We start from the raw sequence: 65,069 nt of genomic DNA, 5'->3' as shown, positions 1-65,069 counted from the left end.
TGTGTCAAACTCAGGGCCTGGGGGCCAAATCCGGCCCGCAATGGCTTTTAATGTATACAGCCACGTATACAGCCAGATCATCAATGTGGAAAGATGTTTGATATATTAATGTTAAGAAGCCTTTATCGAATCCTGAAACAGCTATTTATTCAAATTTTGGCAGTTTGTGGTTTTATCAATACATTTGGGGACAACCAGCCCTTTGAGAATATTCATGATCATGATATGGCCTAAAATAAAAATGAGCCTGACATCCCTGCTTCAGAGGTCATCTGTGGAGAACATGGGTCCTCTGAGATCTCATTGTCTAGCAGCCTGACCCAATTCGGACTGAAGTATTTTATCAGCATTTTCTCATTCCTAATTACTCATTTAAACCGTGCTGAAGTAGAAACATCTCTCAAAGTTGCAGGATCTGGGCCCTAGAGAACCAGAGTTTACCACGTGTGACCTAGAATGAGCTGGTGAGAAATAAGTCAGTCAATGTGTTTATGAAGCACGTTTAAGACCCCAGATGGACCAAAGTGGATGGATGGATGGCAAACTGTAGGAATGACAAGAGACTGACTCTTTTTCCACTGTAGTTTTTAACTTGTGTGCATGTTAAGAACTGTAGTGGGAGGAGACACAGAATAGCCCTGAGTATCAGAAATAACCTAAGAATCAATGTTGCATAACTGCATTGAGTAGAAGTTGACAAATATGACACTTTGTTGTTTTAAGGCGTTGTATTAAATGCCTTGTTTTGTTGGCATTTAAAACAAGTGTTACATTGTACAATTTATTTAGACATTTCTTAAATGTAATTGGTAGGGGATCAGTATAATACAATATCATCTGCATACAAGTGAACAATAGCACAGAAAACATCATAATAGAAGAGGTACAAGGTCTGAACTTCCTCAGTCACACTAAGACAGTCAAAAGTTATCCATTCCACCTGGAGCATTGCCTGAGTTTTAAACGCATGGATGGTGCCATTCAGATAAATGAAAATGTGAAGCAAAAGTCAAGAAACAGTGTCCTTGTTAACACAAAATCAGCTTGATCACATACTTCTGAAGAGTTCATCAAAGGGCATTATGGTGGCAGCTTGGACTTGCTGACATGGTTTTAGTTTGGGCGGCGGTGGCACGTAATTGTGCAATAAGGAATCTATTTCCTTCCTGCCACAAACTGAGATCTCTGGAAAATGTGTCTCTTCTTTTTCCAAATTTTATAAATGCACTAATAGGTTCCACCAACATAGAAAGTGCTTGCATCTGCAGCCAAGAGGACCTTCTTTTTCATTTAACAAGATCCAGAATGTTTGTAGTTTAGTTTCAGTGTCGTGGTACACAAAATAATAGGGTGTTCCTTGGTGGGTACAAACCCATGAAATTGAACCACTTCTACTTGTCAACACTGTTCTTTTTTCATTGGGTCGTATTCAGGTTTCCATTTCAGCCTTGCTGTATTTCAAAACTGCACCATCACTCTGTATGTATAATCAGCTCAGAATGGATGCACAGAGGCTATATTTGGTAGTCAAAACAAACTAAAAGAACCCTATTCAGCATTTCAGCTTAAAGCAAAACTGACCCCTCCCATTACAACTATATTCATAACAACAACCGCCTGCGTTTCAGCCTCCACAATCTCAACACACCCGTGTCCTCTTTTACTCAAATCGAGGGGGAAAAAGATGGATCTAATCCAGGCCGTCTTTAAGTGCTATGGGCGGCTTTGTTAAATTGGGTTTGGAGGCATTAACTGGTATCATCTGGGATCATAGGGACAGGGAGGGAAGCACATTCCCAGTGCTTTTTTAAGACTTGTGGGTGTAAAGACAAATCAAAGCATTCCAGGCCCATTGAGCTATAAATAGAGCCAGAGGAGGGTGTGTGTTCATGCTTTGCAATGCCTTTGTGAAGGGCTTGTCACTGCTAAAATCCAGTGTTTACACAGAGCAATAAGACTGTGTAGTAAACAATTCGTTTGCAGCAGCTTGTTCGTTATTTGGTGTCATTCCACATCTCTCTTCAGCGGTTTCTGTTATGTCAAAACATCTTTCTGCATCTATGCAGGCTGCGCTGAAGGGGCGTTTGGATCATAAATGTGTTCAAACACGTTCCTCTCATTTGGTCCTCCTACCAGGGCTTCCCTGACCCCAGCTGACCCCGTGTTTGATGGCAACCACCTTTTCAAAACTTTTGAGAATTGCATTTAAGATCAATAACTCCAGTGTCTTTCAGAATGGAACACAAATGATTTTAATAAAGCAGTTGAATCTTGGATGGATATTAAGTACCCAAATTGGATTTTATTCTCTTTTTTTTTAATTCACATAGTGTCATATTACACACACATCTGCCTCTAATATTTGGACAGACATGTCTAACCCTTTGTAGGCATCAACAAGGTCCTGGCATAACACAATCAGTGTTAAGTCACAATCAGTATATATAATTCAGTTTATATGTTTCCAACTTGTAGCCAAACAAACCCTCAGCAGGATCCACCACCATGTCTTACAGCTGTTACCGTGTCTTGACCTCTTCAGTCATTGTTTTTTTCTCTTTCTGCAGGTTTAGAGGCAGACTTCAACAGTGTTGACTGTTTCCTGTATGTTAATTTACCTCCTTTACTCTGGTCAGGTCAAGATGAGCTGAGGATTAAAAATGCTTTCGGATTTTTTCTGTGAAAACGGTGGAAGCCTTTGTTTTTAGCAACGTTTCCATGCCATAATGCGCACTGGCTGTTGTGACAGTGGGTGGTGTGATGTGAAGCAGCTTCACCATAATCTGCCTCTCTTTTTTACGCTGTTCTACTGAAAACCTGACGTATGATGTTTCCAAGCTGGAAAAATAGATTCCCCTCTTAAAGTGCTGGAGATAAAATGCACCAAGATTGCGATAATTAGACTAAATATGCTACAAAACAGTTGTAATTTGCTTTTATTTGAAGTTTGAAAAACATATGCATGTAAAAGGGAAAGTAAATTGCAGAAATCACTTCGACTTGAACCAGACTGAAGGCAATGAACCACCCAGGGCTGCAGAGCTGCCCTCAATACGAGGAAAAAAACAACAAAAAAACAAAATTTTGATGTTAGAGGGCAGCTCTGTTGACCCTGGAGTGACATTCTTATTTTCATGGACTGATTTACTTCTGTAGCATCTGTTATTGATAAAAACATGCGTTTCATCAGTGGAAGAACGGGAAGCAAAGAGGACAGTCTGTAGTATTAACAAAAACAGGACATATTTTGAGTGCATTGAAAAAAGAGGAGATTTCATGGCTGCAAATCAAACTGAACCTCAATCCTCTCCTGGCTAAAAAAGCAATGCAAGCATCAGCACTTTTCTTTCCAACCACTTCCTCCAACAAATCATAAGTTTAATAGAGAGACTTTCTATTAACATAAAGGAAAATAAGATATTAATCGTATTTTATAGTTCATAGTAAATTTAAAAAATGCACAGCCTAAGTGTAGAAGATGATTCAGACCAAGTCTCTTGGCACCGGTGCCTCCCTCCTCTGGTGAGAGAAAGCCAAACATCCAGCCTCCTTGTTCTGCTCCATCTGTAACTCACACCTCATCACAAAATGAAGTGGAATCAGATTAAAAGGAGCACAAGAACTGTTATTGACATGGTGTCAGCTCAAACGCGGCTGCGGGATGCAATCATTGTGGAGAAGTTCAGAAATGAAACATTTTCTAACATCCTTCACATAGCATGCTTCTGGCCTTATGATCTATACCTTTGAAATATGCTGTTCTTTTTTCTAGACTCAACTGAATCTAAACTGAGGTGGAATGATTGCAACTGTAAAGATTTTTAGAAGAAACTTTGAATTTATTGTGGATTTTCTTTAATCCACACATGTATCACAAATTTTTGGTGTAATGTTCCTTAGTAAGAAGAACGTCAAACAGCTTCAGTAGTTCTAGCTGGATGGTTGAAAGCTCAGCTCTCTTTTTCACCACAACCGTCATGCCAATCCACCTATGAATCCCCCGCTCCATTTTTCTCTCACTCGTGAGCAAGACCTCAACTAGTTAAAGTATGCTGTGAAGCTACCAGGTTTACTCATGGTTACCAATGGTAGGTAAATAGATCTCGGTGAGATTAAAAAAAAAAAAAAACACACATTCAAGATGCTTGAATGTGGTTTGCCCCAGCGTGCTGTGGTGGCGCAGGGGGTTAGCACGCCCCACATTTGGAGGCCTTAGACCTGTGGACGTCGCGGGTTCGCCTCCCGGTCCCGACGACCTTTGCCGCATGTCCTCCTTCAAAAACGGCGCCGGCTCAGCTGGCTGCCTGCAGACGCAGCTCCTGTCGTGTGTGTTAATCTGTGTATAAAAAAAAAATTCTTGCTGTAGCTGCAAAATAATTTCCCTGCTGGGATGAATAAAGTAATTCTTCTTCTTCTTAAGCATTCGCTACAAGGTTCAGGTGAATGTAGAAATTTCTTACTAGAAATTCATTGTTTCAAATAAAGTGTCCAAAGTGTGGGCTGGGGGCCATTCTAGGCCCCTGGATTGGCATTTATTTTTGTGGCCTTGAACTGCAATTCAAGATTAGTACAGATTTGTTTTGCCAAGTTCACACGTGGTTTATGCGGATGGAGGCTTTTTTATTCTTAATGAGGATAAAATTATTGCAAATAAATTTAAATTAATTGCACAGACTGGCGAACCCCGCCTCTCGTGGGGGGTAACGTTAGCTGGAGATGGGCACTAGCACCCCTCCCGACCCCACTAGGGACAAGGGTGTTAGAAAATGGATGGATGGATGGATGGATGGAAATTGAAAATAATCAGGGTTTCTACTTTCTTCTTGAATTCATTGCAAAACAGAATCTACTCAGAAGCAGATTCTGGAGCTCCCAGATCAGCCTGTAATGAATGAATGAACAAATACAGCAAGACACAGTTTCAAATAAAGACTAGAACAGATCCTGGTCTAACTGCTTAGAATAGACTAACTGTAGAATTTTTTTAGTTATTTTTCCATAATTGGCTTTCTTTTATTAATGTAATCAAGCCCAATCATTCATAAGTTTGGGATGTACAACAATTTACATACCCCCTCCCTGTAAAACAATTGAAAGCTTTATTGTATTTCACTTAAATATTGCATGCTTAGTTTATTGTAAGTAAAAAAAATAAAAAAATCTGATAACTCCTACAATTTAGTGCTTTGAATTGTGAAAAGTATTACAGTTTTTAGGCTCATTTTTTAGTTCTTAGCGACTTGATGATTTTGGCTCAGGTGACAAAAAGTTTGGACACCCCAGAAATAAATCATTACAAAGCCTTAAAAATATATACAACTTTTGAAATAATTCCTCATTTCCATCTGTCTCACAATGATGAGCTACGTCGACTTGGTTCATTACAAGTCGAATATTAACCTGAATAACAATATATCGTTTTACTTAAATATGATTTACATAAATAATTGAAAAATAAATAAAACATAAAAAGATAAAATCGTCCACAAAAACAGCAAGAAAAAAACCCACATTTATTAGTGATCACAATAATGACATCAGCACATTTCAGTTTTTTTTGTTTTTGTTCCGTTCCCTTGAGTGCAATCAACAAATTTAAATAAAACATAAGCTTTGCATGTAGAAGCAAACCGTTTTTAGCATCATTAATGCTTTACACTTTAACATGAAAATATTCCAGAGAAGTTAAAAATATTCAAACAGATTAAAGAATTCAAGTTTTAGTACAAATAATAAAAAAATCCAGTCCTACATAGCAAAAAAAAAAGACTCAAGACGGCACAGTTTGTACAAAGTTTCATGCTTAGTTCCCCCTTTTTTTAAACACGCAAAATAAAATAAATACATGATAAACGATGTGTGGCCATGTTACTGATAGGTGGGAAATATTTACAGTTCATCACAACATGAGTGAAATGAATCTGAGGTGCTTCGCATCACGTTAGTTTCTGTTAAAGTGCAGTATTAGTAATTTACTTTTTTTTTTACTTGATCCCTTTTGTTAATTCACAGATGTTAAAGTAGATGAACTGCAAAAACAAAATCCTACGAAGCATTGTTGTGCATTTTCTAGTGGAAAAACCTTGACACTTGAAATAAGACAAAACTAACTTAAAAGTAGATTTTCAGCAAAATATATGAGCCTGCCAAGTCAATAATTCCTTAATATTGATGAAATAATTACTAGTTCCACTGGAAGATTATTTCACCTATAACACCATGTTCTAAGTGAAATAATCTTCCAGTGGAACTAGAATTTTTCATCAATATTAAGGAATTGATGACGTAAAACATGCGCATATCTTGCTGAAAGGTTACTAGCAAGTTAGTTTTGTTAATTTCAAGTGTTCTAAAGTATTTGCACTAGAAACTAGAGAAAAAAAAATGATTGGTGGGATTTTGTGTTTTTGCAGTGTGGGACCCCCAAGGACAGCGACTCGGTCACTGGGGTATATTTTCAGCTATGGCTTTGAGTCATCATGCAGGGCTGAGTGCGCGGCCACAGTCGACCCGCCACATCAGAGGTTGTGTGTAGCCCTCCGCCAGGCTGCACGTCGGCGGAGAGGTTCACCGGCGTTCGGACCACTCTCCACAAACACCAAGTCACGGTCCAAACAAAGACGGCGGGACGGATTTAACATCAGACTCCAGAGGTCGTGCTAAAAAAGGAGGCAATGCCACCCCCGTCGTGCTGAGCTGTAGCTTTGGGGGTGACGCATCAGGGAATACACAAGTTTAATCACGTCTCAGTTTAGCAAAGCCCATGTTGTAAAACCATTTCACTTTTAGACGTTTAAACCTTGAATTACGAGTTGCTGTTTGAGGAGAACGTGAATCAACTCCTGAGAGAAATCTACGACAATCTCACTTTTTCTCTAAATAAGTAGGTGTGTTGCTTAGGCAGGAATTCGGAGCCAGATGCCAACTTCTCTTCCTCCTTTCCTGGTCACATTATGAAATAGAATGGGTCCTGTTTAGCTTTCATTTGTCTTGTGGCGTGTGGATGTTTCTATTTTTGTCCTGAGGGCATTTTAAATGCAAAATTGATCACTGATAATAAATATGTTTCATAAAACTGGTTGAATCAGGTCAGTTTAATCTTACTGCAGGAGCTTACCACACAGCGAACCCCATCAATCAGCCATGCATCAAACACACAGAGCAATTAACACTGCTTTATCACTCTCAGTAAACTATTTGTCCCATCAAAGAGCTTTTCAGAATTTAAAAAGGAGTTAATGTGTCTTTGGATCCCTGGTAAAGGTGAAGATTTGGGATTCCTCTTTTCAGGAAACGTGGCCAGAGAGTTTGTTCTATTTTTTTTATTTTTTTAGGAGGTCAACTTGGAGTAACTGGGTGGAGAGAAGCGTCTGCGCAGGTACTTGAGGATGTACAGAGGCAGACAGCTGACCAGCGTGATGGCGGTCACCTTCCACAGGAACGACACCGTGGTGATGAAGTACACATCTGTCACAGAGGAAGAGTCAAAGTTAAACTGACGAAGAGCACAAGCCAGCAATTCTGAGTGGTAAAGATTTCATCAATCCTCATGAAACACTAAAAGTTTACATTACACCTTTTCTTTATGTTAAAACATAAAGGTAAGTATCAGGGTTTCTTCGACACCGTGTTCCAAATTATTATGCAAATTGGATTTAAGTGTCATAAAGGTTAAATTTTTTGTTGTGCTATTAAATTTATAGATGGTATTGTGTGTCAGGGCTCTTTGAATCACTACAATTAATTTCAGAGAGCTGGGTTGATTAGTTTGTCTGGGGAGCTCAATTAAAAGAAATCTACTTAAGAAGGATGTTCCATATTATTAAGCAGGCCACAGGTTTCAAGCAATATGGGAAAGAGAAAGGATCTCTGCTGACGAAAATCATCAGATAGTGTAGTGCCGTTTGACAAGATGTGAAAATATTAGATATTTAACGTAAACTGAAGCGTTATCGTACTGTGAAGAGATTTGTGGCTGATTCAGAACAAAGATGGGTTTGTACAGATAAAGGCAGAATGAGGAAGGTTTCTGTTAGACAAATTCATCGGATTTGTGAAATTGTGTGAAAAATGTTCAGCTTTTCACATAAAGCTGAAAATAAAAACCTGGAGAGCTGCTTAAGAAAGCAGCTGTTAAAATGCCCTTACAAAGCAGCAAACAGTTATTTGAAGCTGCTGGTGCCTCTGGAGCCTCAAGGTGGAGGATCCTCCAGAGGCTTGCGGTGCATGAAGCTACTATTCGGCCACCACTAACCAGAGCTCACAAGCAGAATCGGTCGCAGTGGGCCCAGCCGTACATGAAGATTAATTTTCAAACAGACTTGTTCACTGATGACTGCTGTGCAACCCTGGATGGTCCAGATGGACGCAGTAGTGGATTGGTGATGGATGGCCACCACATCCCAACACGGCTGTGACGTCAGCAAGGAGGTGATGGAGTCATGCTTTGGGTCGAATCATGGAGAGAGAATCATTGGTCGGCCCCTTCAGAGACCCCAAAGGTGTGAAAAGGAGCTCAGCAAAGTAAATGGACTTTCTGACTGATCACTTTCTTTCATGGTTCAAAAAGAAGAGCCGTACCTTCCATAGCAAAATCATCTTCATCATGACAATGAATGCTGCAAGGACTATCACTGTGTCATTGGCTGCTATGGGCATAAAAGGGGAGAAACTCATGGTGTGGTCACCATCCACCTCTGATCTCTGACCTCAACCCTATTGAGAACCTATGGAGTTTCCTCAAGCAGAAGATCTGAGGGTGGAATGCAGTTCATATCAAACCAGCAGCTCTGGGAAGGTTTTCTGACATCCTGAAAAGAAATTCAAGCAGAAACTCCACAAACTCACAAGTTCAATGGATGCAAGAATTGTGCAGGTGATATCAAAGAAGGTCCTATGTTAACATGTAACTTGATCTGTTAAGATGTTTTTGATTGAAATAGCTTTTGATTTTAGTACATCTGACCACTTAATGCTGCACATTCACAGAATGACCGTTTGCAGTTCTTTATAATCCATAAAATGAAAATCTGCTGTGCATAACAATTTGGAACAGTGCATTTTGAGTTTTTTATTTTTGAAAAAAAATACTGTTCTCATGGGGAGCTTTAAGTAAAATTAGATTTATACTGTAATAGTTCATGACTTGAAAATTATACTGACCATCATTTGCATTGATTAAGAAAATCTGAGAAAATATCACTTGCGTAATCATTTGGAATACAGTGTAGTGTATTACAAGCCTGGCGGGCCACCAGGCTTTATTTGGCCCCCCACCTGGCTAAAATTGTTTGCTTATCAGGTAGGCTGAGGATGTTCCTTAACAGTGATAGCAAACACGGGCTTAAGAGTCTCTTTGGTAACACAGTTGGAAGCACAATGGAAACCATGGTATGGTCAGTATGTGAACACGTAAGGAGGCCGAGGTTTTATTCACCTCTATTTATCGTTCTACACGCCAACAACTTCAGCAAATAAAGTGACAAGTTATGGATAAAAGATGAAAATAGTTTGGACTATTTAATTAGGATGAAATTAAATAGAAAAAATTCAGAAAAAAGGCAACTCTAAACAAATAGGTTTTTAGCTTTGAATTAAAGGACTCAGCAATTTAGCATTTTCTCCATTATCACATTTTAGTAAAAGTTGTTCTTTGCACTCTGACCTCTCTCTGTCCCCATTTTCTGTCTGAACTGCTATAAATAAAGACAACTAGTGCTTTAAAAAAATTCTGGAAAATATTAATAGCCCACTTTAAATAATAAGTTTCTCTGATTTTACTTTTTATGGGTATAAGAGTAAAATGAACATTGCGCTTTTATTCTATGAACTACTGACAACAGGTTTCTGAAATTCCAAGCACAGATTTTGCACTTATTTGCAGGAAATGAGAAATGGTCAAAATAATGAAAAAGATGCAGTGCTTTCTCAAATAATGCAAGAGAACAAGTTCATTTTCATTTAGAAACAACAATACTCTTCCTGAGTTCTAACTCAGAAAGTTTTCAGAAATATTTGGTGTAATAATCATGAGGTTTTCAATGGGTTTCAGTAGCATTTTCTGTAGAAAAACATCCCTTAAATGCTTGACATACGTTTTGAACTGTGAATAATTGTTAAGACCAATTAATAAAAAAGTAAAAATGAGTAGACAGAATAATAATGCCCAGCATGTGTTGTACAGTAATTTACATTTACCACATGGTAAGGTTCACTTTACACAAGCTGATCACATTAAAAGGCCTAACAGAAAACTAATAAAATGACGTCTGGTAACGTGTTTAGGTTACAAATAAGCAATGTAAGAATAGTTAGTCCACACTAAGCTCTGGTATGTTACGCATTTTGCCTCACTGACATTAATTAGGGCAATGAGGGTTTCAACACATAATTATCTCAAGACGTGCGCAACATTTACTGCTGAGCATGTTTATAATTAACTAACAATAACTTCTTGCCTTTATTATTTTTCCTTGGAATCTCCCAGAGTGGGAACGACATTGACCCAGACAGCTTAATATGCAGGGAAGGGAAAGAAATATTGGATAAAGCTCAGTTAAAATGTATAAACTGCACATGCAACAAAACAGCATCTAAAGTCTATTTCAGTCTGACTTGAAGAGGGAAGAAAACAGAGAAGAAAAAAAGCCCAAAAAGGGTAAACTTGACCACATGCCAGTCATGCTCCTCAGTGGTCGAGATTGCAGGCTGAAAATGGAACTCCACGCCTCACATAAAGCTGAAAATAAAAACCTGGAGAGTTTTTGGTCAGGGCATTCACTATTACAGGACGCTTAATATGGGAAAAAAGCAAAACTGGATTATTTTGTGGTGGCCAGTGTAAATTGATGCTTAACAGTTTGGCAACAAAAAACAAAATAGAGGGAGATTATTCCCAAAAATACATATATGTAAAGGGTAATTTTGCTTCTGCAAATATTTTTCTTTTAAACTGATCACGAATGCATTTATATAGCATTTATTTCAAAACACAGCTCAAAGGAAACCAACCAAACTGGTGGCATTTCCTCTTTGATGCTACAGAATGCCTGAGACACACCAGGTCATATTGTCAATACATTCACCTCTAGACCTGCTAATTCCACAGTTTACTGCACACAGGAGACACATTAAAAACCAAGCCCTCCCCCCTCATACCGCTGCATGCTGACGTCCTATTTCAAGGCCGGCCAAAGCAGAAAAACACAATTCAGTCTGCAGTGAAATTATATTAGGCTTTTGTTTTGTTTTCTGGAACACAACGATCCATCTGTAAAGTAGCTGAAATCAGGAGCGATGAGGACATTACTCACCTATGAATTCGTGCAGGAACACGAGTGAAGCAATGTAGCACGCCAAACTCAGGAGCTCGCCGACTATCATGAGCCAGTGCCACGTCTGAACGGTCAGGGCCACCATCAGCAACTCGGTCAGAATCAGGGAGGTGAAGGAAATGGCGACAATGTGGACAAACTCGGACTCGAAGAGCAGCATGGCTCCGTACATGATGATGCTCCCTGTGGATGAGAACAGTACAGTACAAATAAAACGATGCTTTTGCTTTCTACGTTCTGGGGATGCTGCTGCTTAATTTCCTACTCACTAAAAAGTAGGAAAAGGTGGGATGCATTACTACTAAAAATTAAAATTTGGGCCGATTTACAAATCTATTACGGCTGATAACCGATATTTACCACTTAAACATTTTATCACCTTTGGCAAAAAAACCCCAGCAAGTACCAGATGGCAATGAGATCAAAATAAATATCAGTTGTTCATATCAACCCAGCTTTATTTATCGAACCAATACCAATATGTTAAAAAAAACATGACTAATGTCAACTGATATCAATGTTAGTGCCAATATATTTTGCATTTTGCTTTTATAAAATTATGTTCCCATCTATAGCAGAGCTTTCTGATTGGCAGACAGCAGTCCAGATCAAGCTGTACTGAATAATCTTCTGGAGCAAAAGCAGTTTTTAGGTTCCTGAACATTGATGTTAAAAAATATCCAACAGCAGAAACTCAGATTTAGATAAAGTTTCTTAATTACATATAAGGTAGAGGTCAGCAGAAGGTCTGACATTTTTACCTAATATGCGTTATGTAATCAGATTTTATTTACATATAAAAACAATGTCTACATTAGAAAATTGGTTTTGTAAAAGCGCTAGTATGACATTTTAAAATATGTAAAACATGCCCAGCAGGAAAAGAATGGGGAAAACAAATATGCATTTATAATTTATTCTTTGCTGGTAACCAACAAGCTACTTTAAAATGATCCAAATCAAAACACAAATGTGGCTGATTTTTTTTTCTTCTGATATTCACTTTGTTCTATTCAAGCAATTGTAATATTTAATTCAAAATGCATAGTTCCAGTTCACTGAAAAAAAAGAAAAAGACAATTTCTTCCCTCATTTTCAAATATATGCTTGAGGGTATTCTGTACGTTGGAAAAACACAGGAGACAAAGTGAAAGCAACACACGCAGCAATGATTTGCAAACAAGATAAGCCCACAGGTAAAAAGGGAAACTCCTGTTTTGTTAGAAATGGATAAAAAGTTTCAGGGTGTAGCTCATTATGCGACGGTAAACAGCTTTTCATGGCCAACGGTGCGTGTCGGAAACTTCCCTCTGCTTTCAAAGTGTGTGGGCTGTTAAAGAGTGATGTGTGATTAAGGTAGAGCGATGCAGCCGTCTGGTAGGAACATCCTCAGCCTACCTGAACTTCAACATTTTCTACTGTCTGATGTTTTTAAAACACCAAAAACCAACTGCGTAAATATACAGGCACACACTCCAAGAAACCTTCCACATGTATATCATAAATTAAAATTATTCTCATCAAGATTCTGTTAGAGTAACAAAACTAAAGAAAAAGGGATATTATATACGGCTTTCATTTCATAAAATTTAAAACCTGAAAACTGCTGCATGCCAATGTGTTCATCCCTGTTTACTCTGATATCCCTAAATAAATTCACAGCAAACAACTGTATTTAGAAGTCACCTTATGGAGTCAAAGTGTGTACTTTTACTCTCCAAAGAGCCATTTTTGGCCTTAGTCCAGCTAAATAGAACTTGTTTATAGTCACAAATGTTACCTGACCTATTGTGTAAAAAAAAAAAAAAAAAAAACTGATTCGGTTTTTTTCTACAATAAGTTGATAGTAGTGGAAGATGTAAAGAAAAAATCTCAGTTTTCAAGAAAATCACAAAAAAGAGAAAAAAATATATTATTGGTACTTTTAGTGTTAGTCTTTTATGTAAATTAAATTAAATTACTAATTAAAAACAGCAAAAAACTGTATCATATCATTGGACTTTCCACAATGACTCCTAAGCAATTTGGTTAAAAATTGATAAGCAGATATTTGAAACAAAGAGCCATTGCTTACAAATATTAACATTAATATTTACTAAAATATCATTATTTTATTTCAGTCTGTAGTCCCATGTTTCAATCATGTTAAGTTTTTTGGATTGTCTCATTGCTGAAACATGCACCACAAATAGTTGTCTCTTGCCCAGTGAGAAAGAAACCCTATGAACAGAGAAAGTTGTAGAAAAGTTTAAAGCGGCGTTAAATTCTAAAACAAAACTCTACTCTTTGAACACTCAGCTCTGTTTGAGCCGTCTTTGAGAGTAGGGCACAACCGCAAACTAGGGAGGAGCATTTATTGCTTTGTTTATTGTCACTGAGAAAATAAAATTATTGTAATAAAACCCCCAATACTGACAGTTTGATTCAGATTATTACCTTTGTTGTTCAACTATTGTTTTTTCACTGTTGGTTCCATTAGGGAATGGATAAACATCATTTCTTTTTGAAAACATGCTTGTGTATTAATTTGTGCTACAATTATACACACTGACGTACTTAAGTTTATTAATGGGTAAGTTTCATTGCTGGACCAATATTGTTGTCTGTGTTGGCAGTGACAGATATGTTACCACAAAGACTGCAAGGATATTTTAATCACGTCGTCACTTTTATTGTGGCAAAATTCTCATTTCATATATTGGAGATCTCTACAGGAAACCCAGGGGTGGAAAGTAACTAGTTACATTTACCCACGTTACTGTAGTTAAGTACAACTTGTCTGTACTTTTCCTTTTCTTCAAGTTGTTTATAAAACCTAAATTTTTACTTCAGTTTGATTAAAGTATTTCACTCAGTAACATCTGAAATCATATCAGTTAACGAATAAAAATACAAAAAAAAAAAATCATTACTCATTTGGATTGGTTAGCATAAAGAAAAAAAAGGTGACTAAGTAAATTTTACTTTAATGAGGTATTTCTTACCTTTCTTTGAGTAATTTTCCTTGTATTTAAGTAAAATGCTTGTCAAAGTAACTGTACTTTTACTCGAGTACATTATTTTTATACTCTTTCCACATTTGAGCAAACCTACCAAGACAGAGCCAGCCTCCCCTAAACCATGAGTCAAACTCAAAGCACATATTCATGTGTTAGAATGGTCCAGTCAAAGTACAGACTGAAATCAAATCAAGAATCAGTAGCAACACTTAAATATTGATGTGCAACACTGGTAGAGACGCACTACAAAAGACAATGGATCTTGTAGTTGTAATTCGAGATGCACCAATCCGATATCAATATCAGTACCATATCGTGTCAGTCCATCCTAAACTTCAGATATCTTTATTGTATCGTAAATTAAATTAAAAAGTGGATCAGTGCATTGCTAGTAGTAGTGTGACAAAATGTAAAAAACTTCATTGAGGATTTTCATAGAAAATCAAGCCATCAAACTATTAAATCTTACCTTGATATATACTTATAAGGACCCAAATTAGAAAAGTCTTGAAAGACAGCGGTCGGCCCTGTGGAAGTAAAAAAAGAAGAAGAAAAAGCGTATTTCTCTTTTGTTTCTGTGTCACCAAAAATACAAAGTTGCATAGCAACACTGGAAGTGTTATTCATCAATACCTTCAACAGATCTTTATACAACTCTGGGTAAAGCATGGCAACCTCTGACTTAACATCCTTATCCAAAACCAGGGAAAAGACGGGGAACATGGTGTAGATGGTGGAGTAACTGCAACAGAAGATTTACGACACATGTATCATAATTTCACTTTTTCCTCTTCTCCGACTTCCTTTTGGGTTTAAAAAAGAGGAAATTCCAGGGAACAAAGTCAGTCAAATATTCTGTTAATAAGTCATCAGTACTCCGAGAGCTTGTGTCTCACCCAATAATCAGAAATCCCTGGTAGAGCGGGACTGAAGCAAAGTAGAAAACAGAGGAGAAAACAGCCTGCAGAAACAGAGAAAAAGCAGAAAACAAATACTCAGTTGTATTCCTTTTTATTTTACTTAATGTTTGCTAAATGGCAGTGAGTTGGGAACAGGAGTGTGAGAACATTTCCTGAGTTATTCTTAACATACAAATGAAAAGAAATGTGTTTCATAACATTTAGACGGCTTTGTAAAAACTAAATCAGATGGGAGCAATGAGCATTCAGAAGCAGGTGTATACATTTTATACCTCACCCCACCACAGCTGCAGGGAACTAATAAACACTAACCGATTCAAGCCTCTCAGTTAAACTTGGGAGATGAATGATTCCAGTACCGAGCTGCCAACCAAACATTCAGCTTCCATCTGTGGTCATTTTTAATCTGAGGGAGGTGGAGAAAAGCCTCCTAAAAGCCATAAAGTGCATGGTCCAGTGAGTCATGGGATGTCCCTCCAGATTGGGGGCTGAGTTTGGACTGGGACATGGGAATGCTGTCTCAGAAGGGCACTACTGCCTGCGTCCTCTGAGTCATCGTCCACCCCACCTTCCCATGACAAGCCCAGAGACATTTGCCTGTCTGTCTGTAGGTATGCAGATTTATTTTTGGACAGACAAGATTTCTATTTACACGTCTTGCAAAGGCCGACACTCCATCTGAACAACCACAAACTTTATTGTCTTCTATTGAGATTATATGTGTCAAGGCCAAGCAGGAAATTTTGAATCAGAAGAAAAATCATACTTTGTGTTTTATATTTACAAACAGAAATCTAAAAAGTCTGGTATGCATTTGTATTCTTCTGCTGCCTCCAAACCAGGTTTACTTCAAGCATTGGAAATGGTTACTTGCTCAACTAGGTCTGTTACAAAACAAACACTTGCCATTACCAGCTCGGTGTGGGTGATATGGACTTAAGGTTTTATCACGATATTTTGTGATACTACTGTGATAATGATAAAAAATAACTTTAAGAACTATTTATTTATTACTTTTTTAAAAGGTATGTATGGCTGTTTCTGCATTGCATAACAATCATAACCCGTTTAGGACACCAGTCACATAAAAAAGTGTGATTTGTATCACTGAAAAGCACACATTTAATCATATTTTCAAATGTATTGATATTTATTTATACACTTTTATTGAACAGTGGAGAAAATAGTAAAACTAACAGTCCCAAAAATACAATTTTAGGGTTTTTTCATGCATTAATTGGAATTTATTGTGACAACAATAAACCAAAATTGTATTGTGAAAAGAAAATTATACAATAAATGCCCACCACTATATCAGCCTGTAAAAACTGTTCTCCACAAATAATTTTTCTACATGGCAGTCTACTGGCACTTTTTAGGAATACTCGTCTGTTAAATATCTTCCTTTGCAATCACTGTTAAGTGTTTACTATTTTGTAAATTGTTGTGTCTGTATGTCTGCAGTGTATATTTATATGATGTGATGTTGGATATCTTTGTGTTTTTTCCATGTTCTGCAAATTAAGATCTGTTTTTTTCATCTTTTCTTGTTTAAAAATGTAAATAAATAAATAAATTGCACCATAGTAAGCTCTATCCATCTTCCTAAGAATTTAACCAGCTTTCCTATACCTGCTGAGAAAATCAGTCCCCTCTCTGCCAATAATAAGTTTGACCATGTGGATGAAAAAGTCCAAAATGAAACACAATGTTTTCTCCCACTACAAAAGCACAAAATCTTACCAAGTACTTTTGGTCCACTTTCTAGTGCAAATATCTTAGCACACTTGGAATAAGACAAAACTAACTTTTAAGTAACTTCTCAGCAAGTTATAGGAGCTTGTTCTAAGTCTATCATTTCTTAATATTGGTTAAAAAATAGTACTACTTCCACTTGTATATGTGAAATAATCTGCCAGTGAAACTAGAAGTTTTGTTTTTTTTAACCTATATTAAGGAATTGCTAACTTAAAACAAGCTCCTATATCTTGCTGAAAAGTTAGTTCTGAGTTATTTCAAGTGTATTAAGATATTTGCACTAGAAACTAAACCAAAAACACTCAGTAAGATTTTGTGTTTTTGCAGTGTATTGTTTCACATGTAGGGTAAACAGTTCAGTTTGGTCCCATTTGGCTGGAGCAGCTTCCTTCACATGTTAATGTACCCACTACATGGTCTGTAAAACTGTAAATGGGACCCATTATGACTTTATGGAGTGGTAAGTGGCTGTTTTTAAAATGAAGACCAGAAGAAACCTGTACTTTATTATTTCCATTTCACAAATAAGCACTTCTGTTCGTTAACCACAATAAATCAAATCCCAAAAAATAAATTAGAGTGAAATTTGTGGTTCTAAAGTAAAAAAAATTCAAGGGATTGCATCATTTTTTCCAACCCATTGTATTCAGAGGTTAAAATGTTTTCTAGAATCCTCAGAAAAAGAACGAAAATGTTTCAGTGTTTTAGCGTTACCTGCATGGTGCTGATGCACAAGCTTCTGTGGATGACAAACTGGCTGAGGGCGGCGGATCGCTTGTAGCTGTTCCGACCGTGGACCATGAGGAGTCGACCCAAATGTTTGAACTGAGTCACAGAGAAGTCGGCGGCCAGAGAGGCTTGCTTTCCTTCCTGCAGAGAACACGAAGAGTTAAACCCAGAGTTTAGATCGGGCCTAAAAAATCCAGCCTGATAGACACGGTGTCTGAGCCAATTCTGAACCGACCAATTAACTTTAATTACAGGCCCGAGCCTGAAGTAAACCTGATATAATTTAGTTACAACTTTACTGGTGTCATTTTCAGACCATAATTTGAGTAAGCAGTGTAACTTCTCTCATTTTTGGCTTTTGCTTAATGTCTTCCCACTCGACCTTGTTGCTTGTTTTAACCGCAGGGTGAGTCAATTCCAAATCACCTGGGATGCAGTACGTTATGCTTGTTACAGTATCATTAACTTCTGTACCCTACTTACTTTCTTCTATTTATCTATTATACTCTTCCATTTAGACTATAACAAGTAAGCTGCAATATGTAACTTTCAGAAAAAACATTTTTCTTTTTCATATTTGTTCAAACTGTCTATGTCATGACAGTATAGTATTTGGATCCTTAACCTAACCACAGATAATCTGATTGTTTCTAACTAGAAAAAAAAACAATCAGAGCCAGTAGGAGGGTCTTGGCGCAGTCAATCATCCTTTGTGTGCCGCCTTGCTCTCTGCTGCACTGCATCTTCCTGATAGCAGAGACTCTAATGAATGCTAGGCTAGTTAGCATGGGCACCAATGCACAAGGTTGAATGACAGCATTAAGACCCTCCTCCTGGCTTTGATTGGCTATTTTTGGTAGGAGCGGTGCATTTCTTCAGACAGTAATAATAGACCAGGGACGAGATGGAGTAGTTTGATCTTTTCACAGGCTATCCATTTCATATTGCGCTGTCACAACATAGACACAGTTTTAACAAATATGTAAAAAATAATTTTTTATAAAAGTTATATTCTGCTTCTTTAATCAAACTTTACATCATTCATTCTCGTTTGATTTTCTCTGTGCTGTATGAGCTGCAGGCTTATTAAACACACCACAAAAGCCTAACCCCAACCCAACCATCAGCAAGCAAAAAATTCTGGTTTGGGCCATAAAACTAATCTGTAACACAGCCAATATAACTGAACTTCAATATAGTCACAGCAGAAGTTAGGAAACACAATCATCAGGATTAAAATAAATAAAAAAACGCCTTGAATATCACAACATCTAATTGGTGATATCTGTAAACACTAAAACCTGATGCTTGTTAAAAGCAGCATGTGCTTCTGTCATTTTGTAAGGATGCTGTTGGATTTTGCAATGATTATTCCTTAATGATCATTGCAATTAATTTTTGAACACAAGTTCTGCTTAGAGTTTCCATCCATAGCGGATGCAGGGTCACGATCAACGAAAACTCTGGAAGAGGCTGCCGAGAGACTCCCCATAACACTAAAACCTTCCTGTCATCTTCACTTCCTCTTCTTGGACAATAGATCCTCATAAAGGGAATAATCTGTGTGTAAGTTCGGCCTCAACTCTCTGGATGTGGGAGATATCTTTACAGGAAGTGCGATATCTGTCGGTGCGTCACGTCGATGCGAGGCAACGAGATGGACAGAGTCTTACTTTTCCCTCCACTCCCACGCCACAGTCGGCTTCCTGGATCATGCTGACATCATTTCCTCCATCCCCTGGGAGAGAACAAAAGTCATGGATTCACATCACTCACCAGAACCAACCAAGACATGCCCTTAATCTTAATTTAGCTGGATTACAAGATGGCAGAAATAAAATAAATGCAAAAAAACTCCACAAATGCGGTTTTGCAATTGTTAGAAGTGATGTGAGCAGTTTGTGGTTGAGACATTTGAGGTCTTGAGGTTGACAGAGATAGACTGGATGGGATCGTTATTACTCACCCACTGCACAGGTGAGTTTGCCTGTTCGCTCTTGCAGCAGCCGGACTATCTGCGCCTTCTGAGTAGGGGTGCATCGGCAGCAAACCACAGCGGGACACTGACATGCAAGCTCCATGAACTCATACTCGTAATATTTCAGACAAACCTGCCAAAGGAAGAAAAAAAAAGCGGACAGGTGAGCACCTCAAGCCACCACATTTAACTGATCTGGGCTGTGGCTCTCGGATGCCTTTACCCAAGTTACAGTTAAACTCCAGCTGCGGTTTAGAAAGTGTCTATAACCACGGAGGCCACATCCAGAAAGGCTTCAGTGGATGTGATATTATCACGTATCACACTGAAAACATGTCACAGTTTCATAAAGGCAGATAAGACAGTGGGATGTGAATTAGACAGGCGAGAGCCAGCTTACTTCGAGCGAGTCCCCCGATATCACCAGAGCGCAGTCATGTTTTCTCCTGAAAGCGTTGAGCTCCAGGTGGGCTTCCCCTCTTGTCGTCACCTGTGGCAAGGCCAACCACATTTATAAATTAACGCATATGTATATGTCCTCACACACACAACGCACAGACAATGCGCGAAAGAGGAAACCTAACAGAGATGGCAATCTGTGAGTCTTTGTCTGCTCGGTGTTTATCAGGCAGAAGAACGGCAGCACCTGCAGTGTATGGAAATGCCGGAAAAACTTAATAACTGACTTAGAAATTCTGCAACAAAACCTGATAGATGCAACATAAAAAAATAATATATCAAAAAGTATCAAAATGTTAAACATAGCAGAATCCCTTGTCGTGAGCAGGAATGCCAGCTGAAACAAGCCATCATAACAGATCTACTTCTGCCACACAGTCTGTCTACTTCAATCTTACCAAGCCTTTTTTCTCTAGTTCCTAGTACAAATATCTTAGTACACTTGAAATGTGACCTAGCTAACTTAAAAATAACCTTTCAGGAGATACAGTAACTTTTTTTAAGTAAATAATTCCTTATTATTGGTGGATAAGTACTGGTTCCATGTTCCATGAAGTCATTTGTAGGTGAAACTAGTACTTTTTAAAATCAATATTAAGGAATTATTGACTTAAAACAAGTTTGTGTATCTTGCTGAAAAGTTACTTTTATGTTAGTTTTGTCTTATTTCCATAATACCAAGATATTTGCTCTAGAATCTGCACAAAAATGCATGGCACGACATTGTTTTTGAAGTGAAAAATACATTATTAAGGTACATATGTATAAGTTATAGATACAATTTCATAATTTATAAGCTTAGAAGCGATCCATGTCCAGAAGTGGGATGTATGTCTAGAATATATTAATGAGAGACAACATACCAGGGCCTGAAAAAAAAGGTTTGCCATTTAATGTGTGCAACATTTGACTTCTGCTTTTAAAAGTAAGTAAAAAAATTGGGAAGAGAAAGTATGCTATATGATAAATTCCTAAACCAACTTTGAATATAAACTCCAAAAGTGCAGCAGAAACAAGGCATGACATTAATCTGTCAGCAGGAGCCCTGCTCTGGCATGAACATCCTTCAACTGCTGACTATTCATACGTCAATCCAGATTGGGCCATTGGTGGCCACCAGGAAGCCAATCCAGATGCATGTGTTGCAGGCCCAGTCAGCACTCCCCCATCCACTGGGACTGAGGTTTTCAACTTGTGCCAGCCATTGTTATTCTCTTCCAGTAACCACAGTTGTACGCAAGCTGTAACCTTCCCACATGGCAGGCGCTCCTTCTACTCTGGCATTGCTCCAGAGGGGAAGGCAGAAAGGGGGTCTATCAAAGCTGCCCGAGAGCCTGAAATCTGCAAAACAAATTAGGAAGTGAACCCTTTGCATGTTCCCTCTGGGAGTGGTCCAGCTGGTTTCTCCTTTCTGCTTGAGGGAAGGCCTGTTTGTTCTCTGTGACAGTGGTTTTTGGATGCTTTCACTGGTGGGAGGTGATTTATTCAGCTGTGGATGCTGGCTCTAGCTCCATGCAGTGCTGCATGGGGCTCTTTGACCACTAGCTAAACTGTGTTGGTCAGAAGGAGTGGACAATGATTGGATGATGAGAGTTTAAAGAAGCTGTCAAAGCTGTCCTGACAGGAACCGCATCGCAATGTTGCTGCATATGCACTTAAGGCTGCGTCCTTGTCATGCACTTACTTGTCTGAAGATGTGGATGTCCTGGTTGCGGGTGATCAAGTGGGCATTCTTAGCGGTGCATGTGGCAGTTTCCAGCTTGTCTCCTGTCAGCATCCAAACCTGATTAGAAACCAGAAGAAACCACATCTGAGGAAACCTGATGGTTGAACAGATCACATAATAATCACTGATACGATTAGATAAATACAAACTACAGAATAGGATCAAAATATATATATTATATAGCTTAAATTCATTATAGCTACAGCAAAAAGTGACAAAATCAGAATTTTTTGTTATCTAAGTTAAGTGCGTTTCAAAAAATCCAATTACTGAAACTGAAGTCAGTTCCTCCAGTTTTTCGCCATTCCCTGATTGCAGAAGTTCATGCACAAATAAATAGATGCTCACATTTTTTCATGCTAATGCATAATTGTGTGTTTATCGCAAATTTGCCGCAAAATCTGTAAAAAATCTTGGCTTTAATTGACTGTTAACTCCCATCTGCAGGTAGCGGTATTTCTTACTTCTACTATACTGCTGCCTCTGCCTTACTTGATGTCAAATTTATAATCTGTGACTGATATTATCTAAAGGATAAAAATGCTTTTGTGTCCAATCAGTCTTTTTATTCTTTTCATCTTTTTTCCTCTCTATGTAGAATTTGGAAGGGGTTTAAAGAAGAAAAAAGATTGCAAAATTCCTTGCAAATATTTCTAAAATAACCCCACAAATCAGTGAAAAAAAATTAAAAAATTTTAATTACAAAAAGATTGCAAAATCTTAAAGTGACTGATAAGAAAATAAGCATTAATTATGCTTTATTCATATGACAAAGAACTATTTAGATAATCCAGTTCAAGTATGCTGAACTTGACTATAACAAGTAAGCTGGCGTAATGTTTAAAATCAGAATTAAACCTGGATAAGCAACATTCAGTTTTTATACTCCTCTAATGTATTCTGGAACAAACTTCTATAAAACTGCAAAACTGCTGAAACTCTGAGTTTCTCAAGGAAAAAACTCCCTTTGTTTAGAGCTGCTTTTGTTCCATTTATAATATTAGTTGAAAGGATTTTAATTTTAGTCTGTAGTACGACTTTGCGTTCCTTTATTACGTCATTAATATTTTTATTTTCATCATGTAAAGCACTGCGAATTGTCTTCTTGCTGTGTTTCAAAAACACATTTGTTTTGAATTCATTGAAATAATTCAAACTAATGGTAAAAACAATATAATTCAATTCACTGAAAATTTATGGAGGCAACCAGTTAAAATGCAAATCAAATGACTGCTTCTCTGCTTTTCATGGCGATGCTTTAATACCACTGTAAGCTGAAAAGCCCCACACACCCTGATTCCTGCGTTGCGGAGGATCTCCAGGGTGGGTCTGACGTCGGCCTGGAGCTGGTCCTCCACCCCGGTCAGACACAACAACTCCATCTCCATCTCCAGGCTCTCGATCACCGTGGCTACTTTCAGGGAGCGGTCATGAACACTGAGTTTGGCCTGGACGTACCGCGCCTGGGGAGAAGCACAAACAATGGAGCTATCACAAGTGGGTGGATCTAAAAACACAAACAAAAAAAATGTGTGATTCATTGCAAGCAGTGAGAAGAGTATAATATTGTTAAAGACAAAGAAAAGGAAGAGGAAATGTTAGTCTGCAACAAAAAGGGTTCAAAAGAATGAAGAGAAAAATAAACTATCACCATGACGACAGATAACTTAGTCAGGTGTTTTGACATTATACATATGTAGAGAATGCAAGATAATTGATGTCTTTACTTAGTCTATACAACAAAATTATACTTTGAAGATACTTGTTTGCATCAAAACCATAATAAATTGAGCTATTTTGATTTTCCCACATTGACAAACAACTTTGCACAGCAAAGTTTCAGACACACATACACCCACACTTTGCCACCTCCCTCCCTTGCAGGGGACCACCTCAACAACCTTGGCTGAGAATCAAAACAGTAGCTGCTACTATAAGTTTAAACCTTTACTAACATTGTAAGTGTGTTTGGAGAGGAGCCACTGGGACCCTCTTTAGTTTTGCCAATGAGGCGGAGAAACAGGAAAAGTCAGAAGATGTTGATAAGCTTTGATGCTATCAGCATCACAGACCAGCAGGAAAAAAAAGAACAAAACTGTATTTGATGTTTGAGAGAGAATTAAAAAGAAGAGTATTGCTCCTGTTTCTGTAAGAGCAAACATGCCAGATATACAAAGGAAAGGAAAAGGACGCATGGTTGGATGGGTGGACAAATAGACGGCCGGACGATTGAACAAAAAGATGATGGATGGATGGACAGATAGACGGATGGACAAAAAAATTTGATGGATGGATAGATGGCTTGAATGGAGCAACAGACAGACAAAGGGAAGCCTGGATAGATGGACAAAGGATGGACGGATGAGTAGATGGACAGACAAAGGAATGGATGGACAGATAAAGTGATGGATGATAAACAGACAAATTGATGATGAATGAAGAAAGGAATAGACAAATCCATGGATGGATGGACCAGCAAAGTGATAGATGGTTGAATGAATGTAGTGCAAAGTGCTTTGGAGTCCTCTGACTTGATAAAATGCTTTACAAGTACAGGCTGTCTACCATTTAAATGTAGTAGGGAATTAATTCCATACATGAATCTGATCCAGATTTAGAGAATCCTTTAATAAAATGTGAAACTTTTCCAGACAGAACAGGAACCCCACTATTATGTGTGTGTGCAAACTGACCCCCCTTCCTTAATGCTAATAGCAAACATATTTACAGCAGAAATGTACATTTTTGAACTTGCCGTCGCATAATTGTGAAAACTGCAGTGCACCAAATCCATACACTCGAAGCAGACATGATCAATCGGTCAACGCCCATCTTTAACGCTCCAGCTTCAGGGCAAATTGCAAGTGAAATAAAGCAAAAACAATCTGGCCATGACTCATAGAGGAACACAAACTCTGTGTGTGACTCAGATGGTGACTCACTGCTGCCCACCAGCTCTGCTCACTCAATTATGCTCTTCAGAAATGTGCCTGGGGCTAAGGACTGCAGGGGAGAAGGCCCGGCCTTGCCCTGCTGAAACAATGAGAGGAGCCCTGTGTATGTGTGAGTGTGCTTGTGTGGGAGGACGGAGTGGATGCGGCTCCAATAGGGGTCAGAGGTTAGTCTGATTACCAAATAACACACTTTGACATTTAGAGGCTTTACTTGTCAGGGCAAAATATCAATCTGTATCTGTAGTGTCCGTCAGCTGATGTGCCTGGAGCACTTAAGTTTTCTGGAGCACTGACTTAAAGCTCTGCAGGCTTCCTTCGACTTGGGTCAAACAAATCCTTCGTCTTTCAGCAGAAAGTTCCTCGGAGACCCAACCCCCGGCTCTGCCTCGCTGTGGTTTAATCTTATAAGTGTATGCTTACCTCAAAATCCTGATACTGTTCCTCCGTCAGCGACTTCTTGGAGACCACAAGGACCCTCAGGCCTTCCCTCGCCATGTTTCCACACTAGGAAAAGCAGACGAGAACATTTGGGTTCAGCAACTTACAAAGCCTCTCTCAGTGTAAGAGGACTTTCTAGCAAAAATAACACCATGTCTGTCATGAATACTCAAAAAATAAAAAAGGACATTTACCTCCTCTTCCAGCCAGTCGTTGTACTGCACAATGCCTGCCATCACCACATCAGCACCCTTCATGTAGAAAGTTATCTCTCCTGTCGATTCGTCCTGAAAACCAGTGAATAAAGACTTGATTTTTGCAGGACACGTTTTCCTGAGCAACGTGAGCTCTGGAAGTCTGTGCTGTTTGGAAATGCAGGATGTATTTGGTAATTGTGATGGATTCACTTTTATCAGGAAATCAAGTCAAGTTTAAAACTTTCAGGCTTCCTGAGTGAGATATCAGCCAACAAAAATGATGTTAGTCACCAGAGTGAGTCACAGGACAAAAGGTGAAAATTTTCTCAGACAAAACGCTTCTGTTATTCTGTTTTTATATTCTGGCCCTGTGTCAAGTAGCAATTAGCTTCAAAACAACAGCCAACAACCTACTATTTTGACATCAAAAATAATAATAAAAAAGCCAATCGACCTGTCATTTATTAGGTTTTTTATTTGCAGACAGAAGAAGAAATTGAATCCTTAGCCTGTAACAATATTTTTCTAAAGGGCAGGGTGTCCCAACTGCTTTGAAAATTAGGGGGAGGGCAAAGGGAAAACTAGAAGGTTTTGAAAGCAATCCCTTGGAAATATAGTGAGGATGTGGACTAGCAAAGAGACACTCACAAATTTACATATTTTTCAGTTTCTCATTATTCATAGCCACAGTAATGTCTAGTGCAGACAGGGTCTGCAGTCTGTGGCTCTGAAAACTTGATTTAGAAATCTGTTTCTAATCATAAAAGTAAAATAAAAGTTCCTCATAGCAATTTGTCTGTATATTTTGGCCAAATTAATTTTTACATGTTAACGTGTGTCTGTTCCAGTAGCGTACATCAACAGGGGCCCTTAATGCGCACACACACACACACACACACCCCTGCACGCACACATGTCATGTTGATATGTAACGACACAGGACCGTTCAGGACAGGTTACTGGACTCCAGCTCCAGTCAGTTTGATCACATATGCCAACGTTTCTTTTAAAAACAGGGCCAGGCTGATAGAAAGCTCTAGTATTCTAGTATGCTTTTTTTTTCTAAAGATAAAAATTAGGGAACTTTGATTCTTTAAATTCCACAATGTTTTTCTTTCTATTTTTTTTCCAGGGACAAAAATGGTTTAGGCTACAGCTAATAACTTTTATTTAGCATAAAACTAGGAAAGATACTTTTTGTTTCTGAATTTGAAATGCTTTCAAATTACAACAACCACTAGAGCTTTACGTTTAAAACACGTAAATGTCATTTATCAGGTTGAATACAACTCAATGCAAACACACATACATATAAGTATCTCCTTATGTAAAGTACATTGTCCCACATACACTGTGATTCAATATCATTCAATATACAGTACAGACCAAAAGTTTGGACACACAGTTGTGTGTCTGTTCCAGTAGCGTACATCAACAGGGGCCCTTAATGCACACACACACACACACACACCCCTGCACGCACACATGTCATGTTGATATGTAACGACACAGGACAGGTCAGGACAGGTTACTGGACTCCAGCTCCAGTCAGTTTGATCACATATGCCAACGTTTATTTTAAAAACAGGGCCAGGCTGATAGAAAGTTCTAGTATGCTTTTTTTTTTCTTTTGGTCTGTATTGAGTACAGACCAAAATTTTGGACACACTTTCTCATTGAATTTAATGAGAAAGTGTGTCCAAACTTTTGGTCTGTACTGTATGCCTAGAAATTTAGATATACTTAGACTAAACATCAAATGAAGTCTAGTTACTGTCTGCTATTTAGGAGTAATTATATTCCATATAATTCTCATTTGTATGTTGAAAATAAATACTGCAGATCAAAATGAAATTTAAAAACAATAAAAATGTAGGTAAATGTATTAATTTTTTCAAGGATGTTTGAAATATGTTCAGCAAAACAACTGTGGCGATGTTTGTCGTCTACAACTTTCAACTGCTTACCTTTACTTACAGGTACATCAAGTCATTCTTTCTTACATATGAGGAATCAGTGAGACCCGCTAACAGTGCCAGTGAAATAGTGGCTGACTGTTGTAGCTTTCACTGACACCAGCACAGCATTTGTTTTACAAAAACAAACAAACAAACAAACAAAAAAACAGCAAAAAGATGGACTCAGATGACCCTATTTTCAAAGAGCTCACAGCTGATGTTACGTAGAAGACGTATTATTTCCTCCTTCAGTATTACAACTTCCTGTTACATTTCAGGATGTGACAGTGGACTGTGTAGATAGTCCTGAGCTCATTTAGTGTTGACCAGATTGTGATTATGGTTTCCTAAGAAATGAATTAAATTGAACATGCTAAATGGAAAAAAGTAAAATAATAATGTATTATGAATAAAACCCCAAATAAAATAAATTCACAAGAAGAGCCCTTCACTTTGTACAAATTTTTGTTTTGTTTTTGCTAGTCCCTATTCAGACTTAGAACATTCTAAAGTACAAGACTCTATATTTTTAACACTACTTACACATAAAAATTGTTACATTTTTTACTTATCAGTGAACTGATGGTTTTTCTATAATTGTTTCATTTCTTACTTGCGACTCTGCGAAGTTAAATTTTAACAGATTAAACAATATTTCTTTTTGTCAAGTGAAAACACTTGACATCATCATTGTTGTTCTTGTTATTGTTTTAAATAAATAACATATTTTAGTTTTCTCTGTTTAAGAACAAAATTTTACTTTGTTTTTCCTCTTTTAAATAACAACAAAATACATAACATTCTCCTACAGTAACATCATAAAGTAAAATTAACAGCAATATCGATATCATCTTCACACTCACTCGCACTATAATCCCCATTCTTTTGCTCTCGTAGGTGAAGGGAAATATCTGGAGGATGGTGAAGCTCAGAATTTGACCAGTAGGGGTCCGTAGTTGCATGGAGGATTGGTCTCTTCCCACCAGAGTCAGCCCAACACTCTCTGTCCACTGCACCAGCGACACCTACCAACACCACAGTGAAAAAGCTTTCAAATAATAGATTTAGTACATAACAGAAAGATGAATTTGCTGCATTTATTATCCATCAGCTGATGATTTAGTTTATTATATTATAAATAAGACAGAATGGAGAGAAACTGATCATTAACCTCTGCTCAGATTTTTAAACCTGAGCAGAGGTTTAAAAATCTGAGTTTATTATGTTGACATAATAAAGACCTTATGTCAACCTATATTCTATTTTTTTAAGTCTGATGAAAAGCAATTAAATTCATTTTTGGACAAAGAACTGTGAGCACTGAAAGAATCAATCAATAATGCAATCCTTTTCAGCACTTAAGGTTATTGACTGATGTCCATTTATGAAGAGAAAACATTAGTTTTGCTCAATTCTTTCTGAAGGACACGACATCATCCATTAATACAACGGCAGCATGAAAAGGGGGGGTGAGGGGAAATATGTTTCACAATAACTATCAGGCCAGCCGCCAAATGGCACATCCAAGTCACCGTCAGTCCTCTGGCAGGAAAAATGGCCGACGATAAGCAGATACAGACGAGTGAAGAGCAGGTGGTTTCTGGTTTTCATGTTATGACACTAAAAAACAAAAAAAACAAATTGTTTCAAGAGTATTTTTACTGCAAATGTGTGTCAGGAAGTCAAACGAGGCCTGGCCAGCGGGACTTTAACGTCAGCTCAGCTCTGACTAACACAAGACTGGTCGTCCAGGGAGTTATGAAGATATCTGCTTAGTCATAGTCTACAAATACTGGCCGTGGGAGTATTCTTGGATTTTGCATCCGCCACAAAGGCACCTCCAACATTGAGGTTAGCTGTTTGCTTCTAGCTGGACCTTAAAATCATTCAAACTAGTCAGCCTGACTCAAAAACCAGATGGCTGGGATTGTTTTTTTAATCAGTGGCAAAGGAAACTGCAATGCTGACTCCATGCTGACATGAATCACACACAACACATCTTGAATTATCAGTGCATATAAATCTGATTACTCTATAAATAACAAAAACTCCACAATTACTAACCATCCTGGTAGCAACGTATAACAAGATAAATAATAAACAAATCTTTTATTACGGTGGCATAATCTCACATTGAAACATTTCAAGAATGTCAAGAAGTAAGTGGGAGTTATTATCTTTGGACCTAAAAAGGAATGATTCAGAGTCAACATGCGGATTCAATTATCAAAGATAGAAACTGGAGATCAGGAACAAAATCTTTGAGTAGTGATGAATCTTAGAACCACATAAAGATAATTACAAAGTCGGCCTTCTATCACCTGAAGAACATTTCCAGGATTAAAGAAGATCTAGAGAAACTCATTCATGTGTTTATCTATAGTTACATTAATTACTGCAAATCAGACAGCTACAGCTGATCCAAAACACTGCTGCAGGCCTTCTGACTATAACCAGAAAGATAAAGAGCATTAAGCAGTTCTAAGGTCCTTACACTAGCTCCCTGTAGCTCAGAGAATAGGCTTCATGTATCATCAACCTTCCAGACCACTCAGGTCTTCTGGTTCTGGTTTGCTCTGTATCCCCCAGAACCAAACAACAACATCCAGAAATCTGGAACAAACTTCCAGAAAACTGAAAAACGGTTGAAACACTGAGTTCCTTTAAATTAAGACTAAAAACCCATCTGTTTGTAACTGCCTTTGATTCATAATAACTGTTGACTGTTATGATTGATATAATTTCTTAATTTTGATCATGGCATTTGACAAAATGTAATGTTTATTGCTTGTTTCATGATTGGTTACTGTATTATTTTTTGTGGTGTAAAGCGCTTTGAACCGCCTTGTTGAAGAAATGTGCTATTCAAAAAGACTTGACTAACCTGACTAAAATAGCTGAAATCCAGAAGTACTTGAGACCCTATAAAAAAATATCAGAACTGCCTATTTTAATGGTGAAAACAACAAATATGCCTTAACATGCGCAGCGGAAACTGTCATGAACCAAAGAACTACCAAAGAAGATAGCATTCACTGTGTCCCTTATCTCCGCTCTTGGAGGTATAGCCAGTTAGCGCAGAGGAAATTGAAATTGGAAATTTGCAAACACCAGCTAATACTGTGTAAAGCAAACCTGCTTTACACAGTATTGTGCATTTCCTTCCGAATATTTTAGATATGTGTTACAAAACAATACAGAAACAAATTTTCTTCAAAATTTTTTAAATTATATTCCACTGAAAATATTCATAAATACTGAACTGCGAAGGGGGCCCACTGTAAAGTGTTCTTCATGTATTGTGCAGAATAATTAGCAAAATATTTGTGGTAAGTGAATTGTGTTTTACACATTTTGGAAAAATTGCCTTAGATCTTTGCCTCAAGTTACAGTGTGTTACATTTTTTCTTTTAGAGCTATGATTTTATAGCGCTAACAGCTTGATTTCACGGTAAAAAAATTAAAATAAAAAAAAATTCCCCCTTCTTAATGAAGAGAGGGGGCAAAAACAGAATTTTCTCAGTGCAGCAGTAGGAAGCAGACTGTACCTCGTCTGGGCTGGACGCCTGGTAGACCCTGCATGTGTCTTCGTAGTGCTGCTCTGCCTCAGCCTGGTCCGTCACACCGTTGGCTTCGTACACTGGCGTCACGTTGTGCACCAGGGCGATGGCTTTCACAGCCTCGTGAACTCTGCTGCTGATGGTCTTTCGGACCTTGGTGGCTGCAGGAGCCCTGGAGGCTGGAAGGTCATGGGTCGGCTGGGGACAAATGCAGAACGCACCGTTATTAAAATAACAAAATAAGTCTGTTGTAAAATTAAAAGCAAGGTTTCCGGCTGTTTGATTGTGAAAATAAGTTGGAGTGCCAATGGGACTGTCATAGATGGTCAACACTGTTGCATTGGAAATTATCAAAAAGTCTTTATAGAAATTTCAAGATAAGGGTATGAAGTAAACAGTTTTCATAGAAAAGGATTAGAGTTACTCAAAAAAAATAATTCTGACTCACAATTCTGACTTTAATCTCAGAATTCTGCTCTTTTTTTCCTCAGAGTTCTAACCTTTCTCAGATTTCTTAGTTTTATATCAGAATTCAGATTATTTTTCTCAGAATTCAGATTTTCTCAGAAGATTAAAGTCAGAATTTTCACTTAAGTCTTACTAGAAGTTTTAAAACAAGGGCATAAAGAAACTAGTTAAACCCTACAAAAGAGGATTTTTTTCCAGTGACCCTATACATTTTTGTATAAACCTTCTCTTGAAGATGGAGTCTTAATTTCCTGTCAAGGATTTTCTAAAAGAAGACCAAGAAGAGTAAGGATCTTTCAGTCGCTGTTTTGATAGCGATCCATAAACATAACCAGATGTGCAGAGTACATATGAATGATTTGCTTTTGCATTGTGACGCTGCTATTTTTAGAAGACTGTGCGCTCCAAGGGTTAATGATGGTGTCATTAAAGAAGTCCTGTCAGCGCTACGCTTGTGGGCTGATCCTGTTTCCTGCTTCACTAACCTCTGGTGTCAAGAGGACAAAGAGTGTCATATGAGATTAGGAAGCATTCAACCAAACAATAATCCCAAACTCAAAAGTTCCTCTCCACAATGCTCCATGTTTTTTTTTTCCTCGTCCTTTCCCAACCTGTTCGTGACTTTTTATTTTTTAGTTTCTGTGTTTTCTTACCTGTGTGTAAGCGCTGAACACATGGCTCTGTACTTCATCCATCGAGTCCATCCCATAAGCCACGGTTCCAAGATGGAGACGCCTGAACACCATTTCATTTTGGGTAAGGGTGCCTGATAAAAAGAAAAGAACAGAGTTTGTACATGTTTTCTACTTTACATTTCCAGACCAAGAATTCTACATTTCATATTTACATTTTACAAAGTATGAACCTTAAACTGGGTTATTTTTGAGTTTTTTTAATCTGGTCATTTTAAAAATTATAAGAAAACACAACACTGAAGTCGGATTCTGATTCAACAATGTGTTAAAGGACTATATCACAGCTTTTTAGAGCGCTTAATCTAATCTAGATAATTTCCGAATCAAAATATATGATGCTTGAACGTCTCAAATTCAAGCATCATATTCTTTCAAATAAACTTTGTGAGCTCTGATACCTTTCTTGTATTTGTAAAAATATAAATACTTGCTTTAATGCTTTGTCACCTGAGCAATCTAAAACTTAAAAAACAAAATTCTTTTGTCTGAAATGTTAAATTTAAACCCTAATGTGGCACAAGAAAGATAAATAATGCAACTTTTAGAAAATGGAACAGACATTGCTGTTGAAACCTAAACAATTTTCTATTCTTAACTGGTTTTTCATGCCTATCTCGACTGTGTAGGAACTCTAACAAAAAAAGCATTTCCACACCGGAAGCCAAGTCAAATTGATCCCTGGGATTTTGGCAAAAGAGCAAATACTTTTGATGGTTTTAGATTTACAAACAAGTTATCTGAAGCAGATTTTGCAGTTGACATGTGGTAACTGAAAGCCAGAAGCCCTTGACACGACACACAACCTCTGAATCCTCACGCTTACTTTAAAAGCATTTTCTGCCAGTATATCAAAAAGACTTGAGGGGCCATGCACATACATTAGCCTGACCCGTGGACCCTGCTGGCCTAATCGTGCTCTGGATGTGGAAATGGCCGATCATTTTATTGGCCATGAGGGCTGTAAATCTGACGTACAACACCTCACGCCTGAGGAAGTGCAGCGGTAAAGGCTGCTGGGCTGTAAATGTGTGTATGGATGAGAGACTTTGGGGTCTTGTTTTATGGTTTAAGGTTTCAATAGGTAGCAGAAACCCCACCACAGAGCATCGCCCCCAGGGAAGGAAAACACTAAACTCATTTACCATAAGCTCCCATTCTACAGCTCGACTTGTTGGCCCCAGTAAATCTTTTGCTGAGAGAACAAAGAGTATGCAGTGCAGTGGAACCTGTTTTGTCAGTAAGCAGGTAGGAGATGCGTCCGAGCTGCTCCGGTATGGTGCTGGCCCTCACCACCGTCCCTGGGATCTTGGAGTCTTTCTTGATCATCCAGCTGAAAACCATCTTTCCCATGTCCAGGTTAACGCGCAAACTGTATTAAATAAAAAAGAAAAAAGGGATGATAAGCTTATTATAAAACAACTAAATTACCCAAAGAATATTTCAGATAATATTATTTTGGACCTGATGGGTACAATGTGGGAGAAGAGGAGTAAGAAGCGGAAGATCTGGAGGTACCAACGGCCAGCGAAGTGCTGAAGGGCCACCATGACCAGTGACACAACGACCAGTGCCCCAAACAAGATCTTGGTCAAACAGTTCACCTCCAGGTCAAACAAACCCACCTGACAGGAGAAAAAGAAACAAACCTTAAAGATCATAAAAAAATGTTGTGCATCTGCAAAGCAGTGTTTTGCAAAGGTATGCATAATCCTGAAATTCTGTTACTGTTTTGACACATTACAACCACAAACTTTATTTTACTTCATAGATTAAAGCAAGTTTAGCATTGTTGTGAAGTGAAAGAGGCATGATAAGTTTTAAGACTGTTTGTGGTTGCAATGTGAGGACAAGCTCAAGGGGTGTGAATACTTCTGCAAAACCCTAAATGAAGTTCTAAGTAAGTCCTAATTGACAGTCAGAATATCAGTAAGATTTATAAGTTGTTCTCAAGTCATACTCCACTTAGGGCACCCTACTGTACCTTGTGTCGCGGGTTGGAGGTGTTCATGACGCTCCGCAGCTCCTTGCCTGTGTAAATCACAACCCCCACCACCGTGCCTGGGGTGAGGGGAGACAAAAAGGCCAAAAAGTGCCTCAGGTCAGTAGACTAAAGCTCCAGCGTCAACCATAATATGTCAGAAAGATGTTTTCCAGACCCATAATCCTGACATGAATAGACTTTTCTAAAATGAAGAAAGTCAGATTTCCAATTGCTTAATGGGTAACACATGTTAAAGCGGGTTAAGGAGGATTTACTCTCCTGCAGGAGAGAAAAAAAACACTTTTATTTAACAATTCTACTTAAGTTTCACTGAGCAATTTATAAATGAACAAAGCTGTCTCACTAATTTTTCACAAAATATCAGATCAACGGTCCCAGAAGTAGCAAGTTAATTTCCTGAAAAACAGTTTTATTGGTGTAATATGAGTCAGACATTTACCAGAAGCAACAACTGTGCTGGCCCACAGGGTGTTCTCAATGCTGAGGCTTTCGTTAACTGGGGGGTCGCCATCTTCCTGGAAAAGTTCAGCAAAAAATGGTGAGGGAACACTCAAGTCATTCTAAAATAGAAAACACAGAGCTTAAAAAACATCTTCAGTAATGCTCTTTTTTACTCTAATTTATGGCTCACAAAAAATAACAAAAATAGATAACAAATGGAATTAAAATAACAAATAAAATCCTATTCTACTTTTATAATCCAACTAAACTGTAACAAAGTTTTACTAAGATTTTTTTAAAACCCCAGACTCAACTCAATGCCCATATATTCCTCTCTGAAAGTGTGTATTGACTGCTGCAGCTCCCTGTGTTTTTGTGTCATGTGACCAGACAGAAGCAGATATTTTTAAGTTTTATGAAGTAGGACAATACCTTTATCTTTAAGTGTTGTCTGCACAAAATTAACTCCAACCAAATATATTTTGAGTAGAACTATTAATAACTCGTATCAAAACAAAGCATAACAAGCTAGAATTAGCATAACACTTCAGCAGGCTGCTCAGGATAAAAAACATTATCAGTAGGAGCAAGATGTGAGTTTACCAGTACTGAGATCACGTCTGCTGACCTGCTAATGAACTAATATTGGAGCAGATTTTTCATTTAGCACTGTAGAGTTTTTGCTAACTTTGAAAATGTTAAGTGCACTTCACTAAATTAATTTTAAAGCATTAATTTACAACGTCTGATCTGTTAAAAAAAAATCACTTCCTAAAGCTCGAACTCTAAAGGTAAGATGTGCAGTAATAAATTTAATCCTAATGAGTCTGATACACTCTGTTGTAACACATATTGTGTCATTGACACAATGCTGGATATCAACATGGTTGAATTTACGCTTTAGCATTAGATTCTGCTAAATACAGTGTTTGTACAAAAATTTTACATTAGCGGAACTAATGTTTGTGATTAGTGCTTTAAAGTTAGTTTAGCTAACAGTGCCCACCACTGGAGTTTACTAAAGGATGGAACTATGTCTGTCAAGTTACAAAATGTTTATTGATCCATTTGGTGAAAAGAGGTAAAATTAAAATTGTTAGAGTGACTAATATAATCGCAATCAAGTAAACAAACACACAGCAGGTCATTAAGAACAGACTTACCCTGGTGAAAGTTCCAATAAAGTTATGAATATCAATGTTTGGTTCTTCTGCATATACATATGATCTGATCTGAAGAAGGTCCTGCGAGGAAACAAAGAAGGCTTAACATCTGAAGACAGATTGTTGTGTGTCTGATTTTCAATTTTACACGCCTCCAAAACTTGCTTAATGACATGCAGACAAAAAAAATAGCAAAATGTCCACCGTATCTTTCTAAACACTATGTACTGACTTGATCAAACAACAAAATGTCTTCAATTTCCAGCAACGCTAATTAGCCTTTTACAATATGATCAGAAGTGATCATTATCACCTTCAAGATATCATGATGTGAGTAAGCACCATCAGGCCACAGCTGCCAGTTATATCTAAATGAAAATGTCTATAAAATCATCTGATTCTAGAATTACCTGCAACCCACCAAAACCAAGCTTGCCTTGACTATTTTCAGAATTGAAAAATCTTGAGTCAAACACTGAAAACCTTCCTGTAAGTAAAGGCCTGAGGTGAGTCCGGTCTTTTAGTTATGGAGTCCTTTGAAGTGCCAGCCACCCTACTCTTTACCCAAATGACCACTCTTGTCGTAATGACAGACCCGCTGCTGCACTGAGAAAACAATCTGGATTCACAATCAGTCCTGTGTTCATCAGCTAGGAATGGACGAGACTAAACAAAGCCATAATCCTCGACTTTTTCTCCAGTGTTCTTCTCACTCACTGCGGCAGTTGGCAGCCTCTGCGTGCAGGCCACTGGGAGGCGCAGTTTCCAGTCTGTCTCTCCATCCAGCTGGTCAGTTCGCAGGAAGCAGGATCCTGGAAGAGATGCAACATTAAACAAACTCACCTCTAGAGGGCGACCATACATAGACATTTAGTTAAAGCACAAACCTCCCTGGCCTCACTTTACAAGAAAAACTACTCAAAAACCCCACACTGACCAAATCTCATATTGATTATTAACTTTTAAGATGCAAAATTATAAATAATATAACTCTTGCACCAGTTAAGTGTGACAGCTGCCCATTATTGCTGGCAGGGAAAGGAAAGGCATCCAGAGCCCATCCCCCTCCTCCAGCATGCATGCGTCATCCTGCCCAAAACTCTCAATCATGGCTGAGGCCCTTCATAATTGACCTAATGGCCTCCACATGGAAGAGAGATAACCAGCAACTATTTCCAGTAAAACAAAGTTTGTTTTTTCCTGGAACAGGAAGATGCAACAACAGACATGAAGTCCTTCAAACAGAGCCACAGTTAGCTTCATCAGAAGAAAAAGAATACAGATTGTGTGCCGCAAGAGTTTGTTTTTTTTTTAAATAAAGAATGCATTGTCCTTCAGTACATTTGTCATCACTGACAGAGCTTGTTCTTATCCATATTTGATTATTCAGATGAGCCGGTGAGGCATCCTCCTCGCCTGTCTCTTGTTGTCTTTTTGCATTTCATCTTGTGCATCCCTTGATTTTCCTTTTCATTATCTCCTCATTTGAAAGACAAAAATTAAGTGGGGCAAGACATTGCAGATGGTACATGGTTTTGTCTACGTGGCCCATTACTTTATCAACCTACTAAAAAATCCAGTAAGAATTTAGCTCCATCTTTAGGCTTCTTGTCATGCCTCCAGGTTAATCCTGGCACCTCTGTGCCTTTTTTTTTTTTTAAAACACATCATTTCCCAGACCAGATAGCTAAATCAGGGTGTTGTGGCTATCTGGGAGAATGACCAGCAGATGTTTACCATTTCTCTCAGAAGTCCTCAGAAAGATCATGTCAGCGGGGACACGTTGGTTCTAGAAAGAAAGGCAGAAAGAAAAACAAGAATTCAATATCACTTCATGACTGTTTACTTTTCCTTCTCCATCCCTCCACTTCTCCCTATAACTAAAGACACACAAGACTTTAAGCTCTGCATGTGCCACATTAGCAACAGACAGTCATTTGTAAGTCTTCCAGAAAAATCACCCTTCACTCAGCCTTTTACACCACACGCAATAGGTTCATCTGGACTGCTTTGTTAAACAATTCAGGACTTGGATTACAATTTTAAATGCTACATATGCCAAAAAAAAACAAACTACAAAATGTTTCATTATTCAATGTCAGACTTCTTAAGTCCATTATGATTAAAATTTAAAACCCTAAATTAATTAATTCTTGGTTGATCTTTGCTTCACAATCTTCTAAAGGTTGTCACTGTTGCTGGTACAACTTTTTCCTTCCACTTACCTTTACATCATAAAGCTTGGATACAACACTCTTCAGCAATAACCACTTTCTGGAGGGGATCTCTCTGCTGGACAACTGTCAAAGCAGTCATATCTATAGCTGGGTTTCCATTATAAATGTGCACAAAGCTTTGTCAATATTACACTTGTGTCAAAAAAAACACAATTTCACAATAGAGGTGTTTCCATTAAATAAGAAACTTCAACTACTTCCTGTTGTCTTTTTCTTTATGGTTTGCGCCAGTCGCAACATCAGGTTGTTGATCATGTGACTCAAGTGATGAAAAAAAGAGCGTTTCCATTAGAGTTTTGCAAAATACGTTTTTTCAAAATTGCCGTGTTTCCATTGAGCAAATTTATTTTCAAAATGTTAGTACTCGGATGTCTGAGGATGAATTCCTTTCATCAACGCTTATTAATTTACTTTAATCTCAAGGTTTGCAGTTTTGTCACCATATTTACTTCCAAATCATAGGTGATGTTTCTCAATCTACAAATTGAAATAACTGAATTAAAAGACTTGGAATGGAAGCTAGTTGAGAGAACCCTTTTCTTATACTTCGGCAAAAAGAAAAGAAATCATAAATTATATCCGAAATTAAAAAAAACTAAGAAATTTACATCAATCTAACTAAATTGAATTTGTACTCGAACCTCATTAGAGCCATTTTAGGTTCACATCTCTTGTGTAAGTATTAAGATTTGACAGGCTGGGGCTCAGAATTGATCACAAGATTACAAAATCTTTACTAACTCCTTCCCCTTCAGTCGCCAGTGGGGCGCAGATGATTAACAACCCGGCTCGTTATTGGCCGTCACATAAACGGTGACTCAACGGTCCTGAAGGGCCCCAACTATTCACAGATGTTCATCAAAACCTTCAACAAACAATCTCCAACAAACCTTCTCCACGATTATGAGGTCACCCACTTGAATGCCACTGCTTTTAACCTTCACTGTGCCTGAAAAGCAGAACAAAAGTAAAAGGAGGAAGTTTGTTATATATAGCAACACTTTGACAGTCTGCAGATTGGTTTTACTTTATCAAGTATCATTCAGACATGAAAGTATCCTCTGGGTGAACTGGTGTCCTGCATGCCAAAGCAGCTCTCCATGCAGATTTGAAAGAATGTTGTGTGGGGGGGGTTGAGCCTTTTTCTCTCATTCCACTTGGAATGAACAGGCAAAATTGTTTGGAGGAGATCACTGACCCTTGAACCGTGCTGTGACCTCTTGGCTTTGCATATGTAAGACATTAAAGTGCATTAATATTGTTATGCATTTGGGCTCACAGGACTTCACATGAGTGCTTTGAACATTAGAAACAACAAAAAGAAAACTGATAAAAAAAACCACTTCAATAAAATTTCACTTCTTTATATTTCTGGCATCTATTCATGTTCCTAAACTTTGGATTTAACGAAACTTGGAAAAACAATGTTTCTTCCTGTGTTAACAAAGTACTGACACCATAAAATTTCTATAAAACCACAAATTATGCGCAGGGGTTGCCATCATGGAGGCAACCAGTCATTGTGTTTATGGCTAAAACAAGCTGCCACATCAAAGGGGCAAAGTGATGGAAACCACAAGAGGTCCCCTGCTTTTTATTGCTGCTACCACTTTATTCCAAGGCCCCTTATGTACACTTTTAAATCTCTGCTTTGAATTACCCACCATTTCCCCTAGCCCCAATAAGTTTTAATAGGATCAACCTCCTACAGTTAGTGGAAGGCACTGATCCAGGGGAACAAATAACAGACAGATATCAGCACAGACAAACATAAGCTAAGCTGTTTAGGCTTCCTTCTCACCTCTTTTAGAAAGCTTGCTGTAAACTTGAGAGTTTACTTCTTTGTCTCGAAGGTAGCACCTTATCTCTTCAATTGCCTCCCTCGTGATGGTGATAAACAAAACAAGACCCTGGACAGGAGAGGGAAATGTCACAATTAGAGGGAGAATAAACATTTTTTTTAAATTCAATGAAGAGCAGAGCAGCTTAAACAATATAAATTAACCAGAAAAATGTAGCAGACACAAATAATGTGTGAGGAAATGAAGTGGAGGGACTACAATGATTAACATTTGTTGGAATGCAACATACCAAAGGGACCCAGTAGGTGTGGAGGGCACCTAGGCGTAACTCCTCAACAAATTGAGAGCAGGCCAGTAGCAAAAAGTACAAGTTAAAGAAGTACTTAAACTGATTAAACAGCACCTGAGGACACAGAGCAGAGAGGAGGAACCGTGTGAAACACTTAACATCTACTAAATCACAGTCGCTTCTTTTGTCACTGCAGACGCTTGAAGTTTTTCACAAGAATCTTAAAAATCTCAGCTTCAGAATCATAGTGAGAAATTCAACTTAGTTGAATATTTACTTGCATACTTGAAACATTACAAATTACAAACATTACTAGTCAAATTCTACGCCAAGACATTCTCTTATTAAAATGTGACTTTTATTCCTTTCTTTTTAACCCTCCACAGCATGTTTTACAATCAGGCTTTTCCTGCCGATGCCAATTTAATTTGAGCTCTGACTTGTAGCAGAGAAAAGGCATGCTGTGGGTTCTTTGATAGAGGTAGTAGCTTTGAACACAACAGAAGATGTTGTGTGTCAACACTGTGCCAATAAAACAGAAGTATAATGGCAGCACAAACAGCATGAATAGCCAATAAATCACTTTTATGTATTTGTAAGAAGGTTTTTTTTTCTTGTCTGGATCCCTAAGTGAACTGAATTAGTTGAATATGACTTTACATCCAGACATAATAGCAGAAATCAAAACAACAATATTAGTAACTTAGTAGCAATATGTATCTAAATGTGTTTAATTTTCCTCGTTTTTCACAGATTTTGAACCAGATTGTGCTCTTTGTGGGTTGATAAGCATGTAGCAATCTGGAAATATCTGCTTTTCATCCCCCAGTGTGTGATCCTAAATTTAACACACAGACTCCAGCTTTGCCCACTTTCATTACCACCTCTGTGCAAGATTACAACTAGGAGAAAACTTGTGCCTTCATGCTGCTGCTTCATGGCATTTCCAGAGATGTTGCCTGGTGGAGCCGGCAGCGCAGCAACCAATCTGCAGAAGCATAAAGCTTGCCATATTTTCCGGAGGAAACAACATCTTGACACGAGCCAGAGTAAACAAAAAAGCATCCTGATTTGCAATGCAAAAACTTCTTGCTCTTGTCTTTTGCTTCCCAAACAAATCTGAGCTACTTTCAATTTCAGTCGGCATTAACACACACAAAAAAAATATCTTAAGACAACTTGATGCCCAGAAAGCAAATGAGAATATGCAAATCAGGAAAGGAAAATGCCATAATCCAAAACACAGCTCATAGACTTAGACATAGGAGTCCAAGTCCACATGTCCAAATATGGTTAATGCAAACTAATAGGCCTCTCTATCAATGCCAGGTGTTTGTTAAAGGAGGATTTATTGAGCTTTCCTCTGAGAAAAGTACATGCAACACAAAACCTGTACTCGGTTTATTATTTAAATGGCAATTAATTAAAAACAGAACAAGAGAATAAAGGTTTAGTGCAGTCTTAATGAAAAATTCTTATTTTAGGTTTCATCTATCTGAACTGGAGCGTAAGTTTAGCCACGACTACAGAGTTAACTAGCAGCTGTACTAGGCGACATAAACATGTATTCTTTGCAGCATTACTAAAACATTTACAGGTCCTAAAAAGGTTCAAGAGTTATCTTCAAAGGTATTTAAAAATCCTGAAACACTGAAAATACAAAATAATCATACATCTGCTGCTCTGAGGTGACCAAAGTGAGCCTATGAGTGACTGAAATGTCCAGCAAAATCTCCAAGAAAAGCTAAAAAAAAGATGGAGCACATTTAAGGACTACAAATTCTTTTAAAACATGTCCAACAAGTTGACAGTGAACTCATGTCTGCCTGAAGAAGGTGGGCGAGTTTAAACAGAGAAAAGGTGAAGAGGCGACCTTTGACTGACACTAACCCCAGGAAGGAAGGTGAAGAAGTTGTACTTCTGGTTGTTAATGACATTCTTCGGGTACCGCTGTTCCCTCTTCTCTGGGTGGCCGAGCCACACGGTGCGGGGACGGAAGTCCCCCATGCCACAGCAACTTGACCATGGGCAGCATCTGAAAGCAACAAGCGAGGGAGGAAAAATCATGATGCATTTAAAAAAAAACAATCGTCCACACTCATCACATTCTCTCCCTGAAAAAATAAGAAAAATACGATCTTTGATTTCAGGAAATTTACTCAGTGGAGGAAAAAATTCAGAAGAGAAACAATCATTGCCTGCTGTTCATAAAACCCTCGTCAGCAAATAGGACAGCTCTTGGCCTTTTCCTATAACATTTCACAAGGTCACAGCATAAAGAAAGGGATCTTTGATCATTCCACTTTCCACAATCTCCTTAGAATGTCCGGAGTCCTGCATTATTCTAATCAATTCAAAAATAATTCAAAAGGCAACTACTGATGGTTGTGGTCAAGAAGGATTTCCTGTAAAAGTCTTACAGCGAGTCTAGAGAAACCTCTGATTGAAGACACTGTTGTTGTTTAACAGTCTGATGAAGATGATGTTCATGGTTGTTCATGTTCCTTTTCATTTCATGAAGAATCCTTCTTCACCTCTAATAATATTACCTCTTATGCTAACTTAACTTAAAGGTTTGCTTTTGAATTTAGATATGTACACTGAGATGGCTATGAAGATGATTGATTAAGAGAATTTATTTTATTTTTTTCACATGTTCCTCCCTTGTTTCACGTGAGACCTAACTGAAGTGTTTGTTGCAGAAAAGCTCATCTCATCTGACCAAACACACGGTTCATGTTAAAGTCTCAGCAGCGTTTAGTCAACTCTACCTATTTACTTTGGTGACGGTAGGACAGAAAAGGTGTTGTCCTGTCCTGACTCAAAGAACCAGCTGTTATGTAAATAGTATCTAAAGGTTCCTTTGAAGACTGTGTTAAAGCGACTGAAAAGAGGAAACAAAATTTCAGTACAGCCACATTTTGTAATTATCTGAGAAATGTTAACACCCATCCCATTAAACTGATGAGTTCAGGCTGATATGACTGAATTATGACACTGAAAGATTCAACCATGTCAAAACGCTCCTTGTTCTGGTTCCATAAAACTCTACTCAAGAGATGATTATAAATGAAAAGTAGGATTTTCTTACAACCGCCGTTTATGGGGTAAGTTTTTACTGCTTGTAATTTGTTTTGACCCTTGAAAAAACAGCGGTTTTGTTAATAATAGCCCAACAAAATAACTCTGGTTCCAGGAAAAGGGTCCTGCAGTTGAAACACACCTATAAGCCCTTGTCCGGTCCTTGCGGTCAATATTTAGGAAAAACAAGCTTCTGTGCCACATCATATTTCTTCCCCAGGGGAAACAGAAAACCAGGGGTTACTTCTCAGAAGTTTCTGAATGTTTCCCTGGGAGATTTGGTTAACTAATACAAAATTAATTTATTTTTAGGCTTTTTCTGAGCTATACTACCGGAACAAACTTGGAAGTGTTCACATCATCATTTACAATTCAGAGAAACTCTCACCATAAATGCTCCACTGTTTGTAATGTGTACCTTATTCCACCCGGACACATGGAGAAGGAGCAGCGCTGAACTGAGCTAAGAGCCATGTAAATAAATATTAACCTTATCTCAGAAGTAAGGTCATTTCAAACACTATAAAGACAAAGATTATGACCCAAGCTTGCATGTCTTACTAGAAGTAACACATCTTGTGAGATATCAGACTATAAAATATGAATGACTGTGATGCACTGCGATGTAGTTCTTAATCTTAAAGTACTGTCAAATTTTCTACCCTAATGTTTAGCAAATATAGGCTATGTGACTAGGCGTGAACCAATTTATGTACCAACCAATTTATCAGAGCCGATTTCCTTTATTTCTTATCTGCCTTGCCAAAGGTCTAAAAATCAATCATTGTCCTCTTTGGCTCTGCGGTGAGAGAAGTTTGACTGACAGACCTGCTCTCCAGGTCATGTCTGCACGTTTTCAGTTAACAATGGTCACTCCACTGTTGTCAATTCAGTGACTTTCTTGCTATATTTAGCAACATTTCAGACAAGAAAAAAACATGGCATCAGTCAAAATCTGAATCTGCAGGTCAGGCTTTTTAAAGATCCGTAATAGGCGATCAGTCAGAAAACTGCAATTAATGTTAGTGACTTATGCAATGCTAACATTCCAAAAGGAGAAACAGAACAAGTTGAGAATCACATCTAAAGAGGTTAAAGATTCTCGTGAAATGCTTCTTTTCCAGGAAATCATTGAAATCCTTGCCTAACTAACCTAAAGTATGTCTTTTTCTCTTGAAGAAGTCTAGGTTTCGTCCTGTTAAAAGGGAATCTTTCCTCTCCACTGTCGCTACATGCATGCTCAGTATGAGGGATTGCAGCCAATGACAAAACACAATTGTCCCGTCGCTACAAATTCATCCAGGAGTGGATTCATGCGATCTGATGGGTTTCCTTAGAAAATGTTTAGACCAGTCAAAATAAACTGAAATTAAATGCATCGTTTAATAACATTTATTTTTGTAAAGTCCCTCGAAAACTGAATTGAACTGTATAATAACCTACAATGCTGTATTGCCTCACCAACATTTTTGATAATAGTTACTCCATGTTTGTCAATGTGTCATAACAAACAATGCCCTAAACTCCCTGAAACTGAATTTACAGATAACAGTGTATAATAAATAAACATATACACAGAAAAACAAATAATTTAAAGCTTCATTTGAATGACAGTCAGTATTTAAGTGGAGAACTGGCTTCTTTATTGTGTACTTATCACCATGCAAGGACACATTTTATCATATCAACAAAATTCTGCTGTTAAAGATAAACTCACAATCAGTTAGCAGGAGGACTCACTGGCTAAACTCTTAACTGTCCCCTTCAAAACACTTACATGTCCATGAGGACCATGTGTGTCATTATGACAGATAAGAGGTTAAAACAATAGCTTTACCAGGTGTAATGTGTAGTTTTTACAGATGTTACTGCAGATAGAGACAGATGGGCAGTTTCAAAATGGAGTCAACACGTTTGTCGAGCAGAGCAGCTCTGACTGCATTGTTTAGAATATGCTCAGGACTGTAGCCAGCACATGAATGAGGACAAATCACACATTACGGGACAAACGGCACTGGTAGTGAAAAATAAACTGTAAGAGAGAGTTGAAATGCTGATTTTTGGCAGTCATCAAACTGTTAGGCAAGAACAGAGTCTTTTATTAGAGGTTTACTTAGAATGGCTGTGAGACTGACTGTTACAGGAAGTCCTTTCTGTCCACCACAACTCATCATCTACAACTGTTTGAAGAAACCTCAATAAAATGAGTTACAATATTTAATTTTGTATTTTTTAACTGAATTAAATAATCTTTATGTTTTAGATGACAGACACATCATATAGTGACTTCTACTAATTCACAGTCTTCAGATTTATGTCTATATTCTGTTGGGGTTCATATTATTTTACCATTTGTGTTTTTAAAGTTTTTCATGGTACGTGTCATGCATTTATGAATTATGCACATAGGGGTGGCCAAGGCAAAAATCATAGTTTAAGGTTGTTTCTATGCTGAATGTCAACATCAAGAAATCAGGAAAGCCAAAAGCAGATATTCCATATATCAAACATGAAGTAAGGGCCTATCATTTAAGGTTAAAATGATAGGCCCTATCATTCAGTCAAAAAGGACTGAATTTATTGAGTATTATTAGATTTGTCTCCTTTAAGAAATAGAAAATGTCAAGAAAGCTGAAAAATAAGAAACTCGCCATACATGTTTACAAATGGAAAATGATCAAATGCTTTTTTATGTTCAAAGCACCTCATTTCAGCTTTGTAAATAAAAGCTGATTGTGAAAAATATCAGCCTGACATATTAACACACCACTGTAAACCTCCCTGACATTGTTTGTGTGGGTAGCTAACCTGATGCACCAGGCTGAACAAGCCTTTTCATTTACTGATTTAATGCAAAGTCTTTGTTTTTTCAGATTAATTCACAGATATACATCACCATGACAGCCTCATCAGTCTGTGGGAAGCAAGTCAGCACTGCCTCCTGCTTCTCCATCATCAGTAATGGGGCCTGCCCTTTTCAGATGAGCTACAACAATGAATAATCTGAGAAAGAATAGCTCTGATGAATTGTGAACTGACGACTATTTTTTAACGAATTATTGCTGCTTTTTGTTCTTCAGCAAGTCTGAAGTGATGTTAGCGGAGCAAATATTGACATGGGCGTCAAATGCACTTGCTACAAGCGCTGCACCCCGGAACAAGGATGTCTCTCATGGAGCTTAGCTAACGCTAGCTGTTAAAGTGCAACAATGAATAGCCGCATGTTAAATGTAAGCATGAATGACTCTTTTAGCCATTTTAAACCACTAAACACAAAATAAACTAGCATTGACTCAGATAGGTCTCGGACACAATGTCGACGCGGAGGTGTAAACAATTTACGGTATAACAGCAGAACCAGATAAGTAAAAAAAAAGACAACATAACATTAACATTACGGCGCTGTCCAACGCCCTTACCCATTCCTGTTTTTACTGTCGTGTCTCTTCTGTCGCCGCACCGGTTGAAGGGGGATACTGTCGGTCATTCCTGCGGCTCCCCGGTAGCGGGTAGGCGCTGGAAGAAGTCAACCTGGTTGTAGCGGTTCTAGCCTGGGCGGAGGCAGCTAGCTGTCACTCAGGACAGCGCGGAGGGTGGCGGTGCTGGGGATGGAGACGGCCCGGATGTTTGGGGACAAACAACCGGGCGGACAGAGGACGTAACTATATTTATAATGCTCTTTTAACATGATTAGCTTTTGAAAAAAGAACAAAAACAAACTAGTAACTTATACTGGTTAATATTTTTCGTGTTGTTTTTCATTTTTGTAAAAAAAAAATAAAGACTACATCACTTTGGACACATCTTCTCTGTGAAACAAGGTAGTGGCAGCATCAATGGTGACCGGTCACTGATGCTTTTAAGCCTTTATTTCTGTTAATTATGATTTTTTGATTACTGTAATGAAAGTATGGCATTTTAGAGTTGAATATTACGTCCTACCTATAAAAAAAAGCATAAAATATGCTTAAATGTGGCCTTAATGTAAGAATAATATCTGCTTAAAAGTTGCTATTTTCAAAAGGTACTTTTAATCTGACAAACAAACCTCACTGGAACACATATTCTAATTTATTGAAAAAGACTGTAAAGGCAGAGCTACAATTAAATGGTTTAGGGGACGGTTATTAAATTCCTACCTGGGCCAGGATGGCCGCAGACGTTAATTCATTCAATAAAATAAATAAATGCCTAAGATTGCAAGACAAAATGTAATTGAAAGAAAGTCATAAAAAGTCTAGGTGACAATTTGCAGTGTAAAAATAGGTTTCAGAATCAAACTTTTTGCCAAACAAACTTTTTTAACACTGTTGTCTCCCAAAGGTGAATAGTTGTGGCAACATCATGCTACAATGATGCTTTTCTTGAGACAGAAAAAAGATGGTCAGAATTAATAAGGTTATTAAAATGTGAAATAGTGACCCTTGAAAGAAAACCTGTTACAGGCTAAAAAAAAAAAAAAGAAAAGAAAACAAGACACCAGACTGTGGTCAGTGTTCACCTTCCAGTGATATGAAAACCCTAAAGACAGAGTCTGAGGTATCATGAAAGGATTTAGTTCAAAGTGTACACTAAATTCAAATAATGCTTTGGGATTTCTGTGCACAAATTCTTTCTGAATGTGTGCACAGAAATTCTGAGCTTAAGATGTCATGCAGAGAAGAATGGGCAACATTCCCTGTTTGTGTGTAAAAGTAATAGGCTGTAATGCAGCTGTAAAAGTTAAATTCTTCTGACTCAGAGACCTTCAACTATGGATAATTTTCATTCTACTTCATAATTGTACACTGCTTTGTGTTAGTCCAACACATAAAATTACGTTTGTGGGTGTAACATGACAAAATGTGAACAAAGTTAAAGGATGAATATTCTGTAATTGAAAATTCCTAAAATATGTCAGTGAAAAGTTACTATGGCAAAGTTTCAATATTCAGTGACCACAAGGCTTCCCATAGCTCACCTGGCTCTGTGACCTGAAGGTGGCTGGGTGTGTTGAACGCTCTCAGCATTAATTATAAATCCACAAAGCAACAGGTGCAAACATTTATTAATGTAAATCAAACACTGAGTGATTGTACACTTTTGTTGCAAAATGCACCATTTGTATAATGAGTAATGCCTACAATAATTAAATTTGCATGCCACCACTTTGACCTCAGTGTTGAAACATTTGCAGAGGTGAACTAGTCTTTGTTATCATGATTTAAGAAGCCACCACTATGGAAATCAGCTTTGGCTTTCATGATTCCATTCTGTATAGTGTTTCAACTATGCATGACACCTGGTCATTCTTCATCTTATGTGTAGTTTTCTTTGCACATCATGGTTGATTTTTATTTTCTTTTAAACAAGGCTTTGCAACCTATATTGGCCATGTCAAAAACAGCAATCCATCTCTCAAAAAACAAAAAATACAGTAAACAGAAAATTTCTACAGCTCTCAACATCTGAACTGATTTGGTGTTTGTACAGACTACATCATTTCTAAAGTCTCTCTTCCTGTAGGCGCTCTCCACAAGAATTGTGTGGTTCCTTTAAGGTCAATTATGCAAATGATTGCCTCATTTAAAACTGCAGAGGAAGTGGCCAATGTACAGTTGACACAAAATGGACTGCATGCTTCGGTTGTGGATGCAAATGGGTTTTCGTTGAGAATGCAAAATGCCACTGGATTAATGATGGTGGGAAATGAGAATTAGGAGAAATAATTTCACTATAGAGTCCGCTGAAGGTGAATTGATGTAAATTAGGGATTTATGTGAATGATGGGCATTGTTGGAGTCAAAAATTAACCTGAAGCTCAGCTGAGTTCTTGTGCTTGCATGGCAAACTAGAAAAGTAACTACCACCCAGGTAGCCAACCAGGTTGGTTAGTTTTGGAAAAAAAGATAACAGGAAAAGTGTCAAAAAAAGTCACCCTGATTTTATTCTTCAAAAATCAGAAAACATTTAGACCAAAGAAACTGAAAGAAAAACACACATTTACACTGTAAACAGGACTAAATTGGCTCCACGTTGCTTGAACTGTGGAAGCAACTTGAGAACAGGTTTGACTTGGTTTACTTAAAGAAAGGCACAACTTGGCAAATGCATATCGATAAAGGAATGACCAGCAGGAGCCTACAAAGTACTCGGACCAGGCTGAGTTGTGTAAAGTGTCCAGTGATACATTCATTACTGTTCAACTCAGCAGGGTGAGAGTGAAGATTTCCATAGCATACACAGGAAGAAAATATACAGAACGTTGCATTGAGTGTGAGGGGCACTGAGGGACAACTAATATCGAAATGAGGTAGAAACTTACCCCTAAACTCAAGCATTTCGTATCATAAATAAATAAATTCTGCTACAAACTGATAAGACCAAGGAAGAAAAAAAGAAATCTTGACCGTTAGTTTGGATCATTGCGGAAATAAAGGTAAACAAAAATGACAATTTGTCACCTCTTCATTCAATTACAAGCGCAGTGAAATGTAAAAGCAGAACCTGAAATAAAGTGCAGGCATGACAACACTATGCGTAAGACGGCCTTCTGAGCTCAGCCTACTAAATGTGCCAATGTAACTTTCAGAGCCGAGTATGTGGGTGAAAACCAACTTGAGTAAACTATGAAAATATTATGAAATGTATGCCACACTACACAGGGAAACACCATTTCTTTCAGTCTAAGAGTATTTGTAACAATCCAACAGTGCCTTAAAATGCCGGTTTAGTTCAGATCAGGCACTTGGATATATGAATCAACATCGGTATCTTGGCACCAATACAATAAAAATGCATTTATAATCCACAATTTGAAACTGTAGAACTTTGACTTTTTTTATATGAAAGCCAATCTGATCAAAGGCCCTTCACAATGAGAAAAAGTTAATGACAATTATCACTAGAAAAATGTACAATGTCATAAAACCTATGGCACACAACAGAAGGGAAAGTAGTCCTAAATGATACATATAGTTAGCCATAATATTAATTCTAAACACTGAGACCATGCCCTGCCCGGTCAGACTGGGGTCCTTAATATTCATGTCCTTTAACTTTTCCTACAAAAGTCATAATCCTTCAAGAGGTTCTCAAGGAGACAGTCTGAGTTAAAGCAAGTTTCAAGTAAGTCATACATTCAAACATCTGGATAGACAGCAAAACAAATAAAAGTCACATGAGAAAATACCCGCATATGTGTTCATATAAAATAAAATAATCCTACAGTAGTAATAAATCAAGTTAAGCTTAACACTCGAGAATCATTGAGATCAGGAGTGGAGAGAATGTCTAAATTAAATGTAAAACAAAATAATCTCTCGGCCAATCCAGATGGAATTCTTCAAGGTTTTTTTTCTTCTGAACATTGATTGTACCTTATTCAAATATAAAGGGACACATTTGCAAATTGAAGAGGGGTGGGAAGGAATTACCTGCCGATTTAAAAAAAAAAAAAGAAATCTAATTAACTGCAATTTTGCCCTCCTCCATGAAATGTGGAAACTGTGACTTTGGCACACTTTCTGAACTGTTCTTTTCTATTTCAGCCATTGCACCGGGCAAGCCAGAGTGAGATCCATCCATCTTCAAGAGGCCTCCGGTAGAGCCAATCAGTGGCCCCCCGGCAGGGCTCCCAGGCAGCGGGATGCCGCCTCCTTGAATGACTGAAATTTCATTGGTCTTCATGGTCAAGCCACCAGTGAAGGCAGCAGCAGCGTACTGGTTCCAGATAGTCGGGTCAAAGCTCATCTGTGGCGCACCCAGCTCTTTGGGTGCCTGTAACATTTCTGGGAGAATCTTAGCCTCAGCACCCATTGCCATTATTGCCATGGGATTGTCCAGGGAAAGACGCTGGCCACGGCGAGATGAATTGTTCCACATGTGGGTGCCAATATGTACCTTTAAAAAGAGAATAAATTACCTAGTCAAAAGCCGATACCCAAAATTGACCTCAGCAATTCCCAAAAACCCTCTGAAGACTTACTTTCAGGTTTCCCTTTGTGGTGAAAGCCCTACCGCAGATATTGCAAGCAAATGGTTTCTCCCCTGTATGCGTGCGCTCATGGATCTGCAAAGCACTGGCCGATGAGAAGTTCTTGCCACAGGCATTACATATATGCTGTTTGGTGGATCGCCGAGGTGCCGTGGAGATAGAGGAGGGTACAGCTGTTCCCTGAGGCATTTGGGAGCTGAATAATCCATGAGGGCCCAGAGAACTTTCGGGTGGAATCTTCATTTCTAGGCTGCCCAAACTTGGAGAAATCTTCATAAAAGGAAAGTTGCTGGGAGCTGTGAATGCAAAAGACAGAAAAAATTAGATCTATGCACTGTTATTTGACAGCTACCAACATTTAAACATAGTTAAAACTCACCATAGTCCCCATTTGTAAACAGGACACCGGGTTCTTCTTTAATCACTTTGGTATTAAAGCTGCTAGAAGCGGTGAGGTCAAGGGCTCCACTTGACTCGCCTCCATCTTGTGGTCCATCATGTTCTTGTTTGGTCAGACTGCGAGTAAATTCATCACCTGCTGACTCAGGGGACTTGCTGCTGATGTTCATTGGGGAAGAGGAGTGAAACGACACAGCTGAGTCAGATATGGCTGGGCTTCGGCCGTTCTGATACTCCTGCTCTTTCTGAATTGGCGGAGAGCCTTTCGGTGTTCCCTCGCTTTCTGAAGCGGTGCTGCTCTGCCGTTTCAGGACGAGGGCAGAGGTGAGATTCTTCAGAACATCTAGGCTGGAGAACGGTAAAGGGGCTGCAAGCTTTTGCGAATGTTCTTCAGTGGCAGATGGGAGAGAGTTTAAGGAATCAGTCAGCTTCTGGGAGTGAAGCTCTGGTTCATGACCTTCCATGGTTCCTTCAACACCACTGTTGTCCACAGACTTCTCTTCTGGTAGGGATGGCTCCATTGCTTCTGTTGCTTCATACTGGCTTTCTGGCATGGGAGTGTTGGGGATCTGCCCGCCCATGTGCATACGAATGTGCTGCTGCAGAACTACAGCATTTGTGAACTTTTTCTGGCAGATGGGACACGAGTGTTGAACTTTGAGTGGAGTGTTGGCTCTATGCACTCCATAGTGAGCCTTGAGGTTACCCTTTGTTGAGAACGCACGGCCACAGATCTTGCACTTGTATGGCCTTTCACCAGTGTGTGTGCGGTAATGCATTTTGAGAGAGCTCTGACAACTGAGCACCCTGTGGCAGATCACACACTCATTGGGATCGTTGGTCCTCTTTTCCAACCCATCCACCATTTGCTGAAGTTTTGCTGTTCCGGAGCTTGGTTCTCCTGGAAGGGCACCACCATTCATGTGATGGAATGCACCAAGCATTTCTTTAGCCTCCTTGTGATTTGGATCAAGTCCCGGGTCTCGTCCAAACACTGTGGAAATGGATGGGGAACTATCACTCGTCGATGGGGAGGGCTTTTGAGAGAACGGGTCCCGCCCAAAGCCATCAAACATGGGTTTGAATCCTGGTATTGACTGTGGATTGAACCCAGCAGCTGGATGACTTATGACAGGTTTAGTTTCGGTCAGATTTGACTCATCGATGGGCACAGACATACCAAAAGGAATACCACTGCTGGTGGGGATACTGTCGAGATGCTCTGGTACAGGATGGGGATTCATACTGATGTTAGGATATTTATCTTTATGTCTCTGGAAATGCACTTTGAGGTTTCCTTTGGTTGTAAAGCGGTTTCCACAGATGTTACACTTGAAAGGCCTCTCTCCAGTGTGAGAACGGAGGTGAATCTGGAGGGCACTGTCGTTGCCAAAGGTTTTTCCACAGTATTTACACTTGTGCTTGAACAATAATTCCCCATTCTTTGATTCTGTTGGGAGGGTTAGCATCTTTGCTTTCAGCTTTTTAGAAGGGTCAATCCCTGGTTGGATACCATTAAAGTTGCTAGGAAAACTCATGACACCTGAAGACTGAGGCAGCAGTGGTTGTAAACGGCTCCCCAGATCCGGAACACCCTTCAAAATGTCCGTTTTAGAGGCCGACTGTCCCAAACCTGCACTCAGAGAGTTGGGAATTCCAGTGGGAAGAGGTAGTTTACCTTGCTTTACTGACTCCATGGAAAGGCTCTGACTGCCAGTCCTTTTGCCTATCAGAGCTGCTGCTGCAGACAGCTGTTGAGACAAGTGTGCACCCAGAGCTTTGAGGGGATCCATTGCTGCACCCACTGATGGCTGCAGACCCTGTGGGGTCATCATGGCAACCTGGATTCTAATCTGTTCAGTGAGCTGGATTTGCTGTAACTGCTGTTGCTGAAGGCACACTAGCTGCTCCAAGATGATGGGGATAGCTTGAAAGACATCCTGTGGCAAGGCTTGGGGTGCATTTGAAGAATGCTGGGAGACAGCCACTTTAGTATCAGGCAAGGTTTGAAGAGTGACATTTGAATTCTGGATTTTAGGTGAAGGCTGGAACGCTCTCTCAGGACTATTAGACAGCTCTTCTTGATCCTGCTGTGCAGAGTCCTCTGCATTCACGCTCGACTCTTCCTCCGCCTGTTCAAGTTGGTCTGCATTGGAATGATTGCTTGACTGACCATCATCATGGTCACTGTTCAGGCCTTCAGGAGACCCTTGTGAATATTCCTCAGTGTAATCTCCCTCTTTCATGATGACAACGTGCTGACTTTTAGTGCAATTTTTTTCATGCTCGAGAAACTCTGCTTCATCAAAGTATTCTGCACAACACTTTTTGCAGACTTTGATTCCTTCCATCCTTAGCCTTTTTACATCGTTTTCTGCATCTTCAGCTTGATCATCTCGAGGAATACCTTTAAGTAGAAAACATGAGATTTACATGAATGCACCTTATATAGCCTTGTTTGATATCTAAACAAATTTTCATTTTAAAAAATGGGCAATAATTACAGAAAACAAAAAAAAATCTCAAAATTGAAGTTAAAATGTTATAGCATCACAGCAGTTAAAGCATATTTGCCAAGTGTCCACAGGGCCAGCAGAGGGCAATCATCCACCTTTGATAAAACAAAGCCTAAAAGACAAAGAAGCAGGAGGTTGTTCTCACTTAGATCCCTTCCCCACTTTTTAAATTAAAATTACCTAAAGCATGAAAAAAAAAATGTTTGGGCTCACTTCTAATGCCAAAAAATAAAACCACTTATTTTGTGTTCTACAAAATATAAGTATCCAACAATGCAAGTATGTATTTACAACCTCATTAACTACTTCTTTACACACAAGGGATTGTTTCTTAAAGTGTGCATTTTAATTTATCTGTTGACTAAGAGGCCATTTCACAACTGGGTGCATTGTTAAATGCAAATGCTCCCAAAGAAAGAAGGCAAACCACCTGTTTGAATTTGCCCACTGAAACTTTTGGCCTTGTTAATTGCTCACCAGGAGGCACTGAAGCGGTGTCACAAAAAGAAAAAAAGAAAAAAAAACCAAACTGGTCCATGAGGGAGTAGAGAGTGTGGTTTCCCACATTATACAGTTAGACCGCTCTTAACTTAAGCGGCGAAAACACCTGCGAATTGACAGTATGTACAAGCGTGTGTGGCAATCTTTGAATGAAACGAATATTTATCTATTATAAGCCACATTTACGAGAAAGAAGCAGCAGTTCAGCAGTTGACGGCGCATGACCTGCATCTGATCACCTTTACTGGGATCTGACACGAGGTCAGACTCGAAATGAATGGGAACCAACGCACAAATCTTCCTGTATCGCGACATTATGTTGCAACAAACCTCATCTTATCCATCTTATCTTAACTTCAGTTTCACAAATCTGAATAAAGGCAAGTGTGATTGCAACGGCGATTGCTTATGGCAACACCGAAGGGAAAAAAAAAAAACGCACCCCCACCCAGTCTCCACAAAAAGGCGACTGCTGCTCCATCCCCCACCTCTCCGCATATGTACTAAAGGAAACAGTCATGCATTAAACTGGGGGATTTATTGCCGATAGGTCAGCTTACACCAGAGTCACATTTCATACAGTTTTTGGATACCTTTGTCTGAAATATGGGCATGAAACATATTTGGAAACAAGTAAAATTCAATAATAATTGTGTAAAATGCATGGCTACAGCTGAATAATAAGCTTACAAAACCACAACCGTGGGCAACTGTTAAAAGCAACGAGGAAGGGCGAAACTGCGCAGTAACCCCCTTAAAAAAGAAAATGACAGATTTTAGATTACTAAAACTGCAAATATTCTTTTAAAAAGTCCGAATTTGCAACCTAACTGAATGAATAAAGAAACATAAAACGAACGAAAAATAAGAGGATTAATATTTCACAAGCACACTAATCTGACCCAAATTAATGTTACAATTTTAACTTAAATGAGAGGCGGTTGCACTGAGCTACACAAAAAGTTACAAGCAAGCGACTTAAGTTGGCCGCTTAAAAGAGTAAAAACTTACAATGTTGCATTTTGAAGTCGCGAGACACCTGTGTGCGTTCAAAATTATTTTCCAACGAGACTCTTCCCACGACCGCGGCTAAGTTTAGACCAAGTCAAAGGACCAGCAACAGGTCACAGTGCGACAGGACAACGGTTTTTCCCCTTTCTTTCTTTTTTTTTTTTTTTTTAAAAAGAAACAAATCCAACTCTTTGAGCTTGGAAAGAAAAAAAAAGACAGTGGAACTCGTTCATAAAAGGAGCGAGTTTGGTGCCCCAGTTTCCTCCGCTTATCTCGCGTGTAAAACTCACCAGTTCCCACCGAGCCGGGCTCGTCAGAGTTGATGTGCTGCGGCTTGGCTTGCTTGCGCCTCGACATGGTGCCACCATCAGGAGCAAAGAGTCGCAGACAATTTTCCTCCGCTTCTTCTACAAATTCTTCGCCTTGGAAAAATTAACCCCCCTCCAGTAGAAATGCGCATGTCAACGTGATTATTATTATCAATAATGCATTGCGATTTATCGCAGGCCCCCGACAGCTGATTGGCTCCAGTCCAAGCGCTCACACATTATTCAAATCCGCTCCCTATTGATGAGCGGAGCTGTGTGGCCGAAGGGGGCGTGGGGAGGCACGCTAGTGGCCGGGCGGAGGGATGGAGGCAGGGTTAATAATATCCAACTTCTCGCCCTTGTTTTTCCTCCTTCATGAAATATGTAGGCTACTGTAACACAGGCCAGCCGAGTCTCTTCATTTTAAATGGTGTTCAACTTACAGCACTTAAAAGTGGACATTACTCCTTCCCCTAACGCAACTAAAATGATCACCCAATTTGTGGGGGCTCGCGGGGTTTGACCGCTGCTCCTCGTGTTAAAGGCTTTAACACGAAGAGCAGTTTCTCACTGAAACGTGACACAACAGTTGCATCATGAAGTCCTCATGCTAAACTCAGCTAATGATGGAAATGCACAATATATAATATGGTATGTGTATTAAATAAAATATGAAAAGATTGCTCAAATGCATCAGTGTGACAAAAAACGTCTCCTACCGATGCAAAGATATACAGAGGATGAATCTTTTTATTTATTGCATTAACACATGAAAGTTTAATTTACTGGGATTTTGTTTGATAGACTAACACAGTTATATCTGCCAAAATCTAAAAACTGTGCTGCTAATTAGTATTGAGGGAATTTACTCAGAATTGAAATCCATGGCTCTCAGAAGTCACTAAATTAGTATTAAAAGTCCACCTGTTAGTAAAAATTCAGCAGTTCTATGAAGTAATAATACAAAGAACACACAATTTAAAACCTACCGATGTATGACCAAGGTGGCATGATAATACTGAAGTAAAACATGCTAGAGTACAAAACACTTGAGATAGAGGTGAAGGTTCACCATATAGCAGGACAATGACCCAGAACATTCATCCAGAGCTAAAATAAAATAGTCTAGATCAAAGTGTGTATTGATTTCTAAGAATCATCAGTTAAAGTCCAGTCTTTAATCCATATGATAATGTGACAAGATTTGAAAACAAATGGCAGATGACATCAATCTAATCTAACTGATGTTGAGCAATTTAGGAAAGAAGAATGGGCAGAATTTGCATTGATCATTTTCTTTCAAATGCTCAATTATGAATAGTTTCTCTAGGCATTACTACATATAGTTCCAATCATGTAGTCAAAGGAGGTTTATGAAAAAAATGTGCCAAAACTACATTTGCATAAACAAGATGTTTACCTATAAGATGTACGTATGTTAAAATAATTAGAACTCATAAGCAACTCATTTTTACTTTGTCGTTTTATTGTGCTTCTACCGTTGATTATATAGAAATTCATATGTAAATACAAACAAGCAAATGCGCTGAAGCTCTGATTGTGTTTGGTGAGATATTTGTTCCTGTTAATTCAGTTTAAGTCTGACTTTATGCTGCTTTGTTCTACAGAAATGGAGGTTGGATAAATTCTGTTGGCCCTGCTTTACATCCACATTGTTGGCTCAGTTTGTGTGCCTAAAGCATTCCAGGAAGTTCACTGCAAAACACTAGGGAGAAACAACAAAGAGAGGGGTGCCATTATTAATGTAGCACCTCATGCATAGGACAGTAAGCAAGACAACCTACCAGCAGACACATTTCAAGAACCATAAGCTAAAAATCCTGATGGGTTCAGTGCAAACAGAGTAAAAGGTGGTCAGATATCTTTTTGGTTTCTCAATGATAGTTTTTAAACAGAATTTATTTCTTTTTTGCTTTGGGATTTTCACACCCAGCTTTTAAAACTGTGGAGACAGGAAGGCTCACTGAAGCGAAAAGAAATGCAAAAAGGTAATAGGAGAGAAGGGGAGTGCTATTATGGAGCAGTATTTTCCAAAACATCGTTGAACTGGAAGGCTTTAAACCATTTTTGAATGCAGATCAGAAAGAATTGTGCAAAGACAATAGTTTATTTAGGGGTGGCTCATTATAAACCACAAACTTTAACTGTTAGGATCCTGTTGTTTTATACCTTTCAAAATTAAAAATTAGGGGTGCAACGACTGCAATTTTCTGTCTGATCTCCAATCATCAAGCTTTAGAAAGCCGCATAACCAATTTCTTTTGTCTGAAATGTCATTAAATATAGCAAGAAAGTTGCCGTGGGGCAACTATTGTTAACTTCAAAAGTGCAGACATGATCTGGTGGGCCAGTCTGTCAGTCAAATCTCTCTCACAGCAGAGCATAAGGGGATAGTGGTTTATTTTTCGACCTTTGCCAAGGTTGGTAAGATTGGCCAATAAGATTTCCCGATCACTGATCTCCCAAAATTAAAGAAATCGGCGCTGATAAATCCGTCCATCCCTGTTAAAACTCTTTAAGTTGTTGTGGCTATCTGGAGTATATAAGACACTGCCTCTGGATTTGGTATGTGACGTTTGATTTGGATATTTGGATTTTGCATTTAAACACAAGACAATTATGAAGCTGGATTGACCAAGTCGGAGAGAAATGTGCCATTCAGGGGAATGTAAAACATGGTGGCCAAGAGGATGAACTGAAATGAACTTCTGTCTGTACAGTTCAGGTAACCTCACATATATGTGAGATTGGCCTTTTTCAAAGCTTGTAATGCCTAAGCACGTGTTACATGAAACCACAGCTGATAAGCAGGAGACAAAGACACGCCAATATATTCAGATAAACAAATGTTCTTTGAGGGTCTGGCTGAAGGTGAAAAAGAGGGGAGTGCTGTCTAGACAGTTTATTGCCCCAATAAGAAGCTACACTTGAATAAAGCGTTTCTTCTGTGTTCAGCCCAAACATGTCAAACTGTGCACAGTCGTAAAGCTGCAGTTGTGGGAACCAGACGGGATGTCAGCTGTGAGAGCAGCTACTACTTTTGGAAATTGGGTAATTACACATAAAATAATAATAATGAACTCAATATAGTGACGATAAAAAAAGTAAAGTTACAACTTTTTACTATGACACTGAGATCAACTTGGAAACGATTGACTTCCAGAACCACTTTTTGGAAGTTTTTTACCGGTCAAAAAACTTTGACAGGTAAGTATATATATTTATATATATTTTTTTGTTGTTGACTCTGTCATTCGTTTAACAATTAAAGTTTTACTTGAAAGCCACCTAGTAACAATAACTCCCATCCTTTTGATTCCTTGTTTGCTGTGACATTTGGACCTTCTCTTGTGTGTCATGTGTGTCTGACTTTACGAGCAGGACCTCTCAGCGGACCAACAATGGGAACCCGGCACTCGCTGAGGAATTGGGGAATTGAACATGTGTCTCTTTAGGACTCAATAAAAGATGAAAGGCATAAGGAAGGATGAGCAATTTAACATCAGTGTGAAAATCACTGCAGATGCTAAAACAAGCAGGATTTCTGGGAATAGTTTTGGTTTTAGTCACCCTTATTGTTTCTTTGATGTCACCGACTCTTCTAAATCTTTATATAGACCTTAACAAATTAGTTCTTTAAGCTGAGATTTAAACATTCATGAGTAATAAGCAATGAGCCACTTTGGAAGTAGTAATGCAATATGGAGGTTTGAATCCGTTGAGTAATGGATTCTTCTGCAAAGAAGACTTTCCTCTTCTTTGCAGAGGAAAGTCTAACCTATCTGAAAAGGAAAGTCTAACCTTTGCAGAGGAAGCTGCAAAGTCTAACCTGACATGTAATAAAGATGCATCAATGTGATGCAAAATCAAATATGTGATCCACATGATGAGGTTCTCATCTTACAAAATGTAAAGAGCTGAAACATTTATCTCTCTAAGACTTTTATTAATTAAGACAAAACTTATAGTCTCTTTGGTGACAAAAAATACGATTCACTTTTATTCTTTATAGATGTTGGAGAGATAAGAAATGTTAATTAGGCAAAAGCATCAAAGAAATTATTTTATATCTTTTTCTAATGTTTTATACAATATTATATATTATCAGGATTTAGTTCATGCTTCTATTATGGCCTTACAATATCAGATTACAGTATACTTTATGGTTTTTGCAATTACTGGGAATTTCTAAGAACATTTGGGAACTGACTTCTGTTGTAATGTGATTCTACCTAAGTATCAAAATATGCTGAAAAAACACCAGATGGCCTATTTAAAATTACTTTTGTTGATTTTCCTTCTGCTTTTTGCCTTTTTAATTAAAATGGCAAAGACCATGAATCAAAAAGTGTTGGTGTGTCAGTAAATTATTATTGATTGTCCTACAAGCTCTCTGTATTCTGCACAATATATGAATACATCTGACTGAGTAATTTCACCTGACAGTGCTTGGAAATTTTTTCACAACAGTTGATTTCTTAATACGAGTTTTTCTGAATTCCTCATCTTATAAATAATTTTTCTCTCGCTGTGTACTTTAGAAGTTGGTTCAGTTGTGTCAAAGATTTCAAGACGTATACTTCACTACATTTTAAGTAATCGCCGTCTGAGTCCCTTTCTATACTAAACTTTGGTTTTCTACTGCACTTCAACTGTCTGTAATGTTTACAGTCACAGCCTCACTATGAGATACTCCTACAGATTTTGAAAAACAAAAATCACACCTATTTTTGTTTTTATAGCTTGCAAAACTGAATTATAGGCTGTGCAAATTATTCTATAGATCTACCAACTCCAAACAAAGAGCAGCTGAAACATCAGTTATTAAAATATATGACAATCAAAGGAAAAGCACTATGTTATGAAACCAGAAAGCATTTTTATGGGTTCCGTCTTCATAGAAAAAATTGGAATTGTATTGTAAAATATCAGATATCAAAAAAAAGGGATGGATCATCTCCCATACCTTCCAAAAAAGATTTGACTTATCAATTTAGTAAACTGCTCCACATAAAAACATTGTCAACTGAACCAGAGCAAGAGTTTGTTGAAGACAGAAGACAGCTATAATTAATAAATTAGAATATTATTGAACACTTCATTTATTTCAGTAATTCACAAACTGAAACTCATTATATGGATTATTTACGCACAAACTGATGTTTAAAGCCTTTATTTTTTAAAATTATAATAGATTTTTTATTGCAGTTGATGACAACATGATATTTAAGATTAGACCAATAAAAACTCTTTTCAATACAGAAATACGGGCTCAATGCAAAGTAAGTTTCATACCTTCTTAGAACAATGACACCAGAAATACGCTATTTCTATTTGGTGTGCTTCTTGTTTTATTATTTTATGCCCCAATCACATTCTTCAAGAGTCCTTCAGGACATTTCACATTGTACCCATGAATAACATCATCAAATTTACACAAAGTACAAATGAAAAGGCTTTTTTTATGGTAGGTCTTTATTCCTGTACAAAGGGTAAGCAGCGCTGAAGATAGACAAACACAAATGAAAACATCTGAGCTGACCTTTCTTGTTTCTTGAACTGACTGCGTTTTTTCTCAATTCATATTTGTCATTTCACCAGAGGTTTTGATCGTTTGCAATCAATGTGCTTATTTCTACGACTGCACTCTCAAGATTATACAGTAATTTTCTACACCACCCCTTTGGTTTCAATCATCTAAACATGACATTACCTAGAAAATACAAGTATGCCAGCTGGCTGCAATTACGACAGTGTCAGACTGTTTTTATTATTGATCAGAACACACCCTTCCCAGTATGCTTCTTTTCAGCAACATTCATATTGTTCTTTTGTTTGGTGGCGTCAAAGGTGAAAGGTATTAGATGTGCTTCTGCTGTGTCAATATTGTTCATTAGATATATGCATCCTGAACCATATAGCAACAGTTCAGACAGACTGTAAGTAATATATGACATTAAATGTTGCACGAAGAGCTCTAACAAAAACAATTGCTTGCATATTGTTAGGTTTGCAAAGAATTAGTGTAAATTTTACATAATGGGAAGAAAGATTTTTCCCCTTGCATTCAATACTGTGTATAAAGTTGAATTACTTACAGAGAGGAAAATAATAATCAAGAGGTTTAAAAAGTGTACAGTGGATCCTGCCTGTTCGGGTATAGCTTTAAAGCATTTTTCTGATTTTACATTTTTACTTTATTGAAATTAGTTTGTTTTGAGGCAAACTAAAAAAATCTGATGTTTGTAGTGTTTGAGATGCAGGTTCTGAATGCTTTCCTGGCTTTACATATATATAAAGTTATTGTGGATCATTACCTGCTATCCGTCCATTCATTAATTTCTTTTTTTGTTTTTATCAGTGAATGGGATATTTTCTCAAAACTCCTGTTTTCTTTTGTTTTAGCAAATTTGAGATGTGTTTTTGTTTGCCTAGTCTCGTTCCTCCTGGACTCCTGGATGAGTTGTCCATGTGCCTCCCCATCCCCCCCATCGTTCAGACCCTCACCCCTCCACAGCCCACAGGATAAGTTGGTACAGACAATGAATTGTTAAAACTGATGTGTTGCTTTTTCAATATTTATGTCAGACAGGTTCTGATCTGTTGATTCTATGGCCTAATCAATTAAGTCACCTTTTCAAACTGCTGTTTGTATTTACGTAGGTGATAATTGTCTGTCTTTATATTTCTTTAATCACATAAAGAAATACAAAAAACCCAAAAGTGGGCAAATACTGTATGCCTACCAGCTTTAATCCAGAAGTACACAATGGAAATATTCAAATAAATCTTCTATTTTCAGCTTGAGGCAAAAGTGAATATTTGGCTTATCTGAAGTCCATCATCTGATATGCAAAATATATCCAGCAAAAATGTACATATTCATTATATCCTACGTGCACAAAAGAGAATTAAAGGAAATCCTTTTATGATGTGAACTCAGTAAGTGTTCACATCCTGACTGTTGTTTGGACAGTTTCACTCATTCTAAACAAGATTTCTGCTTTTATTTACACATCTTTGTTGTTTCATTATGTAAATAATAAAAACAAAAGTTCCCACTGAGTTACACATTCCTTTGATCGGACTATGCTATTTCTGGCAACTTTGCAATATTTTTATGTTTTATTCTTATCCTTATTGTATTATGTTTTTAGTTTTTTGATCGTTTTAATACATTTTTGTTACTTTTTTATCTGTGTGTGAACCTGCATGTCTTGATGCTGCTGTTACATCTGAATTTTTCCATGATGGGATAGTGAAGAACATTTTTATTCTATTTCAAGCTGCATTGATTAGCTGTGCTTAATTAGAATGACTAAAAAGTTCAAGCAAACACAATTAAGACTTTTTCCTAATAGTGATGTTACAAAATTAAGCTATATTTAAAAATGTGAAGGAACTGGTCAGAAAAAATATAGACATTCTATTATATTTATGTCAAAAAATTTCCAAATTACAGATTTGGGAAAGAGTTGCACTGCATTATCTTAAAAAAAAAAGGCCCCCCAAAAAATGTCAGTGAGCATAAATTTCACAGCACAAATTTTAAGTTATGCCATGATGAAATTTAACAGAATCATTTGCATTTAAAGAGATCAGCTGGAAATGGTCGTAACACCTGGTTGAAGCAGGAAGTATAATGGACTCTGCCTGTGATAGAAAGATGGGTGCTTATTTGCCTCACACCAGCGGCTGTGTGGATGGGGGTTGGTGCTTGAGGAATTTATGTGCCAAAGTATTCCACAAACAACTTCTGCTCTGGTCATGAAACCCTCACATTTAGTTTCAGGGGCTAATCACTGTCACATTGTTGCATTTCCTTCTCTTTTTTTTTTGGTCATTTTCCTTGCAGATGAAGGGCCTGACAAAGAAAGTTACTGATTAGTCCTGTTTTCTTTTTAGGTCTAGGTTTATGGCCATGGCAACAGTGTAATGTCCCTCCTGCACTCTGAGTGTGTGACAAGCATGATTGTGTGTGTCTCTGGTGTGGTGGCAGGCGGGTGAGGGGAGAGATCACCGGCCCACACATGGCTGTAATTTAATGGAGAATTGCCCAGTAGTTCCTGTGCAGAGGTAAACACACCAATAGTCGGGCTTTTGTTATTGCACGACTATGACAACTGCCTCCATCAATAAACAATAGAGTGTTGGGGGAAACAAGGACTCACTGTATGAAGAGAACCCCACTGTGTCTACTTCTCACTCTCACTTGTAATCAGCCACGCACTCAAGAAGCGTATGATGATCCTGGGCAATAACGAAGCTGGAGAGTTAAAGTCACACATTAGAGAGAAAAGAAATCCCAGTAAGAAATGTGTTTTCAGACACTATTTAGTGCAAAAATTTTAATTTTTATTAATTTGCAATTCTCTGTGATAAGAAGCAGATACGGTTTTTTTTCTTCTTAAGGTGGGGGTTGCAGCGGAGGTCAAACTGGAAGAATTTGAGACACAATAAACAAAGAGATAGAGAGAGCTTGGTAGTCCCCATCAAGCTGTGAGTCAACAGGGGGCCAATCCCTCAAATCTGAGATGCAATCTGGGTCAGGGCCATAAACATTTACAGGGTGGGAAGTGCAGAGCAGAGGGGGCTGCAGGATATCAGGCCTCCTCTCCCACTTCTAATTAGCTTATGAGAATGTAACACTTATACAACAGCAAACTGCCAACTCTAGCGTTTTGTTGTTGGCGAGTGAAAGCTAAACAGATGCTAAGGTTTGATTCATGAACCATTTTCTGAACATCTGCGAGTAATAGCATTTGTTATATATGAAAGATTTCAGGAACACCTGGAGAATTACATATGACTTTTGATTTCAACTACGGTAAGTTAACTTGTAATTCATGAGAATATACTGGCACCTTCTTAAAATAATGACCTAAGTCATTTTTTGCCAAAAGTGTTTTTGTTACAAGAATCACCAACCTTTTTGTGCCAATAGATGATTTAGGCAAACAACAACAATAATAATAAAAAATCACTTTTGGCTAAAAGTTAGGTAGGCTATTATTTTAGGAAGGTAGCCATTTGTAAGAATCATCATCAAATGATGATGGATTATTGATATCAGAAAACAACTAGCTGGGATTATAATCAAGAATGGAAACAGGATTAAAATTAAACAATCAGACTAACATGTGTTTATCAG

The 65,069-nt window shown here is 38.2% G+C and overlaps 2 protein-coding genes across 2 annotated transcripts; both read right to left on the bottom strand.

The window, feature by feature from the left end:
- Positions 1 to 7,283: 7,283 nt before the first annotated feature.
- Positions 7,284 to 46,778, bottom strand: atp9a (ATPase phospholipid transporting 9A (putative)). Its single transcript, XM_023337480.1, has 28 exons — positions 46,607 to 46,778; positions 41,997 to 42,141; positions 40,107 to 40,220; positions 39,817 to 39,925; positions 38,906 to 38,964; positions 37,516 to 37,567; positions 36,496 to 36,590; positions 35,779 to 35,859; positions 34,614 to 34,689; positions 34,154 to 34,230; positions 33,634 to 33,794; positions 33,399 to 33,541; positions 32,131 to 32,243; positions 30,998 to 31,207; positions 28,313 to 28,474; positions 25,489 to 25,581; positions 25,277 to 25,360; positions 23,195 to 23,365; positions 21,861 to 21,959; positions 20,118 to 20,207; positions 19,706 to 19,850; positions 19,413 to 19,477; positions 17,725 to 17,880; positions 15,229 to 15,293; positions 14,966 to 15,074; positions 14,802 to 14,859; positions 11,313 to 11,516; positions 7,284 to 7,467 (listed from the first exon to the last, which is right to left on the bottom strand). The coding sequence occupies exons 1-28, from the start codon at positions 46,672 to 46,674 to the stop codon at positions 7,331 to 7,333; spliced, it is 3,141 nt and encodes a 1,046-aa protein (XP_023193248.1). The 5' UTR covers positions 46,675 to 46,778; the 3' UTR covers positions 7,284 to 7,330.
- Positions 46,779 to 49,312: 2,534 nt separating this feature from the next.
- Positions 49,313 to 56,050, bottom strand: sall4 (spalt like transcription factor 4). Its single transcript, XM_005798933.2, has 4 exons — positions 55,880 to 56,050; positions 51,542 to 53,968; positions 51,154 to 51,458; positions 49,313 to 51,068 (listed from the first exon to the last, which is right to left on the bottom strand). Exons 1-4 carry the CDS (start codon positions 55,944 to 55,946, stop codon positions 50,631 to 50,633), a joined length of 3,237 nt encoding a protein of 1,078 aa, XP_005798990.1. The 5' UTR covers positions 55,947 to 56,050; the 3' UTR covers positions 49,313 to 50,630.
- Between the last annotated feature and the right edge of the window lie 9,019 nt (positions 56,051 to 65,069).

This window comes from Xiphophorus maculatus, chromosome 1 (genome assembly GCF_002775205.1).
Source record: "Xiphophorus maculatus strain JP 163 A chromosome 1, X_maculatus-5.0-male, whole genome shotgun sequence".
NCBI classification, from domain to species: Eukaryota; Metazoa; Chordata; class Actinopteri; order Cyprinodontiformes; family Poeciliidae; genus Xiphophorus; species Xiphophorus maculatus.
Note: the sequence above shows the minus strand (reverse complement) of the source record. Positions and strands in the feature narration are given on the sequence as shown.

Bases quoted from the DNA above. Each gene is read 5' to 3' on its own strand.
- atp9a (XM_023337480.1), bottom strand. From the start codon at position 46,674: ATGACCGACAGTATCCCCCTTCAACCGGTGCGGCGACAGAAGAGACAC. The intron at 40,221-41,996 runs GTTAGTGTCAGT...CTGTGTCCTCAG, and splicing joins TCTTCACCTTCCTTCCTGGG to GTGCTGTTTAATCAGTTTAA. The intron at 34,231-34,613 runs GTAAATGTCTGA...CCCTCACCCCAG, and splicing joins CAGCACAGTTGTTGCTTCTG to GCACGGTGGTGGGGGTTGTG.
- sall4 (XM_005798933.2), bottom strand. From the start codon at position 55,946: ATGTCGAGGCGCAAGCAAGCCAAGCCGCAGCACATCAACTCTGACGAG. The intron at 53,969-55,879 runs GTGAGTTTTACA...TTCTACTTAAAG, and splicing joins GCCCGGCTCGGTGGGAACTG to GTATTCCTCGAGATGATCAA. The intron at 51,459-51,541 runs GTGAGTTTTAAC...TTGCATTCACAG, and splicing joins GTTTACAAATGGGGACTATG to CTCCCAGCAACTTTCCTTTT.